General features: G+C 38.3%; 1 protein-coding gene across 1 annotated transcript; it reads right to left on the bottom strand.

The window, feature by feature from the left end:
- Window positions 1–28,097: 28,097 nt before the first annotated feature.
- On the bottom strand, window positions 28,098–57,082 carry LOC149773333 (GSK3B-interacting protein-like). Its single transcript, XM_089946445.1, has 3 exons — window positions 56,854–57,082; window positions 41,959–42,151; window positions 28,098–34,666 (listed from the first exon to the last, which is right to left on the bottom strand). The coding sequence occupies exons 1-2, from the start codon at window positions 57,037–57,039 to the stop codon at window positions 41,963–41,965; spliced, it is 375 nt and encodes a 124-aa protein (XP_089802571.1). The 5' UTR covers window positions 57,040–57,082; the 3' UTR covers window positions 28,098–34,666; window positions 41,959–41,962.
- Window positions 57,083–72,089: the final 15,007 nt, after the last annotated feature.

The raw sequence follows: 72,089 nt of genomic DNA on the forward strand, positions 1-72,089 counted from the left end.
ATGGGAGCTGGAGTGGGACTACTTCGTGCTCTACGTGCGTATTTTAGAAATTCAACTGGCGGTGCTAACCCATACGAATCAAAATAGATAAGTCCAATGAGTTCCTGGACCATCGCCGTTATCGAGATTAATAATTCCAGTTTCTGGATTATTCGGTTGTTGTGGTAATTGATCTCTCATAAAAACACCTCTGAAATTTTTTTTTATATTTAATTGTTTAGCGGCATCGAGTAAATCAAAATTTGACATCGGTGTCATCGGCGTTTGGGGTACCATGAGGGCGGAGTTCCTGGAAGTCTTAAGCCCGCTCCTTTTTTTTGTATCCTCGCCAAGTTGCTTTCTTTAATGCCATTCCAGCAGCTGTTCCAACAGCTCCTAACGCGGCTGCTTTTGCATTTATAATCATGTCTTCCACGTCAATCTCAGTAGGATTAGGAGCAGCACGGTTTTTTGGTCGTCTAATATTGTACTGATCACTGTTAGGAAAATTAGAAGTATCCTTGGCAAACATCATTGATGGACCAGCTGATCTTGTATAATCATCAGAGTATCTTGCTAAACCTATTATTGTTGTAGCCACATCAACATTGCTCTCAATTGACTCCATTTTTTTTTCGTCAATGAGATACGCAGCGCTTTCAAACAAGGCCATAATTCCGTTATTGACAAAACCGATTTTAACCGGATCCAAGAATACTGTATCATCTGTTTTTATAATTTCACCTGCTACTTCAATAAATGCTTCAGCGGGTAAGAAATATCTACTTGTATCTTGAACCTGTAATTCAATTAGTCCTTGTTGATTTGGTTCTCGTGCGTCATAGGAATAGTACTGAAAATCACGCACTGATTCATTTTTAAGAACCGGTTCGTCTATGTCAAACGCCGTGTCGGATTCACGTTTAAACATTTTATTATAATTTATTATCGTCTAAACCGATGACCACTTCCCGACAAGAGATCTGTATTGATTTGTTCAGCCCCTTGATTTATCAACGCTGCTAGTTTTTGATTTGCAGTGTGATTTATTACTTTACTGACATTTGCCGGCATCACTTCGATGCTTGGTAATTTTACTGGTGGTGGTGGTTTGCGTATTAATCGTGCTAGTCTGTCTTTGATTGCCAAAAATGCTTTACTGGCAACGTTACCAACAGCACCAGGAGCTTTATCACTAATAACGTCAATAGCTTTCATTGATAATTATTTTGCGATCGGTGTTGCTTTAGGGGCCATACTCGCGAATAAACCCCGAACAACATCACCTAATCCATTTCCGTAAGTCATCCTGTATACGGGTAATCGTGAATTTACCACCCTGACCATAACTGGTCTACGATGAGAATTGTGTACGATCATTTTATTTCATTATTTATTTATCTAACAACTAGTCACTGTGGTAGTCATCAACAAGCTCATTAATAAACTCTCGGTAGATACTAGTATCCATGATACCACCTTGAAATAATCTCCGGCAAATATCAGCTGCTTCATTAATTATTTCCGGTGAGTTATTCCCAGCTCGTTTTCCCCCTATGAGAACTTCTAGCCGTTGCGCATCATTGAAGATACTGTTAGGACAGGGGATAAGACCACTTCCCAAACCACTGCCAGTTGCTCCTTCTTCTGTTGTCTCCGTGCTTTTCTTAAAAAGTCTTAAGGGCGATCCTTCTCCTTTTGCTTTTTTAAGTAGCACCTCAGACTTTTTAAGTTCCGACATCAACCATTGCTGCGGTGAAGAAGACTGTTGTTCTATCTGTTGCAGAGGTGGAGGAAGTTGATATGAAGGTTCCTGCTGGGAGAGTTGTTGTTGTTCCAGTTGTTTCAGTGTTTCTTTATAAAGTCTCTTTACTTCTTCATCAAAATTTCTGTATTCTAAATCATCATCTCTGGCTTGTTTTTTGTTTTTATATATGCGATATATCCATTTAATAAGATTGTCATCAAGTATTCCTTCAAAACCAGGTTTTAAGATACTTGATTTATTAAATATACTAATCAATATTTTTGCAGGCAATTTTTCTCTTTTAGTATTTCTAATATCTTCGACAAAACCCTCCCTAAATTTTGCAATCAGTCCAATATTTTCTTTTACTGGTTTAGACACAAGCTCTTTTTTCACGTCGGCAACTTCAGTACGAATTTGTCCAATACCTTCAAGTATTTCTTCGCCGACGGGTGGAGGTTGAGCTGCAGCTATATAAGTTGGAAGATCTCGTAAAATCTTTTTTGTTTTTTTAGTTCTCGCTGCTATTTTTTCAGTCCGCTCAGCGGTTTGTTTTAATACTGGAATAATACCCAGCTTTTTCCTCTCCTCCTCATCCTTAATATCTCCCCATATAGGTCTTTCAGTTGTCGCTGCAGCTTCTCAGTAGCTGTTGTTACGGGTTTAAATAACTGTTCTGTACCCGTAGCAAATTCAACTTGTGCTTCCTGCCGCGCTTGTAATTTTTGTCTTACAGAATCTCTCACAGGAAGAAATTTTGTTATTGCTTCTAGTCGCTCTCGAGCTAATCTAGTGGTATATGCTTCTCCAATGTTGGCCATTATTGATAACATAAATGTTTAATTCACAGCAGCAGGGGGAGGGCGAACCCTACAACGAGTTGGTTCATTTTTTGTAATCGAAGCACCATTAATAGGTTTTCAACCAGAAACCACATTTGGACTAACTCAGGAGGACCTCCCAAAGAGACTCATCTTTTGAGAGTTCCTCTTGAAACGTAGTCGACGTTATTTCTAGTTGAAAAACCCCTCCTTGTGGAGGGCTTATTTCGACATTTGGAACCTTATAAAATTTGTTGGGTTCGCCCTCCCTGCTGCTGTTGTTGTTTTTAAATCTTAACTAACTCCGCAGTCTTCATTTTCTATCGTTGAAAGTAAGCATGTTACTTTTTCAGAAAACAGAAAAAACTGTATGGACAGAAATTGAACGCTCTTTTTCAGGCCATTAGAAAAATAAAGAATACTGAGAGAGAGAGAGAGAGAGAGAGAGAGAGAGAGAGATCAGAGTTGCTAAATTGGGAATTAATATTATTAATGTCCACAGTGCAATGAAACTGTATGTTTACAAATATGAGAATTAAAACTTATAACAATATGTAATCTTGGGTGACCCTGTAAAAGACGATTCCTGACGATCTATATAACCCTTTGCTTATATTTTTGCACATAGATGGATGCTCAGTTATATGGACCTTAAATAGTAGAGTATGTTAGCAGAGAGAGAGAGAGAGAGAGAGAGAGAGAGAGAGCTAATTGAATTGCTGAAAAAATCCTTGTTTAAGTAAGGTTCTACACTTTGCATCTGTACAAGATCATTGCCTGTGAGAGTGTCAAGAACCAGATGATATTCCACAAAAATGAAGAGGATTTAGATTGGATCAGGTGACGTAAAAAGTGCACACTTTCCTTCGAAAATTCGCTTTTACGTGTCAATACACCCTACAGCAGGAACCAATCTGTAGGTGTGAAACGTTACACCTAATTTTCACTGAAGCAATTTCATCGATGTATGCCAGTAGGCTGCACAAGGCCCGTAGAGTTATTTCCTGTGGCCTGCAACGACACCCGAAATTTGTAAAATAATTAATAATCCAGATTTTTTCACCGCTGATATTCCCCAGCCTTTAGATAATTCTTTGTCACTTAGCATAACAGTACTGAAATTTTGTGTCGTTGTAAGAAAATGTTCAGTGATGTGGCCCTGGGGCTAATGTACTAGTCCTTATATGGTTCTTGAATTTTATACCCCTGCATTAAGGCATCCTTTTCACATATTTTTACTCCTCAAACGAGTGTTTCTGAAGCTAATCCAGGTGTACATATTCTTGCTACAGACCACTTATGTGGCTTAAGTGATCAGAGCGTCCGCCTTGGATGCGGGAGGTCGCAGGTTCGAACCTCGGTAGAGCAATAATATGGTCAGACTTATGATACTAACAGTTGCACAGCTTGGCGCTCAGTATTAAGAGATTAAACGTTTGGTGTTAGAAGTGGTCTGCCTGGTGTCAGGATAATGCGACTTGGTGGGACATGTTGCTACACATCTGAGGCATTTTGCCCCAGTGCTACGCATCATTATAAATTGGCACACTGCTTATATTGTAGCGATATGACCGAAAAAGTTTTGAAGGTACGTTGCAATTGCAGATCACACACAAACAAACACACACATTTTCTTGCTATGCGTATGGAAATTATATTTGCCTGTTATAAGCATATGTACGGATAGTGGGTATCTAACGCTTTACGAAACAGTTAAAAATGTAAATTCTGTTGATAAACAACAATGTATTACGTGGTATTCTTCGTCCTAAACTATTTCATGAAGATATTGCAAGCTAGAAAATGCGTATTTTCCGCGTTCAATAGTAAGCATTAAGTAACAAGAGTTATAATTTTGCGATACAAGATCTTTACATCATCCTCTTCATCGAGATATTCATTTGGGTTTCAAAAACAATGTAATTTTGTTTGTTATTCTCGCTCTCACTTGTTGTGAGGACATCTCTCTCTCTCTCTCCACAGTTTATGAAGTGAGGGTAGCAGATATATCAGATATATATGTCATCCAATGATTTTTCTTTATTCGCGCATAGGCGGAAAAATAGACATTAACTGCTTCTATCATAAACGCTGGTTCTATGGATTGTAATATATGCATCAAGACGACACGGTTTCTTCATTCTAGTTGAGAAATGTTTAAATGTTTATGTTTTCCGATTTAGATTTAGGCATTTGTAATTAAAAAGTGTGCAATATGCTGTGGCTGTTTTATCTGGAAACAGTTTGCGTTACGGTTTCTGATGACTCAGAGATAGACCAGTATTGAGTAATGATTTTATTTATTTCTTTATTGGAGGGTAATCTGGATGGAAATTCAAGACGAATTATATATTTTCAATTTTTAAATTTTTGCATTCTGAAAGGTCGCGCCAGACACCACCCATATTATTTCTGTTCTAATTCCGCTTGACTAGATGTTGAGACGATTCTGTAGATCGTTTCTGCAATGTCTTGTCTTGAGAATACAAATAGATTCTATAACAACTGAGCTATCACGGTTCTTGGATTACAATAAAGTTTTGCATGTCTCCCACTTTCCAACATTAAATAATGAGCCGAACATCTGATTTGGATAGAGCTTGTCTGTGCGGTAAAACTAAACAATTCGCTGAATTAGTGATACATGCTTTTCAGAAGTGAGAAGCCTTATTAAAACATATAGAAAAAAATCAAGTCATTTTATTATAATATATCACCGAGCAGGCTATCGGAATATATCCATTCTAATTAGCATGATTCAATACTGTATAAACTTTCAAGTTTTTCAAGCATGAACGATACCGTCCACATTCACCCCTGATAAAACATTTCGCCGTATTTCATGGAAACTTAAGAGCTTTCTTACAGAAGAAACTATGTATTTCAGTTTCAGATGCATGTTCGACCACGCATCGTTTGAACTAGTCCAAACCACACTCACAGTGGAGCAAACGTCAGTCCATTTTTTCTGCCAATACCGCCCGGTTCCTAGTAGACAAAAAAACAAGCTGGCTGTCTCTCTCTTTTTGGAGCAGTTTCCGAATCTCCTGGACTATGGAAATTCGATAGGTGGCAACCTGATTATTCTTGGAGATTTCAACTGTCACTATGACTGTCCCGGAAACCAAAATACATAAAAACTCATATATTCCATTAACGTTTTCAACCTCAGTCAGTTAAACAACCCACCCATAAACATGGTCACATTTTAGACTGGATTCTTCATAGACCTGATGATAACATTCTACGATCCTCCCTGGTATCCCATGACCTTGCATCAGATCACCTCTGCATTATATGCCATCTTGACTCACCAGTCCCTAACCCTCCACCTTTATCTGCTACTAAGAGAAACCTCCGTATGATAAATAGAACCAAACTAATGCACGACATCCAAGCTAACCTAACAACTTGCTTACCTCCTACGGCAGACCAACTTGATAACTGCATGCGTTCATTGCTTGACAAACATGCACCAGCTACCAAGTGCAGAGTATAAATTCAATAGTGTTCTCCATGGTATAGCAGTGTTAGAGACCAGCTTCGCACTGCTATAAGAGACCGCCGTAAAGCTGAGAGGCTTTGGTTTTCCACCAGACTCACTATTCATAAGCAAATCTATGAAGCCGCTAAGAAGAATGTCACAAATATAGTCCATGCAGCGAAATCAGCCCACTACACTACTAAGATCATGAAAAGTTCAAGCTGCAAAGAGCTCTTCGAGATTACTAACAAGCTAATGTCAAGGAACAAATCTATACCACTTCCAACTACCTTCTCTCCAGTCAACCTTCCGAACATGTTTGCAAAAATTTCTTCCGTGACAAAGTACAAACCATTAGAGATAAGCTTGACACCACAATTTCAATTGACTCGTCGTCACCATACAGTTGGGATACAGACTTTGAGCAGCATCCATTAGCAGCATTTGAACCTGTCTCTATGGATTTCGTACGTACAATCCTGACGAAGAGTGTGCCAAAGTCATGTGAACTCTCATCCGGGAAATTCCCGTCATTTTTCAAAACTGCCACTGTAAACCCTCTGCTGAAGAAACCAGCACTAGACCATAACGATTTAAAGAACTACCGCCCAGTTTCTAATCTCCCATTCATATAAAAAATCTTAGAAAAGGTTGTTCTATCACAGCTTGTATCTCATCTAAATTCAAACAGTCTTTTTAGCAATGTACAATCTGCATATCGCCCTTGCCACAGTACTGAAACTACTCTTCTAAAAGTAGTTAATGACATTCTCTCTGCGTTGGATAGCGGAAAGGTTACAGTCCTCACCCTCCTTGATTTGTCTGCAGCATTTGACACAATAGACCATGATATATTACTTCACCGTCTCCAGCATGCATTTGGCATTCATGATACAGCCTTACTGTGGTTCAAGTCCTACTTGGTCAACAGGACACTCCAGCCCAGTTGATCTATGTTGTGGTGTTCCACAGGGGTCTGTTCTTGGACCTGTTCTCTTCATTATGTACACTCAGTCGCTCTCAAGTGTCATAGATCATCATCCAGTGTCTCACCAATTGTACGCTGATGACACCCAAATATACAAATCTAGCCACCCAACTGAAGTTGATGTTACCATCCAAGGTGTAGAGAGGTGTATTTCTGATGTGAAATCATGGATGACATGGAACAAACTGCAGATGAATGATGATAAAACTGAGGCCATTCTGATTACAACACAAAGACTTTCTCATTCATATCATTTACCTCAAACAATACATATCAGCAACACCAACATTAAATTCACACAATCAGTACGAAACCGATGTGTTACTCTGGACAGTAATCTCACATTGCACCAACATGTCATGAACATATGCAAGGTTGCATATCTTGAGCTGAGACGCATCAGCTCAATTCGCAAATATCTTTCAGTTGATGCCACTAAAACACTTGTGTGTTCATTAGTACTTTCAAGACTGGTCTATTGTAACTCAATTATGTCTGGTTCATCTCAATATCTACTCCAGAAACTTCAAAACATAGCTGCTCTGATCATACTTAGAGTACCACGATCAGAGCACACCTCCCCGCTACTCTGTACCCTACACTGGTTATCCATTCGATCCAGAGTCAAACACAAAATTTGTTCTCTGTGCTACGTTTCACTGTCGGACTCTACTCCAACATACCCATCCGACCTCACCCATGTGTACACACCAGCAAGATACTTACGCTCCTCTTCTGACAATCGTATACTCATTATTCCCACTATGAAAACAAAGTCATATGGACAGCGTTCTTTTGCATACCAGGGCCCAGCAACGTGGAATGAATTTCCCAATGAACTTAGAACAAAGACACAGTGATCACACTCAAGAGTGCTCTCAAAACTCAAATATTTCGACTGCAAGAACAAACTTAAAGACCTAATAATGTTTCCTACCTGAAATATTCTCAGCATGTTTTTTAATGTTTTCTAATTTCATGGTTAAATGCCTTAAATTTTCATTTAAGTCAGTCTGTATAGATTAGTAGTCTGTATTCTTTCTTGTGTCAAACTATAATCATTATGTTTTAAATTTTCTTTTTTTATTTTCGTTCAATATATATTTGGGAAAGACGTGTGTTCATATCCCAGCATTCCACATCATCATGTAAATTATCATTTATAAGTTACATCTTGGTCATCACTTACTTTTCTATTGATAATGTACGTATATTATCTACCTTACATGTTTAAATCAGGGAATCCCCAAATTGTTGATGTATAGACTTCAGACTCTATTTTCTAACTGAAATCATCTAATTCATAAATATTGTTATTATCATAAATACTATTTAAATCATTTGAGGGCATTAGGTACCGCAGTACCCCACATCTGCTAATTAAAGAGGAACAATATATGACAATTTCTTTTCAAACAATTGGATCCCAATTTTGTCTTATTTTCATCCCTACCATTATTTCAGGGAGCTTTCAGGTGATATATAAGCAAAGCAAAGCATAATTTCATTCTTAAAACACTCACTTGCGCTCGGCATGTGTAAAACCAAACTCAGTTGCTCTAGTCATTTATCAAGTAACACAATCTACAAAATAATCAAAACTTCTTTCGACAGTATAATTTTCTGCTAAACATTTGATTGCACAAACGCCGAACTATCACTGATTTTAAAAGGTTATATACCGATTCACAAAATTATCAAACTGCTCCTTATGTCTACCCTAAATTTACAGAAGGCACAACTATCATATTTAGATAAAATACATCATTTAATAGTTATTTTCATAGCTTGATAGCCCTTCTATATTCCAGAAAGATAAACGAAGTTTACCATTAATATGTACACGTGTTGTTTATTTTCTATTTCCGTTTGACTTTTACGTTGTCTTTGATCTGTAGCCTATTGCTCCTGGTCATCACTGGTCTTCTAAATGATTTTCATTACTCAGTTTATTCAATAGAATGTTCACAAATCGTTCTCGTGCCTGGAATTCCTGACGGTTCTGTAGAGGTTTTTCTGAATAATGAAAAGTGCTGAAAAACCACTAAGCATACAAAAAATGGAGACAAGTAGTATAGTAAACTGGAAATCCTGGACCACTTGCGTCTAGAAACCTTTTTTCATCAGAGAACACCTACTACTAAGAAAATAAAATCAGAAACAAAAATCAAGATTTTGGGGTACTAAGACACCGGTTATTATAAGACCATCAAACGTATTTGATTTAACCAAATTTTTACATCGGTGTTCGTTATTAACGATCTCAATATCTACGCGTTTCTTATATTTGCCATTGTATTTCCGAAAACGGAATTATTCATAAATTTGAAAAGATCATTTTCAAAATCTTAGTCTCTTGTATTCGTCAAGCTGTGTTAGAATTAATATAACCTAGCAGCCAACAAGAATGATTAAACCTTAACACACGATGTATTTTTACAATAATTAATCCAGCATCGACAGCATGTTTTAGGTTTTTGTAATGGCACACATAATTTCGTTTGTTGAAGAGGTTTGGGACTAATTTAGCTACAGTGCAACGACCAGCTGTACGAAGCAATAATTGCTCCTTTGATAGCATATCATCGGTTACCATTTTTTTCTGAGAGATAAGGATAATCATTATGTAAATCATGTAGCTTATCAGGATAATCGATATCAGCCTCAACGAAAAAACTTACTTTATCGTCCACTGGTAAGCTCATATATTTTGTTTCATTAAGAAACTGTTCTTGTGAAATCCAGTAAAAATTTCTATTTGGCATTGGTTGAGATATTGCTTAGTCATACAGATTATCTGGGTCGAGATAAATGATATATTTAGCTAATTTTACATCTTCCTGGAGAGACTCACATGGGGTATGATGCGTCCAGACCCTCTCTTGCTTCCGCACTCCGCAGTAGTGATCTGGGAGCTTACATAGGTTTTTTTTAACCAAAGACAATAGTTCCTCCAGCAGCACAGACAAAAAGGGGGTGGGGTGGGGTGGGGCGGGGGGCACGTATTCTACACTTCGACCACTGGTTTCTGCGTCAACCTATAGAGTCCATCTCCTTAAGTGGAGCAGCAGGGAGGGCGAATCGGACATTTTGTTCAATCGTCATTTGGTTTAATTAATACTTTCTGCACTCAGCGATCCGGTGTCGTCAGCGCCTGGTAAAAAAAAGACGACGTCGTCGTCGGGGGGGGGGGGATCGTCCAAACGTCATTTGGTTTAATTAATACCTTCTGCGCGCCGATCCCAGCGTCGTCAGCGTCCGGTAAAAAAGCGCGACGACCGCGTCGATGTCATCGCCCTCCCTGCTGCTAAGTGGCTACTTACACTTTAACCGAATATTTGGTCAAGTCCGATACGATATCGTGTCCGAGGATCATGTAAATTTATCGTTACAAATCCATGTGGGGTCGACTGAGCATGACTAAAAAAGTTTCGAAAAACATTAAAGTCCATGTCACCGCCGCACCATGTCTGCCAAATATTTCGTAGCGTGTGTGTATCAACGCCGTTGAACACAGCAAGAATATTACAGTTGTCTCTGATTACTTTTGGAATCTGAGTGTATCGTTGAGTGACATATATCACGTCAGTGTTTTTATGCCTGCCTCTGGAAAATATCCTAACTGGGTTTTTTTGATTGTCTAACATAACATCATCGTACACGACTAAATTGTTAACGTCGCCATCAATATCATCGATACCTGGTGCATCATTGATATCTGTAATAAACTCAATAACATTTTTTTTAGCGATCGCTGATGCATTCTCGTTGAAATCTTTCAGCACCTCGTAGCATCGTTGATCATCTACGCTAGGGGCGATTAAATACAACTTAGCCCACTTCATCCATCTCATTATTAAATTAAGTAACAATTGCGTCTTGCCCGATCCAGATGGTCCGATGATAATCATCCGGATCGAGTTTGGTAACGCTGCAACATGCTTAACTGGTTCTCTTGTTTTAGTCGCCGAAAAATCAATTATATTCATATCTCTATACATAAATTATGGATCTATATTGTGTGAAGTGTAGAGTGCGTACTGGCACAAATGATATGACAACCGTTACAACAAGAAATAACAGATCGGCACTTACTGGTAAGTGTGTACAATGCGGTATAAATAAATTTAGATTTATTTCTATTAAACCCGGAGATGTTTTAAAAAAAAGCGAGGAGGTGACATCGCAGCCAAGTTATCAAAACTCCCGGGGACCCCGTGGGCAAAGTATCCAGGAGAAAAACACCTCCCAGGATATAGCTACTGTGGCCCCGGAACACGATTAGATATCAGACTCGATGATCAAAATCAGCCCAAACCCGGTGAGTATCCAATAAACGCTATCGATAAGGCGTGTCATGCTCATGATGTTGCTTACTACAAAAGTAGCGATCTGCAACAGCGTCATATCGCGGATGTAAAATTAATTCACGCGCTAAATGCTATTCCTGATAAATCCTTCAAAGAAAAATTGGCCTCATGGTTGGTAAAATCGGCTATGAAAGGCAAATTAATGATTGGAAGCGGAGCTTCTCGCGCTGGTAATTGAAAACGCTAGCGTTTATAATAACAACATGGAATCCATCTATTATTCTCCGAGAGGATACTGGAAGGGGAAGGCCGCAATTGGTAAGCTTGCAAGCGCTGCAAAGGTAACAAAGGTCACTGCGGCTAATTGGTTATCCAAACAGGCTATATGGCAAATCTATCTACCACCGCCTAAACAAATCAACTTCTCGCGCTTTGATGTCGGCGTACCTAATGAAGTTCATCAGGCTGATATACTATTTCTGCCGCATGACAACGGTTACAAATACGCGCTAACCGTAGTTGATGTTGCGAGTCGATATAAACAAGCGGAGCCGTTGAAAACAAAGTCAGCAACTGAAGTAGCCGATGCGTTTGAGCGGATTTATCGAAGAGGTCCTCTGCGCTGGCCAAATTTATTACAAGTTGATCCTGGTAGTGAATTTCGCGGCGCTGTTTTATCAACGCTGAAACATCATAGCGTCGCGATACGACGAGGTCATACTGCGCTACATCGTGATCAGGCAATTGTTGAACGATTCAATCGGACTGTTGCTAAACGGTTATTTGGATATCAATACGCGAAGGAATTCATCCAAAAAAAAACGATCTCGTGAATGGGTCAAAAGGTTGCCAGGCGTAATTGCAGCGTTAAATAACGAGATTACCCGAGCAATCAACATGAAGCCCAGCGACGCGATTAAAAAAAAGTATATACCCGGAAGATCAAAAATAGATAGCGTTTCCAAGCCGATTCTCGGCGATGTTACCGTGAGATATCTGTATGAACCAGGAGAGCTTGAAGGCGGTAAAAAAAGAGCTACTGATCCTATTTGGAGTGTTACCACACATAACATATCAACGATAACACGATCAACTGGTAGACCACCGATCTATAGACTGGATTCAACTGCCCCACAGCGGGGGTTTACACGCGAGCAACTACAAGTGATACCTGACAATACTCAATTCCCCCCGCGTGGTCTTAACTAGCGCCGTTGCGTCTATTGCACTCAAGACAGGTCAACCTCACATTGGTTTTGACATGACCGAGACTGTTATCGATCCTGTCCACGGTAAATTGGCAAGCGTCTTTATCCGAATAACGCCAGTGCATTACACAATTACAACTTGCGCAGTGATTATTCTGTTGTTGTCGTAACGCAATTATTAATTCGGCATCAATATCAAAACGCCGCTGTTTTTTTTTATCCTGTTGGCGGTAACCCGAGAGTTTTCTATCAATGACGCTTGCATCGATGACTCCGTCGGTGACTCCGTCAATAACAATTCTTCGAAGCTGATTTATCCTCCGTACTCGGGACACCGCAAGATAGACTAGATTTGACCATTCGATGCGATTATCAACCATCCAAACAATTGTGTCCGTGATAGTCAGTCCCTGCGAGGAATGTATTGTCGTTGCGTATCCTAGCGTCCACGGGGATTTATCAGCACGTAGCGCGTCCTCAACGACGCTGATATCAACGAGCACGATATCATTCAGCACGAGAATTTGTTTTTTTGTCCCTGACGCTGTCGGGGCCGGGATTTCAACTTCAATGTTCTGCCGCCGTGTATCCGCGGGTCTATAACATAACGGCACTGGACGCGTTGGAAACTTTTCCTTATGCAACGTAAACAACTTCCGCTGAAGTGTGTCTCTGACTATCTTTCTACTCGCTACAATCAAATCGTTTGGTCTCCATGTTTCCCAGAATTCATTTAACGGCGTTTCCGGAATCACCTCGCGGATTATTTCACATTGAATTCTATCTGGCTGTAATCTGATTAATTTTTTAACCTCGCGCAGTTGTTCATCAAGTGCTCGGTAATCAGTATCGGTTTCTTCATAATAGTCCACAAAACCCTTTAACCAATCATGTGGACCCTCGCCGACAAATGGTGGTGGTTGGCCATGGTCGCCACACATTATCACCGCTGTATTCGCGAGCAGCAACCAATCAAGAAACATTTGTAAAACATCTAACGAAACAGTACATATCTCATCCCAGATGATAACCTCAGGAATAAATTTTTCCCCCATTCGATCAGGAGTCCACTCACCGCCGCTGTATCGAAAAAAGCTGTGATAAGTAACGGCGTCAACATTTCGTTGTTTTATCTCTCACGCTAGTCTATGGGTCGGTGTAAGCACGATTATACTTGCCCGCGTTCGAAATAATTCTATTGCCCGAGTCGTCTTTCCTGACCCGCCACAGCCGCTTAAATAAACTGTTTTATGTCTACAAATTGGATCAGAACACGGTGGTGCATTAGACCATTCTGACAATTTATCACCGCGTAAGTAGTTGTTCTCAACGGTGACATCTGCTGACGGGGAATAATCGCGTCGTATTTCATTTTTAATTCTCCATGTGCCCCAACTCTCGTCCGGACTAGTAAACTCGGCTATGTTTCCCTTATACTTTACGTCAATATAAAATGAATCAATCGCAACTCTAACTGCGGTGTCGGGAAATCTATTTATCATCGAGAATAAATTTATGCAAGCATAACCCAGCATAGACGCCCTCAAATGCGGGTATGCTGGGCTGTCTCCATCGCTGTAAGTAACAACTGTACCCAACCTTGTTCCATTGGACAAGAAAGCTGTTTTGCAGTTCACGTATCTATTTTTCGCCACTGCGTCCTTGATTACGAAATCATATTCTGCGTCATCTATAATCAGCCGTGAGCAATATCGTTTGTAATCGCAGTTTTTTCCACCTTGTGTGAACTTACCAATTATTCTTCTACCGAGATCTTTTGCCTCTCTGTTTCGTTGGTTGAATATCCTCCTGGACCATTCGATGATATATTCCTCGTCGGCATCAATGTGTTTTCTGGACTCGTCAATTATGCTATCTAGACGCTCCGGTTCTGGTAACCAGACTTCAGTCTGCGCCCGGTATGATATAATCGCGTCACTGACAATCAACGAAACTAGCATTTTACAATCAATCATATACCGTAGCAGCGCTATTGGCAACCACTTCTTTTCAGACATGTGTCTACCGATCCAAATATAACAACAGCGATGAAGTCCTGCCGCGAATTCAAATGATACTATGCGAGCGAATCCGGTTAAATCAAAATCAGGCAGTGGTCCATTAATAGCAATACGAGTCATTTCATGTCTGGGGTGTCCAAATCGTTTAAAGTACTTAGCGGCGGATCCATACCCGAGAAAACTCGCTGGATAACAGGCAACCATATCAACGGAAATCATAGCGTCGCGGTTGTATTCAGTGTTCCATAGTCCACCGTGATAGTATTCCAAACAACTGGATTGTACATCCGGTAGAAATTCCTTGCGCGTTGGGCTCCACGCATTTTTCTTTGCTGCAACATGAGCCGCAACCGATGAAATCGTAAAACAATTTGTTAGCAGTTGTTCATCATGCTCTTCAAATTCTATGGCGGTTTTTTTCATCTTGTTGTGAAACGCTTCAGTGCGGTATAATTCACCGTTTGGTCTTACAAACTGATCAAAGGTATCCGCATCGTTTTCAGCGCTGCGAAGTAACCACACTGACACAGGGTCGTTTTTACACAAACAAGCAATAGCATCAAATAGTTTCCTCTCCGCGAGAAAACCATCCCCTCCCAGGAATTCCCCCGGGATATACTTTACTGTTCTATCCCGTGGAAACACTGTGATCGCGGGCGTCCACGCGTGTTCGTTATGATCAATAATTTTGATTGGGGCTCCCTTTGATTTATACTTTGATTCGTGTAATACTTCACCGGTTATCGTTGTAACGGTTATTGGAAATCTCAGCGACGTTTCTAATCTCGCTATGTCGCTGATGGTTGCTCCTCGCTCGCGCACTGTCTCCTCCCACTGGTTGATTTTGCTACGTCGTAAAGTGGTCAATTTGTTTCCTCGACACGCATTTGTAAAATGCTCTATTATTCGTTCTGCTACACAATTTATCCCCGTTGACTGTTTCATCGGCGCTAGTTTATCGATATCAGGTTTCTTATTTAACGGGTATATTCCATAAACAACTGCTGTTTCAGGATACGCTCGTTCATAGTATGGTCTGTCAATTCCGGTTAACAACCCCGGCTTGGAGTCGCGGCTAACAATGACTGTTTTCTTGTCGCTGAGAACTGGTTCAAATTTATCACGTATGATCCAATTACCTGATTCCACCCGGACAATAAATTTTACTCTGAAGAAATACTTTTTACCGTCAAGTTGTGATATTATCGTTGCTGCGCGGTTGTCGTTCATGGTAGCATCAACAACGCCATCAATTCGAAATGTTGACCAACTATGAGATGCACCATCACGCTTGAATTCATTGATACAATCGCGTATTCTATTTAACAGGGTTCTATCGTTTATTAACGCTTTTGGTGCGTCCTTGAGGACTCTGTCGAGATTAAACCTAATATTTTTCCAGGGCTTAATTGCTGCTAATCTCTCGAACTCATCCATATAATTAAAACAAGTATTTAAATGAAAGAATATAGTATAATGAATAAATGCAAATGGTTGATGATTGGGTCGACAACCCCGTGCAATAAATCATGTAGAGGTGAATTCTGCGGGTATCATTTACAAAGCGTTCGTAATGGTTCTCTTGGCCCCCTCCCGTGCTTGGTTTGCCACGTTGGTGTAAGAGGAAAATCGCAGTTGTGTATCAATTGTGGCGGAAAGCGATACAGAGAGTTAAAGCGTTATTACGATAAACGAATAAAAAACGCCGTCATTGACCCCACCGCCGACTCCGTCAAAGACAAAATCATTAAAACTCCTCAAGACTACATTGAGAGATTTATAATTAAACCAAATAATGAATTGACAAGTAGTATTATTATACAAATGAACCAAGAGTTCAGACCTCACCCTGTGCTCGTTAATTACGAGGCATCTCGCAACGGTGTTGTTAGAAATCGTAGACTAAAAAAACCAGTTGGATGGAAAAATAATCAGGGGTATTTGATATTTAATGCTGGAGGGAAAACCCATCTCTGTCACAGAATTATCTATGAATGCTTCCACGGATTGATCAAGGATGGTCTCGTTATTGATCACATTAATTCTAATTATCGAGATAACAGACTGTGTAATCTGCAAGCTATCTCTTAAAGCGAAAATATTAAAAAAGGCCAAACTGGTAAGTGCTCAAAGCAAGCAAAGGGTGTCAAATCGTTTAATACATCAACGCACGAGGAAAAAATATTTCAGTCGATGAATGAGGCAGGAAAATATTTCGACATTTGTAGAGCCTCGGTACGATTTGTTGCAGAACGAGTATATCAAACAGCGATCTCAAAAAGGACCGGACACAGAATTCGATTTTCGTACACAAATATCAGCGAGTGACAAGGTCACCATGACGAAGTCGCCATGACAGTGTGAAACGTTATAATTAATAAATTGTCTGTTCCGGAAGAAAACGAAGTATTCAGTGTTGAATAACACACCTCGGGATTGATACGCGGGGGTCATTTTTTTATATTAGAAATAAAGATGTTTATAAGAATATGAATATCGAAGACATCAATAACATTTTAACCGAGATTTCAAAATTAAAAAATCAAGGAATTGAATTATCTGATAGTCTCGACAGCGAAAAAATATTATCCGATTATGAGATTATTAACGAACAATCGAAACGGGGGCGTTTTACCCTGGCCCGCGAGTACTTTTTTATAAAACGATTACAACATGCGATTAATGAAAACTTGTACCACAATGACGTAAATGCATTCATTGGACTATTTACTGCCGTTGAAATAATACGAAAAAAACTTGGACGTGTTTATGAACGACGCCGGGAGATTTCTAGTAAGATCAAAAACATTAGAAGGATTATAGACGAAAACTCCGTGGAGCCCCCGATGTATACATATGCCCCGCCACACTCGGCGGGAAATTAGAAATTGCGGAGCAATTGCAATAATGGTAGGCGAATCACTCACTACTCGGCTAGCCAGAGAGCGGCTAGCGGCGCTTAAAAAGTTCATACCGTTACGAGACAGGGTCCGAGAACAACTTCAAACGCGGCAGCAACTACAAACTGATTTTACTGTTGGAAGTGAACAACTGTTTGCCCCGGTAACTAAAGCGACTAGGGATGTTACAGCGGCAACAGAACGGGCAATATATGGAGATATTCCTAAGGAAGGCGAACGGAAAGAGGCGCCTCTTCTTCCTGTACTTGAAAAGATAGCAGCAAAGACAGAACAAACACAGCAACGGATAAAACAACTTTCCGGTGATATAAAAACCCAACGAGAGTATGAACGATTAGCTGATATTGATGATTCTGAACCCGTTGTTGAACAGGGTGATGTTGGTGAACTTCAAAAAATTTCCACTCAAAGAGGGGTTTCCTTTATAGATAAACTCACTGAAAAGGCTATAGCACAAATAAAACAATTTCAATTACTGAAATTCGACGAGTATAGGATTTTTGGTAATTTTGCCGCTCACAGCTATCATTCAAGAAAAAACTTTTTAAAAGACGAGTATAAAAGCAGTAATATAAAACGAGATGACTGGGTTAATTGGTTGTATAAAACGAATAAAGGGATTGATCGCTTGGATACAAAAGAATTGGGATATAAAGAATTTAAAAAAGGAATTGATGATTATGATACACAACAACAACAAGAAATACTACAACAGCAAGAACAGCGAAAAGGAGAAGTCCAAGAAAAACGTCAAAAAGCTGGTTCTAAAAAAACAAGCGGAGAGGGGTATCCAAGTGGTAGTGGTCTAGTTGAAAACGCTTGTCCTGATAGTGTTCTCAGTGATATATCACGTCTGGAAGTACTAATCGGAGGAAAACGAGCCGGAAATAGCTCTCCGGAAATAATCAATGAGGCCGCTGATATTTGCAAGCGGTTATTTGCAGGCGGTATCATGGACATTAATGCATATCGAACGCTCATAGACGAACTCGTGGATGATTAATTGGAAAACTAGTGTTTTTATAATAAAGATGATCATACATTACAACCATGATAAACCAGTACTCGTCTACGTGGTAAACTCGCGATTGCCTGTTTACCGCGCGTACTATGGAGATGGTCTCGGTAGCACCATTGCGGGGTTATTTACAAGAATGGCTCCAAAAGTGGCGCCGTTAGCCAAACAATTAGGAATGAAGGCTATTGATGTTATTCGTGATAAGGGAATCAGCGCTATTGGAGATGTTGCCGGAAAGGCGTTTTCTGCAGCAAAGGACAAACTAATGTCATTGGTGAGAAAAAGAAAACAGAAACCACCGGTGATGCCATCAACGACAGTGATGCCTGCAAATGTCAGCAGGGTAATAAATAACGCCGTGGAAGAAAAACTAGAGTCGTTGGCGGCTCAGTCATTGATGACGACTCCGTCGTTGGCGGCTCAGTCATCCGCCGATGCGGCAACCAACGCGCTCATGAACGCAATAGCGGGAAGTGGCCTTAAACAGAATTCAAAGAATTTACGACGAAAACGACGTTGATGAATTGCAATTGAAAACATCAACATGATAAATAATAAAATGTTTGCGCGAACCGCTGATCCCGCGTTTGATATGGACGCCCCAGTGCGCAGGGATGATTCTGTCCGTGATTATCAATTTTATTCCTATCAACCACCACAAGCCGACCTACGATCGCGAATTGAACTTCAAGTCCAAGATACCAGTAAATACTTTTTGCCGTGTGAAGCGTTTATCGAAATTGAGGGAGAACTCGTGACAAATGTTGCCGCTAATACACCATACGCAAATGACGATCGTGTTCGAGTTGGCTTTGTTAACAACGGTATCATGGCGTTATTTGAGAGCGCCAGATATCTTATTGACGGGCGAGAAATTGAATCAATAGAACGCGAGGTTGATGTTGCAACAACGATAATTGGGTTAGCGAGATACTCGGATGATTATACAAGATCGGCGGGGCCATCTATGATGTTCGCAAAGGACATCACTAATAACGCTGATCATCTTCAGTACATTAACGTGCTGGCGGAAAAAGATACCGCAGTTGACCCACAGGCTGAAGCAGCCAATCCAGACCGCAGGGCAAGACCAGGCGCTGATTTCAATATTATAAAAAGTATTAACGATAATTACAATATGGGATTCGCAGCACGAGTAGGAATGTTGCAAGGACAACGCCGACAGTTTTCATGCGCGATTCCACTCCATCACATATTCGGATTCTGTAGAAATGTCAGAAAAGTTATCTATGGGGCTAAGCATACAATCGCGCTAACGCGAAGGGGCGATGATAACAATGCAATATGGCGTGCTGCTGGCGTCGATAACGGTAAAGTCGTTTTAACTAAAATGGCATTGTGGATGCCGGTGTTGACTCCATCAGTTACCACGGAAGCACGATTGTTATCATTTATGGAACAAGGGAGAAAATCGTTGTTGAGTTGGCTAGCGGTAACAACTGATGCTAAAGAGGATAACGTCGCCGATACATTTACATGGCACTTGGCATCAAAACAGGGTGTTTCAGCCCCACGTCATATATTTATAGCGCTACAGAATAGGAATCGATTGGGTAATCAAGAACGCAGCCATATGATATTTGGTCAATTAGGAGTCAGGGAGGTTTCGCTGAGAATAAACGGACAACAGGAACCATCCGAGGATATACAGCTTAATTACGGCGACAACCATGTTGCACGTGTGTACCATCGATTGCTGTCATATATGGGTCGTGATCAAAACGTTGACACTGGTTTGCAAATATCACAACTTGATTTTAAAAAACTGTATCCGATTTATTATTTTTCGTTGGAACATCTTGATTTAACGAGACAATCCGTCGTTGATATACACTTCCGAGCTCGTATAGCCCCGGGTGGTGCTGATTATAGAGCGGTTGCTGTCATTCTTAGCGATAAATCAATGCTGCTAGAAGGTGTTGGTGGACGAATGAGAATCGTTGATGCGCCAGTGGAAAACATGTAATTGAAAACACAAACGCGTTTACAATAAAATGTCGTATAGTGTTGTCAGTGTAGAGTTGACTGATGGTCAAGTCAAGAAATTACGATCAAAGTCGGCTAAACAATGTGGAACCACAATAACGCTGAAGCCGTCACAGATGGCAGGTGGTAATCATAAGATATCGTTGACGGCGCGTCAAATAAAACATTTCAATGATGCGATGAAGAATAAAAAGGGTATTCAAATAGATTTCTCGGCCGCAGCGATTAAAAACATGGAAAAGACCGGTGGGATATTTCCGCTGTTAGCTGTTAGCGTGATGCCGCCGAAAATGCTATCGCGTTGTACACCAGCGACGGACGACTCAAACCGGGTGAACATCTATCGACGATAACGAATAGGGTAACATTAGTCCAAGACGGTTTTACAAGGTTAGATAGATCGGTGACCGAACTTGACATGCAGGTGAAAAAATCTGTCACCGAGGTGAAAAAATCTGTCACCGATATACAACTCACTACCGCTAGATTTTTTGGGACCCCGACGGTAACCGAACCGAATCTTGCGGGGATAAAAACTACTATTTCGGAGTTTACAACGCTGTCGGGCCAATTTTACACGTTACGAAAAAATGTTAACAGGATCGATGACAACTTTGATAAATTCTTTGGTAAAAAAAATACCAAGCTGGATGAGATTACAACAACTATAAATGATATCACTGCGTATGGACAGGAAATAAAAACAATCAAAGCTGATGTTGCAGCGAACAAGAATAATGTAGACGCGAATGGACAGGAAATAAAAACAATCAAAACTGATGTTGAAGCGAACAAAAAAAATGTAGACGGACATACACAGGAAATAGTAACGCTCAAAACTGATGTTGCAGCGAACAAAAAAAAATGTAGACGCGTATGGAGGGGAAATAAGAACAATTAAAACTGATGTTGCAGCGAACAAAAGAAGTATGGACGCGTATGGAGGGGAAATAGTAACGCTCAAAACTGATGTTGCAGCGAACAAAAAAAGTATGGACGTGTATGGAGGGGAAATAGTAACGCTCAAAACTGATGTTGCAGCGAACAAAAAAAGTATAGACGCGCATACAGGGGAAATAGAAACAATCAAAACTGATGTTGCAGCGAACAAAAAAAGTATAGACGTGCATGAACGGAGAATAGGAACGATCAAAACTGATGTTGCAGCGAACAAGAATAATATAGTCGCGCATGAATGGAGAATAGGAGCAATCAGAACTGATGTTGAAGCGATCAAAACTAGTATAAACGCGCATACAGGGGAAATAGGAACAGTCAAAACTGATGTTGCAGCGAACAAAGGAAATATAGACACGCATACAGGGGAAATAAAAACAGTCAAAACTGATGTTGAAGCGAACAAAGGAAATATAGACGCGCATACAGGGGAAATAAAAACAATCAAAACTGATGTTGCAGCGAACAAAAAAAGTATAGACGCGCATACAGGGGAAATAGAAACAATCAAAACTGATGTTGCAGCGAACAAAAAAAGTATAGACGCGCATACAGGGGAAATAGGAACAGTCAAAACTGATGTTGCAGCGAACAAAGGAAATATAGACGCGCATACAGGGGAAATAAAAACGATCAAAACTTATGTTGCAGCGAACAAAAAAAGTATAGACGGGAATACATATGAAATAGGAACAATCAAACTTGATGTTGCAGCGAACAAAAAAAGTATGACCGAGAATACACGGGAAATAGGAACGATCAAAACTGATGTTGCAGCGATTAAAGACAGACTACCGAGAATGACAGAGCAACTCGAAAAAATGAAAACACCTCATGGGAGCATTGGCAATAGCGTATACACGGTTCAACACGGATCATTCGATTGGACTCCTACGCATAATGTAGTAAATATCACCGCAATTGTTAAGGGCATTTATCGATTGACATTGATTTCGACGATGCAGTTTAATATATCATCGCCGAGTTCATCCGGGTTTAACAATACAATATCAACAATCGTTGACAAGAATGCAACCGAACGGTTTGTAATTAAAGCCGTTGATAGCAGTCTATTTAGGACAAACATCACATGGTATGTGGAATTCGTATTGGATCTAAGTGAGTAATTGAAGACACTAGTTCTTTTAAATAAAAATGACCACCAAGGCAATTGAATCAGAGGTATCACCGACGTCACATCAATATCGATTCGATACCGCAAAAGAATTCTCCGCGAGCTTAAAAACGCTTTCCGAACAATACCGCGCAAAAATAAAAAAATACCGTCGTAAAATAACCGTACTCGGTGTCCGGTATAGTAGCCGGTACCGGCGTCATTTTATCCACGGTGACCATGATAGCCCCGATCGCCGTTCCAATCGCTATCTCCGCGGCGACAACAATTGCTGGAGTCGCCAACGCAATCACTAGAAAGATATCATCGTGTTCTCAGAAAAAACTCAACGAGTATACAGCAAAACATCAAATAGTATCCGACGCGTACTCGAAATTATCCGGGTTGATCTCGTTGTCGATTGATAATTCGTTCATATCCGATGTTGAATTCTCCACGATGGTCCAGTTGTATGGCTCCGCGATGTCAAAAATCGAAAATTTTCAACTGGAAGCCGGAAACCACTTCAATGGGCTTAAAACATTCTCCTGAAAACAAGCAGGTTGTTAATATTCGGTGTCAAAATTAAACACTAAAAACAGCGAATAATAATAATGTCGCTGAACCCCGAAGGGTTTCAATTGCTTCAACGGATCGCGGAAAACACCACTCCGGTACAAACAAGTATGATATCAATAACGTCAACGAAACCCGAATTCAGTGTGAACTTCCCATCACCGGTTCCAGTGAAGGAAATAGCGCTCGCAAAATTGCGAATATATCACAGTTGGCCTAATATCCGAGCGGACGCATTTAACGGACAACAACCTAATAACTCGCTGGTTTTTGCATGGACAAATAAACCCGATGGGACCCCAGACTGGAAGGAGGTTACAATACCAACTGAGTCATACCAAATAGAACAAATCAATAAAGAATTTCAACGCAGAATAAAATCGATCACAGGAAAAGAATCAAAAATCGCTATTACGGTTCATGAACCGACGTTATCGTCGACGATTGAAATAAGCACACCGGGGTATATGGTTGATATTTATAACAGTTCAATAAGAACCATACTAGGATGGCCTGAGAATCCACCTCATGGAATCGCCGCGGACTTACACACGAATGCGCAATCGTATCATGAGATTACCCCCCGGTATCGAGATGATTTGTCTATTATAAAAGCACGTTATTGCCCAGTAGGTTTATATTTCAAAACAGGAATACCATGCAATGGTATTTTCCGTATAAGGAAACTCCTGAATCATCCGCCGTGGTCACAGTTAGTTTAAATGATATCACTGATGCGTTTGCCGCGATTAATCGTAATTACCAATCACAACTAGAACAGCTACGGAAAACAAAAGCACGAAAACACGTTGAGGTGTTAAATCAACTTATATCAGACATGGAATATATTAATGAACGAATCGTTAAAACAATATCCGCTAACAGCGATGATAATAAACAAAAATTCCTAACCGAGTATAATATCACGGAAGCCAATTTACCCGATTTCAAGTTTCCAGGATACAACGCACCAGAACTAAGAAAATCTCTTAATGATTTTCTCGCCCCATTAACTATCCTCAGACACGATAACGGGGAGGATGGTAGGCATATTGCTCCATACAACGTAAATATTACGTCTGTGATAGCAATCAATCTAGTGTGTGATGTTATCGAAGGGAGTTACCAGGTGAATACCAAGCAATCAAATCAGGCTCAACAGGGGTATATCCTTTATTCATTTTCACCAACAGCCCCTCCGGGATTTTTAATCGTTGAGAGTCCGATTAATCCGGTCTATATGCGATGCCATAATCAGTTTTTAACGAGAATTAATTTTAAACTTACCGATCAGTCAAATAACCTAATTGATCTACAAGAGGAGGAGTTAGTGGTCACTCTGTTTGTAAGATCATTGTAAATAGCCACTTAGCAGCAGGGAGGGCGATGACATCGACGCGGTCGTCGCGCTTTTTTACAGGACGCTGACGACGCTGGGATCGGCGAGCAGAAGGTATTAATTAAACCAAATGACGTTTGGACGATCCCCCCCCCCCCCCCCGACGACGACGTCGTTTTTTTTTTACCAGGCGCTGACGACACCGGATCGCTGAGTGCAGAAAGTATTAATTAAACCAAATGACGATTGAACAAAATGTCCGATTCGCCCTCCCTGCTGCTAGTGGCCATTTAGCCCCTCCCCAAACGCTGGGCATCACAATTGGGGATATCGTCTGGGACCTGGGCTTGCCTCCAAATTGAAACCTTGGAAGCTATGGATCTTAATGCAATACTCTTGTAACGATCACCTCGGTTACTGACCTCTTATCAGCGGTCCCTTTCAGTCTAATCAATATATATACATACATGAGGATCAATTTCCTCACCAGCCTCGGAAAGGTTTGTGTTCCTTCCGACTGGATTGACAAAATCCCTGCCCTCATAAAAGCTCTTCTGACAACAGACCTTGTTCTCTGCTTTCCTTTACGTATTGCTCCGAATTCGGCAGCGGACTTTATCACAGAAGGCTTAATGTATGCCCATTCATGTTCCTTCTTCTAGAAAACTGTAGACTACACAAGGACCCTATATCAAGTGGGATCTCCCTCGGATCCAATTTTCACCGCCACCTACCACGGGATCGTTTTCTAATTGGAGTCATACTCAGGTTCACACCCATGAACCCTACTCATTTCCGTTCAATGATGCATCCGATTCAGGTTGGGGTGCTCATTTGGAACCAAAGAGGGTATTTCCACAGAGATTTTGGTCTCAGGAAGAAGAAACCCTTCTTTTGAACTTGGAAATATGGGCATCTCAGCCTTGTACCAGCTTAAAGAGGTTCACATTTGATAACATTAAGTTAAAACTCATACTACCATTTGTATACAAGTGTTGTTTAAGTCATCCGACTTTATCCTAACTAGTAAAGTCTGCAATGCAATTTAAGAATGATTTCATGAAGCCTTACGGTTAAATAATAAGAATTTGCAGGTGTAATCTGATGGCCATGTTGGATATCAGATTGGCAATTTTTTTAAGACAAACTAGATACAATAAGAAGTCTTCCTGTGAAAACAGTATGCTAATATAACTTTCCGTGTAGGAGAAGTAGCAATAACATTCATATTTGATGTCATATTGGCACCATTTCCATCAAAATCTAGCAACATATAAGTGTTGCAATGAGAACCCCATGTTGACATGGCCATCCATTGAGATGGAATAATGATAACAAGATTTTCAAGCTGATGACTGTTGTAGCCATATTGGATATCTGAGCAGCACCATTCTTCATTTTAAGACCAACATCTAGTGCTTGGGTAAAAAAAAATATGCAAATATGACTTTCTGTTCAATAGTAGAGATAACACGATTTTCAAGATACAACATGTCTCTTGGTGAAAATATTAAGTTGATATGACCATTCATTCAGAAGGAGCAGCCATAAGAAGATTTTCAAGATAGATGCTGTTCTGGTCACACTGGCTGTCCAGCTGAATACTTTTAAACCAAAAAAGATATCATAGTAAGTAATTTCATGAAAACACCATGTCAATATAACTGTTCAGGAAGAGAAGCAGCAACTTGATTTTCAACATCAATGGTATGACAACTATACTAGAAATCAGATCAGCACCATTTTCCATTTATCATAAAATGGATATACAAATTATTTAAGTGCCCATCCCCCAATGATACCACCATCTACTCTGGAGCAGCAATAACAAGATTTTCAAGATGGTTGCCATGGTGCCAATTCTGGATGTCACATCTGCACCTTTCTCATTTAGGATGAACTGGACATCATAAGTCTTTTAGCAAAACCACCATTTTGATATGACCATCCATTCTGGCAGAACGGCAAAAACAAGATTTTTAAGACAGCCATTGTGGTGACAATACTGAATGTCTTAGAAAAATCATGTTTATGTAGAAACAACTAGACCTTGGGATAAAAGTGCATGTGAAGTTTCATGGCAATCCTCCAAGTAGTTTAGGAGTATCAATAACAAACTCGTGCTAACAGAATGTGATCAAATGATGGACAACAGACAATCCCATAAACTCTTCTGATTTTTGAACACCTAAATAGTATCTGAAAAATACAGTGTCTCATTGCATATGCAGACAGAGAGCTCTTATACCAAGGCAAAAATAAGTAAATGCAAAAAATTAATGTCAATGACGTGATCACCAAGTTTCACATATTTTTCAAGGCAAAACAAAGAAACTAGTAACATATACAATAGAAAAGAAAGATCACCAATATCAGTTTTGTTTATTGTGACTGAACAGCTCCAACAACTAGTGAATAGTAATCGGATCAGCACCGCCCATCTCCTTGTCAACTAATGGAATTCTACTGGTCATTTACTTGTAACATTTTTACACATCTATTAACAAGGCTCCAAAGATATTTTTCAGGCACATGTTCAGGGCAAGTGACTAGAAAACTCTCTTGCCTTGACTCAAATCCCACTTTCCCAAACTTGCATTTGTTTTATATTTTGAAACAATGTAACCAACCCATTGCTTTAATTTATTAAATACAAAACTATTTTTATTGAATTGTATTTTCTTTTTATTTGTCTTGCTAGACAGTTTACAATGTATTTAGCAAAAATTATGTGATTCTGTGTACTAATATTTTGATTTCATTTAAAGCATTGTTTTCTCCACATTCATCCAGTATTAGTACAAAATTAGTTTATGCCTTACAGTGTACTTCATCGACATTTGTGTGTGATTTAGTCAAATTTTGATTAAATTACATTTAAAGCAATGTTTATTTAGGAACTTGACTCTACCAATACTCAGTATCAAAATACTTCAAAACTACACTTTACTACAGCAACAATTTTTGTATAAACCTTTATTTACTTAAGTCTGAATCCAGTTTACTTATAGTTCTCTTTCCATATTTATATTTAAATCAGATTTACTTTCATGGTTTAAAAATAAAAGCTTTTGTTTCATAATTTCATAGCACAGTAAGATGGTCACACAATTACAGAAGACATCCATCCCACATATCAACAGAATTAGCAGCAAGTAACTAATGGATTAAAATAAATTAATGACTAACATTACTGTTAATTACAAGTGAAAAGTCAAGTCATGGACATATTGTCAAAAAATTCATACAAGTACTGGACAATGTATTTAACCACCATGAAACAACAAGAAACTAATTATTACTAATGAAGGGCATGAGCTCTAATTGCAGATAATCAACTAAAAGCATGGAACACATAGTACTGGTCCATTTTCTTGGCCAGCATGCACAAGTTTAGCACTTTATATAGAAATGTGGCAACAGTCTTCATAATCGTTGTAAACGGGGGGAGAATTGTCCCTCCAAATTTGGTTTTCGTTATCTAGGGGTTGACCGCCCTTGATGTTATTGCCCGGTTCGAGTAAATATAAATATAAGTGGTGAAACTTATAAGTGAAATAGATAGAGATCTGAGCAGGTATATAGAACAAACCAACACGAGCCCCCGTACATGTAAACAAACAATTTAATCAATTACATACAAACACTGTGAAAATACATTAAATCAGGAATGTACTCTGCTTTTAGAAATTTAACTTTCACCGAAATACAAAGAAAACGCAAATAGATTTAAATAAAATAGCCGATCTGTTTACTGATAGATATAGTTCATCATAGGATCGAGTGAACAATCGAAGTCAACGTCTTGTACGATTACATAACCTGCTCATCCTCAGTTTGTCTTGCTTCCTCTTAGCTGTTCAGACCCTTGGGTCTCAGGATGATACTTTCCACCATCCGTCTCAGGATACTCTCAGAATACGTTTCAGAAATTAATACGTCACAGGATTGTGTCACAGGATTATACATCTCACTGCACTTCTCTCTATACTTCTCAGTATACGTCTTAGAGTAACATCACATCATACGTCCCAGAATAATATGTCTCGTACGTCTCAGGATAACACGTCTCAGGATTATACGTCTCATACATCTCAGGAGCTATTTTCCCCCTTTGCTTTCAACGTTCCTCCCTCTAATCGGCAAATTAGTTCGTCGCTTCCTTTCGACAATAGTCCCCTTTGGACAACAGTTCTTTTTACGAGGAATTTCTTGCAAATTCCAAGGAGTCCTACTTTTTGGGTTTCCTCTTATACGAAAAGCTTAGACTGATTAGAATTTCCGATGTGGCGACTTTAAAAATCTAGAGAATTTTGTGTGGGAAACACGCCCCTTATTTAACGTAACCAATCAGAATCAAACATCTCTGCCGCCTTTTTCCAGAGGCGCCAAAGTCAGGGTCAGCTTGACCTGGTAGTTTGAGTAACAGAGTTTTTGCGATCTCTCAAGTGTGACAGCTTTACCATGAAAATGAAGTTTTCCGCGTCCCTAATAGTTCGCCTGGCTACTGTATAAACAAATGCTTAATTAGGAACAAAATTCTCCCTCTAAAGGACATTACCATACACGGAAATATGGCGATATGATATGCGCCTGTCTCAATAAATCTAATTAATGGTTCTCTGGTCTCAACTAATGTATTCTCGTTAGATCACCAGAAATTTGCCACTTTACAATGGTTGTTGTTGTTGTGATAGGGTTTGACACCATTTTTCAGCACAAGACAGGCTACACATGGTGGTCAGTATAAATGGTGGAGGAAGAACCCGGGAAAACCCTGGAAAGAGCCACTAATCCACGAGAAGCTACCGCAAAGCCTTCTCATGCAGACGTGAGATGGCAGTGATCCTTAACGGTGAGCACGTTAGACCAGTCGGCCAATCAGGGCCCCTTCTTCATAATGGTCTGGGATATATGAATGGAGTCAGTGTCACAGCAAGGGGGAAGCTGAACATTAATATTTTATCAGGAATTTAAAAATAAACAAGCCATACTTGGTCACTCAAGGTTTTTTGAAAATTTGATCATTACAGGGCTGTTTTCTTTAACAACCCTAATTAGTAACTCCATAGAATCCAAGAGGCCCTGGGCAACAGGCTGTCTGATTTTTGGAACCCTGTTTCCCCATATATAAATTAAGCAATACCAATCTTTTTCTTCTTCTTACAACAGATTTAATTTTTTATTTTATTTATCTTTTTTATTTTTATTTTGGATAATAAGAAAAAGACTGCAACCGATACAACATGGATAACATTGTGATTATGTCATCCCAACCTTTGTGAAAGACAGCAAGTGGGACAAACTTTTAACAATGCAAATTAAACAAAATCAAAACTTAAAGTAAACACTTTTTACAAGTAGTATATAAATATTTACTCAGGACAATGAAAAAAGGAAAACTCACTTCGTTTCTGGTGAGAAATAAAGACAAAGCACAAGATATGCATCAAATTACATATTTTGCATGCCATCAATTAGCTCATGGTATTTTTTTAAACTGATTCTCACTGTAATTCTTTCCAATTTAATTATACAGTAACTGTTTCTATTTTTAGTTATCATTTAACTGCTGAAAGATATTTTTATTTAAATCAAATTATGTAGTGAGTCACACTTAAAATGAAATTCACTAAACACTATATGGGACTGTAAGAACTTAAATGAGCTCGTGTTGCTAATTTAGTGCAGATTTGTGTACAGGTACATTGTGGATTGCTTGTTTTTAATGACCAAAAAGTATAGCCTCAAAGTGCCACTGACCACAAAAAAAATTACTGGTTATTGATGAAATTGTGATGAAGAAAAAACATTGGAATAAGTAAAGCATTTAATATATCACTGCTTGATTATTTTTCAAATGACTGGTTGCAAATGAACAAAAATAATGGGTATTTTGGGAGTTTTAAAAGAGACATTATGTTTACTGCAAATCTTTAATTTTCATCCACAGTTCCACGTCACATCAATACACTGAGCAGGAGATGTCAAGAAAATGTAAATTGTGTCCCATCCTAACACATATTTCTGGTCTAAGAATTCATGCATACAATTGTAAAAATTGATTTTCTTCAATACACATATAAAATATGAACTTCTTTTTAAAAAAAGGAAGGGACTGTTGGAGGCTTAAGACAGAAAAAAGAGCCTCATATCTGACAAATTACTCTATAGAGGTTTTCTTTGATCAAAGTGTGACATGAGCACCTGTATGAGACCATTATCAGTACCCCACATATCTGGCAAATTACTCTTTGGAGGTGTTCTTTGGTCAAAGTGTGACATGAGCACCTGAGTGTACAAGACTATATCAGTACCACACATATCTGACAAATTGCAAATAATCTAATAAATTCTCTCTCTACAGTTATAACATGTCCCTTGAAGTCAACTGCAGTGAATGAAGAAATGAAGATACAGACCCTCATATGCAGTTGACTTAATTATATAGTAAAACCTGTCAATAGCAGCCACCCATGGAAAAAGGCAAGTACACAAGTGACACCCGCACAGTGGTTTGCCTTTTAAAATTGGTTTTTGAATAAATACCATGCACCAAATAACATTGTTACCACCATTATATTATCAAGGTTGTTTTATGTGCACTATTCATCAAAGTTGTAAAATATGTTCACTGCCAAATTTACGTTCCAAACAAGATTACTGTATTCTGCTCCCCTCAACACCTCATATCATTAAAAACTAAACCAACATAGACTTAAATGACAAAACAAATCTCTGCTTGGCTAATTAGTACAATTTTGACTGGAAATAGCTGTTCATGCTTCAAAACAAACAAAAAGCAATCTGAATTGGCCAGCTGCTCAGCGTAACTAAATCAAAAGACAGCTGGCTTATGTGAGAAACCTGTGATGAACAAGAAATCAAACAAAGCAGTATATAACTATTCTTTGTGACCCATGAATTAAAACTTCACCTGCCTTTACAGACAAGCTTTAGATACTGAAAGACCTCTGCTACAAATGAAAAGATAACTTGTATGTCCTGACAAAGATGAACATTTTTCTTCAGAAACAGGATTAGTTCAGACACAAATAAATGAAGATATCAAATGATACCTGTCACTTTTCCATCTCTGCCACAATACAATTACTTTTCCCAGCATCAAGAAAATGCAATTCTATGACCCTCTACCCTAATGATAAAAAATGCCTTGCAGTCAAATTTGACATATTGATGCCTTTGAGCTACATTGTCATTGTGACAGTAGTATAAAGTATAAGATATGAAATGTCTGCACATCAATTCACATTATATTCCTTTATCTACACAATACATTCCTCATGATGCAAAACTTTAGTCAGAATAGAACGAGCAGTCACTACAGATATGTAACTGAATGCTTAAGACTGGGAGAAACCAGTTTGGTTTGGAAACACCTGGCCCCTGGCACAGAGGCAGGTAAATGCTACATACAAGGCATTTATATAGGAAATTTGAAGCAGGGCGGAGAAGATTAGAATAGTCATTGTGAACAGGAAGCTGCTAAGTAAATATGACCATTAGGACAGGTTTGACTGTACTTGTAATCATATGCACTGGTAATGGCACAAGTAAATACAGGACTTTTCCTCATCTACAGATAGGTGCCATGTGGAAGTGGCTGCTACAGCTGGTTTGACTTTAGTTCAACACGTTTCTTTTTCTACAATGGTAAGCACTGTATCAATTTTTTTTAGAACATTCAAAAAGTCGTAAATTCAAGGTATGTAAACTGTATGTAATGCCAGAATATCTGCTTAGCTTGAAAAGTATGTGTTGTACTGGAGCTCTCAAAATACATACAAATATAAAACTGACCAAGTAAACAATTGTTTTGCAAAAATTTATAATAGAATTTTATGTAGTTTTATATTTTTCACCAAAACATTAATAAATAATTTAATAATTAAATAATGTAATATGATGCAATGCAATTAAAATTTTTTTCTTTTTTTGGCAACTTATACATACAATTCTGTAAAAAATATATATTTTTTGGCAAATTTATATATATAATAACAACTAAAGGTGATGTAATCAACATACTGTTCTGTAAACAATGTCATACTTTTTGCTATGAACTCAGGTAGACACTGCACATAATTTTGAAGCATTTATTATACTGTCTGTAATTTTGTATAGATTTGTATTAAATTATTTTTCAGGTGTATGAATAATAACAGATAAAAATATGGATACCTCTTTTTCTTAAGAATCTACAATTTGCAGACATTTCATGACAAAATGATTAAAAATATTGTGGGGTGAATAACAGATTTTTATGCATTGATATGAGGATACAATAAATGACAGACAATACAGTACCATATGCAAGTTTCTGCTTTTAAATACTATTGAAAATAATACAGGACTTGAACAATCTATAAACTTCCACTCAATCAGTGAGGCAAATACTATTAAAATATTTGATTTTGCCTAGAATAAACTCTTCTTCAACCATCCATAATTATAGAAGCATTAAAAGTTTACAATGTTAATGTCTTAAACTGGATCACTGAAAGGTTGTTTCCAGAACTTATTGCTGTGACCCTTAAAACACTAGTTGTAAGTAATTACAAAGTGAGACCAGTCTGTTTTTCTGCTAGCAGACATTTTAACAGAGTTGAAAATTTGAGATTGAAGCACTTATATGAGCTTGATCAAAAACAAAAATTAAAAAGAAACTTTCAGAAAAAAGTATGAACTTTCAATGACAAAATATGGCCAGATTCTCAATAGAACACTGGTGGGTCATGAATTGGGCAAGTGATCAAAACGCTCACTCATTTTCACTTGCCTCTTTGAGTTGGGCAAGAGAATTTTCAACTCATGAAAGGTATCACAGCCTGTAGGAATAATATCCAAGTCCAAGAAACCAATAAGCATTGTTAACATCTATGAAATGTTATGAAATTATGATCTGGGCCCTCCCAACTACCTGGAACAAATCTTAATAAAAAGTGATATATCATACAAACTTTTTGGCATTTTCAGATCTGAATATTAGAAATGCAAAAATATGCATTGCAAGAAGAGAAATACTCAGCAATTGCCCGAATCATGCACAAAAGTAAAATCGAACATAAGACAATACATGATTTCCAACTGTACACTGGAGTAAATCACATTACATTTCTGCCTTCATTTTCCTTTCTCTTATTGCTTTACCTTCTAAAAATTAATAGCAAAAGTCAGGGTTGTTTCAGAATGTGTATCTTTATTCTAACACCATTTAAAATCTGCTGTTTGAGTTACTATCACAAATTACTGGTAAAGAACATATACAAATTACGAATCACAAACAGCAAGATAACATTCTTGTGTCAAAAGTCCCTATAAATCACATAACAGGATGATACTATCCATGTCAAAAGTCCCTATAAATAAAAAAATAGGATGATACCATCTTTGTGTCAAATGTCCATAAAAACCACATAATGGGATGATAATATCCTTGTGATAAAAGCCAGTACAAATCACATAATGGGATGACAACACCTTTGTGACAAAAGTCCCTATAAATCATATAACAACATAACAGGATGATAACATCATTGTGACAAAAGTCCTACAAACCACAAAATGGGATGATAACATCCTTGTGACAAAAGTCTGTACAAATCACATAACAGGATGATGAAATTCTTGTGTCAAAAGTCCCTATAAATCACATTACAGCATCATGGCATCATTTTGTCAGAAGTCCCTACAAATCACTTAACAGGATCATGACATACTTGTGCATAAAGTCCCTACAAAATATCATCAAAATACCCTGCATAATTCACAAAGGCTAGCTTAAATATGTAAAGTTTTCATTTGAAATTTGTCACCTCCTTTCCTGTGTCTATGTTGAATTGGCAATGAAACTAATGAACAAACAAGAAATAAGTTTATTGCTAAAGTAATCATAATAATTATGCTTGACTGAATAATGCTAACAAAGGATTATTTTTTTAACTGAAAATTAATAATTACAATAATAAATCACAATATATGAACAAAGGCACTTTCAGTTGTTATGTAAATACAAGAAAAATTAATTATTGCTATTAAAAATTCGAAATGCATCTAGAACAAGCACAGATAGGACTGAGACAATTCACTTCTGTGAATTCTGGAATTGCCATTAGTTGAACAGATCCTGATACATTCCTTGTCCTGCAACTTTAGCTGAAAAACAGAAAAGATTAAATTGATTGAATATTGTATATGGGAAATAAACATCAGTGAAAACTAGGTTACTGAGAAAAGAAATGTGGCATATATGGAGAAGACTATATATTCTGTATTTAATGATTTGATTAGAATTACAATTACTACAACTATAAAAGTTTTGTCAAGCACATGTCCTTCCACCGTAGCCAAAATGCAAAACTTACAGTAACTAGAAGTAAGATGGATCAATAAGAGTGACTGAATATTACCAACTGTAATATAAAAGGGGGGGGGGGGTAACAAAGGGCAACAAATTTCATTATTTACCTTATTTACTTAGAAATATAGAGCAAGCAAAATGTTGTAAGAATTTTAATAATTCAATGACAACTAACCACTGGCCTTCTTCTATCAACTTTATTCAGTACTGTGCAAATTTAAACTTTAAACATGGCAATTTTAGGGAGATGGATTTTACTATTATGCAGTTTATATCTGTGTCCATTCAAATACTCCTGCAAGACAATCGATACCAGCTAAAGAAATGATGTAAGCCTTCAACATAAAAATATTTATCCAGATCCATGTCTGTATAATCAGTGGTCCAGATGATAGAATTTTTGGACAGAAAGTAGAAACGTGAATGGAAGTGGATCTACAGAGGATTAAATGGGTATGATAATCATATGCAACTGTATATTTATTTGTAATTAAATTAATATTATGGTTTTATAGACATCTCACCTTTTTTGAGAGCACAGAAAGAACCAATAAAAATATTATTAAACTAACTACTTCATACCTAACATATATCTACTCAAATTATCCATATTGGAATGATAACATTGGTGTAATGGATGGTCATTTCAAATGTGGTCTTGTGAACACAAGCGTCAAAGGGCTCTGATCAATGTAAACTCTACAGACATGGCTTCTATTCACACAAGCTGACATGTGATTAACTTTTGTCACCTGCTAAGTCACCAATGATCTATCATTAATGGTTAATAACAATGACTTGGACTATATACTGCCTTGGACTTGACCCTATGTCTATAATCATGCTTCATTAGCATGGTATATCAATATGACAAACAACATATTGTCACAGTGACAATCAGCAACAACTGGGTGTGCAAATACCATAAAGGTAGTGAACATTCAAAATAATATCTTAATGATATAAGTTCATGTTAATTGAATTTTGAAAGTGGTTGGGATGTAGTTACATTGGCACCTTCCTAACGCAGACTGGTCAACTTGATCCAAAACTAATGCATGCAGTATGCAAATTCATCATGTCAGATCTGTTTGTAACACCCAGTGAGATACCATGCCTTGAAAATTTACAATCATTCTGGTGTTATTCTCTCTCTCTCTCTGGAAAAATTACCAATAATGTTTACTAAGCTCAAACTTTCAATGACACCTTGCATTTTCCTTTTGTGTCTTACAAATGCTTGCAAAAGTAAAATGGGAGATTATGGATCTGTCTGAAACACTGGTGTATTAGTACTTTGAAACTGTCATAAATTATCCGGCATCAGTAACATTCAGTCATTTCACAAAGTTTCCTACTATTATCATCATCATCACCGTAACTTCATATTGAGATAAGCACCATATATAATGATTAAACCACCAGAGATTTAGGTACTGCATATAAAGACAACCACCAAATATAAAGGAAAAGTAGTTGAGTTCCAAATATAAAGAATCATACACCGAATATAATGGAGAAAGCAACACATACATTGAGGAAACCAGTGCAAATAATGTCAAAGCTACTGCATATATTAGGCAAACCAATGCATATATTGATAAAATCACCACACGGAAATGATGAACTACCCAATATAATAATGACAAATGACATAAGACAGTCATGGCATTCCATAAGGATGTGTAATAAACAACTGGAAGCCAGCTTAGATTCTATACAATTTGGCTTACTGCATTTTACTGTTACAGTGACATGATTTCAGTGGATGTTCTATAGAAATAAAAAATTATCTTCAAAACAGAGAACTGTGTCAATTTCAGATCCCAGCTTAGGGAAGGTGTCATTTATATTACATGAAGCCATCTGACTTGGAGTACTGCATTTAAAAGAAACAAAAAACAATTACAGCCCAGTATTGAACTTCAAAGTTTGATAACTGTAACTAAACAGAGTTAAATTTATTATAGTTGGGAAAGTTACAAATCTCTTTATATCTCTCTTTGTCTGTGGTATAATTAATTTGCAATCTGAGATGTTCAAGAATTTTATTTTCCAACAAAAAAAGTCGAAACATACTACACAATCAATTATAGTCTGCATATTCTTGTTTGGTCTAAAATTATGCAATATTCAAGACTCCAGATAGGCTGCAGTATCTCTTTCTCTCTATCTCTTTGGTGTTATCTGGGTTATACTGTGGGTCATTGTCAACACTTAAATTTTACTTTGTTATAATTTGGTCACATTTGTTACACAAAGAAAAATATAACATGCCTTGTGGAAGGACAAACCATGGTAGCTGACACTGCCAACTATTTCCAATTGGCCCTGTACTAAATAACACTAATGGTCTGCCTGACACACTGGGATAACAAGAGAAGGTCTGACTGACCCACTGGGATAACAATGACGATCTGACTGACCCACTGGGATAACAAGAGATTTTATGGCAGGCCCTGCAGTTTGAGGGACCATTGTGACCTGAAATTGCAACTCACAAGTCTGCTCTTAATTTAATTCAAATGTTGCCCTATCATAAACACCAAAAGAAACCAAATGCATGTTATATCATCAGTACTTTTTGATTCTGCAAATGTAAAAACACAACCATTCTAGTCCCATATCCTGGATTGTTTCATGTACCTTTTATCCTAAGTTTAAGTGAAAATATGTGCAATCATGCTGTTATCTTGGTCAATTTTGCATCCAGGTCTCCATCTCTGTCCCTCACTCTTTCAAAAGAATTTGAGGATTTGGTAAATTTTATTATCAGTTTACATTCAGCTGCTAATCAAATTAATAGATTTTATATTCTATTCATGAAGCTGAAACTGTACTCACCCATTCAGTTAGCCCCTAACTTTAGTCCTCTTTTGCAAATCATTTGCTCCTTTTCTTGGTTACTCTTGTTATTTCATTTGACATCTTTTCTCCAATTATGGTTAGTTTAAAATACATGAACTGGAATTCACTTTTAACTTTAACTTGTTATCATGCAGCATGTTTTTTTCAGTTACTACTCACCACCAACTCTATCACTCACCCTCCTTGTGTAAATATATCAATATACAAGTAGCTAAGAAAATCGTTGCCAACAAAAAAGAGAACTTAATGTAGATCTGCTTTAGATAGACTTGCTTATGAAGAAAACATGTTTTACCAACACTTGTTTATCAACAGAACCACACTTTCCTAAGGGAATCTGGTCAATGGATTTTTTTTAAAAACAGTAGCTATATATGAAATTTTATCACACAATGTACAGTATTATTGATCTAGTTTTCTTTGGGGGACAAATTGCCCATATAATGACAATACATGTATGGATCTACATTTCTTCAGCAGATGTGGGCATAGTCTTATATTGTCCCTCTCTCTATCTTTCTCTCTCTCTCATAAAAGAACTTGATGATTTGACACATTGTATTTTCATCTGACATTTAGCAGATAATGAAATCACAAGTTCCTGGCATTCTATATTTTGTGATCTTGAGACAACATGGACATAAATGTTAAGACCTAGATCTTCAATCCATATAATTCACTCTTTATTTCTTTTTCTGTTATTCTAATGGTTGAATTTTACATTTTTTTCCACTTGCGGTCAAATGAAAACAATGAACATCTATTTTTACATGTAATTTGGCATCCTACAACCCAGTTTTCAGTGATCTCTCTTTCTCTCCCTTTTTTATACATAATTAATACATTGATTACCAAGATATTTATTAAACAATTAATTATACTTTTTATCAGGCTTCTGTCATTATGTATTCAAATTTTACACATGACTAGGAAGCTTCAGTTTCAGCAGGTATGTAAAAGATTTTTGTGACTTTTATTCTAAATCTATAAAACTTAACTAATAAAAGACTTGCATTTAGTATTCCTAATTAATTGATAATGAAGACACTGCCTATGGTTCTGGTAAAATGGGATTAAAAAAAAAAATTAAATTGAGATGTTTCATGCAATATATAGTCATACATGTGAAATGGCAAAACTGGCCTTTGTACACAGGTGACCTCTGTATACAAGTTCACCTTCTGAAATTGTTTTTTCAGCAAATACCATGCATTGAATATTAAGATCATTATTATTATTATTATCATTATCATTATTATTATTATTATTATTATCATCAAGATTGCTTTACATGGACTATTCAACAAAATCATAAAATACATATTTATGTTGTTCTCTCCCAAATTCATGTTCGACACAAAATTACTGTATCCTGCTTACTTTAACCCATCCTATAACTTAAATCATCACTAATTAAAATAATCACAAATCTTACTTAGTTTTTTCACCATGACAAAACAATTACTTCTTAACTGATTGAAAGCTTACTCATGACTGTAAAGCTGTGGAATGAGTCTTTCATCAGCCAGCTTATATATAGTTATGATTGGAAATTGCTGGTCAGTTTGAAGAAAAAAATATCAGAATTATTAAGTTGCTTAACTCAAAAGAGATTACATGACAGTCAGTTTATGTGAAAAGCCTGTGATGAATAAGGAAATCAAAAAAGAGTTGTATATGATTGTTCTTTGTGACTCATGAGGTGAAACTTTACCTGCCTTGAGTTTATGGAGAAGGTTTAAATACTGAATGACCTCGAACTTAATTGAAAAAGTTATGTAACTCATACATCTTCTCCGAGATGAACATTTTCCTTCAGAAACAGCTTTAATTCACAGGCAAACTACAGTGCTTTTCCCACCTTCCAGCAACCAAATTGCTGTGACCCTCCACCCCCATGAAAAAACACTGCCTAGCTTTAGAATTTAATATACTGACACTTTTCGATTCACATTATATACCTTTTTCTAAACAATGTCTTCCTCATAAAACAAACAATTTAGTTTGCATAGACTGAGCAGTTAATTGAGATGCATGACAGTGACTGCTTAATGCAGACAGAAACCACTGTTTGGTAAGGAAACACCTGGCTGCTGGTCACAGAAAACAAGTGACCATTACATACAGGACAGTTATATAAGAAATTTGCAAAGGGAATGGAGGGTATTATTAGAATGTCCATTGTGATAAAGTGACCCCTGACTAAAGATCACTGTCTGGACAGGATTGACTGTAGTACAAATATAGTTTGCACATCGTTGGCATTAAATTCATGCTATGAAAAATTTAAATTAGATGAATAAAAAGAAAATGCTTTTTAATTTATAAACCAAACAGTGTAGATAACTCGGTTTCCTACTGTGCTCTCCTTCCCTCTTACAATAGCACTCTTTAATGCACGCTTGCTGGAATCATAAACAGTAAATCATGCTGATTTTATTAACACTACAACAACTCTGCAGTGATCAGTGGATACAACTCTGCAAGAAAGCATCAAACTCTGCCAATCAGATGCAAGATAATCTCATTTATATGTATGGATCAAAGAAAGCATCAAACTCTGCCATTCAGATGCAAGACTATCTCATTAATATGTATGGATCAAAGAAAGCATCAAACTCTACCAATCTGATGCAAGATAATCTCATTTATATAACTGTATGGATCTTGCTGATTATCTAAATCATCTAAGATCTGTGTGGTATAAGCTCACATTTCAAGTCTTTAACAAAATCTGATCAACAATATGACTTACAAAGTGGTAACAAGTTCAGCCAATCAGATGCAAGATTACCTCATTAATATGTATGAGTCTTGATATTTGTCAAAATTATCCAAGATCTTAATGATATAAGCTAATACTCCAAGTCTGACCAAAATTGGATCAGAAATATTGTATGCTGAGTGGCAGCAAGATCATTTGATCACATGCAAGATCAATACATGTGGAACACACTTATCCAGTTCATCTGAGATTTTGATATTAAAATTCCATTCCATATTCTAAGCTTAATTGAATCTGATAAAAAAAATATGGACTCCATAGTGTTAACAAATATTTCATGATGGATGGACAACAGATGATGCACTATGCATAAAGGATGCAGTTACATACCATCAATTCACTCAGCCTTATGGCCTGGTAAACTAAAATTAGTGCCACAATATTGGGACTTTTCTACATTCATTACTATAATGTAAGTGACTGATTTATTTTGTTTGTGTCAGAAGTAAAAACACACATGGAAAAGTCATGAAATCAGCTCTTTGTCAATGACCCTTCTGTTTTCAAACCATTATCGAATGTGTGCTTTTCTGATGGCAACATATTTATCATTTTCTTTGCTTGTGGATGAGCCTGATTCTCGCAAGACTGGCAGACAGAATGCTGGTAATTATCTAATTCTGACAGACAAAACACTTAAGAATATGACTTTGATGTGGGCTGCAAAATTCAATTACCAGTATGTTGTTGAAGAATTCAATGAAAAAGTGAAAATAGTGTATAAATTCATTTTTTCTTTAAAAGTGCTGGTGTATTCTGCTGGCCCCCCTCAAAGAGAACCACACTGTGCTAATCAAAGATGAAACACAATTAAGCTAATTAAATAAATACATAAAACAAACTTTTAATCTCTTCTTTGATTAACTTTTGTTTCAACACAAAACAAAAAAATGGAAATGCAAAGCCACTGAGATCTTTCATAGTTGTTGTTGTTGTAGTGGGGTTTAATGCCATTTTTCAGCACAAGATAGGCTATACATGGTGGCCAGTAGAAATGGTAGAGGAAGACTGGCCCATGAGAAGCTACTGGCAAGCTTTCTCACATACCCATGTTAGCCAAATTTGAGACTCGAACCCACGGATACAGAGGTGAGATGGCAGTCATCCGGAATGGTGAGCACTTTTGACCACTTGGCCACTCTTTCATAGCTGTAATATCACAATCAGTTATTTCAGCAATAGCCATCTCATTAACAATTAAACTGGTCTTGCAACAGTATACATGTGATGCACTGAATTATTACAAAAGAAACAAAATGTCTAAAATTATCAGGATTCTATCTTTATTCGGGGAAAGAGTCCTGATTCCATCTCTCCTAATCCATGTGAGAACCCAGTGTTTTTTCTGTTTCAAAAATATGTGCAACTGTAGAAGATTATATGGTAAGCATGTGTCTGCCTATATCAATAACGATTTGATTTAATTTGTATTACCCAGCTATTCCAATGTGCTTTCATCTCCCTTTTGTGCATGTTGCTGCTGTAGACCCTGCAGTTTCACCATTAACGTTTCACTGAATGTGTTCCGATATCCTGGGCTTAGAGTATCAAGTAAGGCATAGATTGTCTCAAAAAAACATGATTCTGACAGTTTCTCTTCTATACTGTCATAGTTTCTACTGACAACCTGAAGAAAAAAATCAGTCACTGACAAACAGAATAAGAATCTTAAACTTAAATGTGTATTATTTTCATGTAATTTTCATGCATAGAAGATAATTTTGTTCTTAAGTACAAAAACTAAGTCATAACTTTTGAGATGTGAATGAGTACAAAAGATTCAAGAACCTAACAGAGAGGAGGACTTCAAAACATCTATGAGATCATCAATTTTAAATTCACTTGCGTCCACTACAATTGTGCTAAAAGCATCATTTTCTTCTAAGATATGTTTGAATTTTGCTTATACAAAAGAACCGGTCTTGAAAGACCATCTTTTATAGACCACCTCTCAAGACAGATGGTTGGTCACTCATAACAGGTCACAATGCTATATAATCAATAAATTTGTGTACTGAGAGTGTTGTCTCTCAAGACAGGTGGTCTCACATAGCAGTGGTCTTTGAAGACAGGTTTTACTGTATATGAGTGTACTGCAATATTAAAGTTTGAAAAGTCTGAAAATGGATAACTGTGTCACAAACATCGGTATCCCATCATCACGCATTTATTTTTGTGCAGTGAGATCCAAATAATTTGTGCCCAAATGACATATTATGATATAAATCTGAATTAGTGAATATAGTTTCAGTTGCTTTCTAATCAGAGTGGGAGAGATTCTATCATTTACTATGCCTTTTCATTCAAAATGCCTTGCTTTTAAATATCTCCTTTGCACTAAAGCTTCTACTGTTGAGTTAACTGTAATAATTTTTTTTTTAAATACAGACCACACTCCTTTAAAGATACATATTTCTGATTTAAATATTCACATGAATCACATCTATTTAATTTACTGGTGAATCCCTGAAAAAATAATCACCCCAAATTTAACATGCTATATTGATCTTTCTGCAAATGAAATGGCACCTATATTGTTACTAATTCCCTTTAATAATTCTGTCACGTATTAAACCATCTTTCAGGTTACTAAATCCAGGAAATTTTGCTAGGATTCTTAAATCTGTCAGAAACTTATCAAAGCTTTCTCAAGACATTTTTTTTAATCTGCTTTTGAAAACATGCTTCTCATAGGTCTCATGTTTCCTAGGGGAACAATATCATCAAATTTCTCTTACTATCTGATGCTCAACTTTGTCCTCCTCATCCTTTTCAAAGTAAAATGTATTGAATAGTTCCACTGCAGCTTCTCCCGCTAATGCTAGAAATGAAACACATTCCAGTTTCTCACTTTTCTGGTCTTTATCAGCAGTAGTGTATATATAGTTGTAACCAGCGTCTCCAGTTTTCAGCAACATTATCTTCTAATACTAAAGCCTTTGGTGCTGGAATCTGTTCCATATTTTACCATTCACTAGAGTGTTAAGCTTTTTAAACTTCTGACACCATGTACTGATTTCTTTAAGTCCATTTCAAAGACTAATGAGTTCAGATGTCTCAGAAATACTTAATTATGCATATTTGGAAGCATATTTTTGAACAGAGTCCTCTGTACACATGCAATATCTGGACAGCGAATTCAAAGGCTTACCAGCCCTCTTCAACCACCTGTTGATCAATTGATCATTTTAGCTGTGCTGATATTTACAGCGAGAGAATTCAGTGGCTGAAAGACACCCAGATGTATATTTTGTCATGGAAGAACATGACACCTATAGCTGGGCAGCAAGTTCAAAGAGCTGCTGAGTGGAGGGAAAATGTACTGATATTTACACTGACTGACCCTAAAGTGACAGTCTCAGTTGCACTTGCTGCAGGTGAATGTCTATGCTTGTTGAGGCTGTTGTTGTTTCGCCTTCCTGGCTCTCTTTGCAGTGAAGTTTATGTTTCTTGTTTCCTAGGTTTTCTGAATGCCCTGTCTGACAACAAGGCACCACTGTGACCAGGTGTTGTGGTAGTCAGCATAGCTCTTCCAGTCACTGATGTTGATGTTGGCCATCTTCATGTCCTTCTTGCATACATCTTTGTAATGCAGACATGGCTGTCCAGTCAGCCGTGCACCTTCTGCTAGCTCGCCATATAGCAAGTCCTTCGGAATGTGACCTGGGTCCATTCTCTTGACATGGCCTAGCCAGCGAAGGTGCCTCTCGCTAAGAATGGAATACATGCTGTTCATGTTAGTGCATTCCAGAACCTCTGTGAGCTCTTTGTCTTGCCACTGGATGAGCAGAATGCACTGCAGGCATCTCAGGTGGAAGCTGCTGAGTTTCCTCTTGTTGCTCGTATAAGTGGTATAAGCAGTTTGGTCTTCTCAGTGAGGTTGGGGTTGTTCCAGACAGTCTGGCTATAACTGCTGCTGCCTTGGAAATCCTGCCGTTCACCTCAGCATCAATGAAGAGCGAGCGGGATATGGTGGACCCAAGGTATGTGAAGTTCTTAACAACTTCAAGGCTGATACCCATCAGTGGCGATGGTGGGCGAGGAGTCTGCATCCTGTGCCATGACATTCATTTTTTTCAGACTGCTGGTCAGTCCAAACTCCTTACAGGCTTGGGAGAGGTGACATACCAGCTGCTGCAGTCCATCTTCCATGTGTGATGTCAAGGCTGCATTGTTGTTGAAAAGCAATTCACGGATGAGAACCTCTGTGACTCGAGACTTAGCACGGAGATGAGCAATGTTGAACAGCTTGCCATCAGCCCCGGTATGGCTGTACACTCCCTTGCTGCAATCCTCGAAGGTGTACTAAAGGAGCATGGAGAAGATGGCAAAGAGCATCGGTCCAAGGACACGGCCTTGCTTCACTTCACTGCTGACTAGGAAGGCCTATGATGTTGCACTACTGAAGCACACTGTGCTGTGCATGTTCTAATGGAACAACATGATGACAGCGTGCAGTTGTGGGGAGCAGCCGATCTTCTGCAGGAGCCTGAAGAGTCTGCTCCAATGACCAGGTCAAACACCTTCATCAGGTCTATGAAGGCGATGTAGAGGGGCATCTGCTGCTCATGAACTTCTCCTGCAGCTGGCATAGTGAGAAGATCATGTCTACAGTTGACCGGCCAGCTTGGAAGCCACACTGAGACTCTGGGTAGACACAGGTGACTAGGGTCTGCAAGTGCACCATGGGCAAAAGCCTTCCTTACAATGCTGAGGAGGGAGATGTCCCGGTAGTTGTTGCAGTCGATACGGTCTCCTGTTCTTGTACAAAGTGACGATGTTGGCGTCTTGCATGTCCTGGGGGATGTGTCCCTGTAGCCAGCAATGAAGAGAAGTTTGTGCAGGGGCTGGAGCAATGCTGATTTCCCACTCCTGAGGACTTCAGGCAGGATGCTGTCACTCCCAGGGGCCTTCCCACAAGTGAGGCAATTGATGGCTTTTCCTAGCTCTTCCAGGATTGGTGGTGTGTCTAGTTCCCCATGAGTGGCAGGATTGGGATGGCATCCAGGGCAGTGTTAGTGATGACGTTTTGGGTTGCATACAGCTCAAGATAGTGCTCAACCCATCTCTGCAGCTGTTTCTACTGGTCTGTGATAACTTTGCCTGTCTTGGACATGGTGGAGGGGGCCTGTCATCTTCTTTATACCCTTGTACATGCCTCTTGCATCCCCGGTGCAGCTGTCTGTATCCTGGCGCAAAGGTTAAGCCAATAGGTGTTGGCGCAGCAGTGGGCGGTCTGCTGGGCATTGTTCCTGGCATTCTTGAGGGCTTGTAGTGTACTAGGGTTAGGTGCAGCTTTGTATGACAGGGGGGCTTTCCTCTTTGCCTCAGTCACAGGCTCCATCTCCTCCCAGCTGGCCTCATACCAGTCAGTAATTCTGCAAGCCTTCTTCCCGTAGGCAGTGATGGCTGAATTGTACACAGCATACCAGAGGTGGGACCACTTGGAGTCGATGGTGTCGGGAGTAAGAGATACCATATATATACCATTAGATTAATCATGTGATCTGACTCGTGCATAAAATCATGGGACATTGACGACAATCTGGTTAATTGGTTTGTTACAGTGATATCAATTTTTAGAATTTTATTTGAGAACATGTGTTATGGCCATGTTTTAAAAATGTGAAATTCATGGTGCATTTATAAAATTGTGTACTTGCCAGCAGATCCAACACTTTCCCAAAATAAAATTATTGATGCAGAACCAGTAACTTATGGTCATCCAGTGTAAAGTGTATGTAAGACAAGCACATAATAGGTGGTGCCATACAGAAAAGAATACTGGCTGACTTGGACCATGGATGATTCTGCCAAAAATGCAGGCTGATATGGCTCAAATGCCAGGCTGATTCAGCCCACGTGAAATATTAAATGAAGAACAATGGAACACACTACCTGATTTATTTTAGTAGTTATTACCGTTTCTTGCATGTTGAAATTCAACTCTTGAATTAAATCAGAGAGTTATTAACACATTTAAAGCCAAAATCAGAACAAAATAGACAAAAGCTATCAAATTTGGATTTCTTAACCAAATTACCTTTACAATGTTTCAACAAACAACATACAAAGTTAACATTTCATAAACAGTAGGGCATATAAATTGACTCAATGCATCTATTGATATCTTAAGCAAATTGTGTTTTTTTCGCATTATATTTACAACTATAAAAACTGTATAATGAGTTATTGATGAGTAAAATGATAGTATAACGTACTTCACTGTTGTAAAATTTTTATCAAATGGTATCAATGAATTGATCTAGCAAACCAACTTATTTTCATTTTAGCCTTGAAACATTTGAAATGATTAATTTACAGCACACATTATTAAAGCACATATTAAATCCATTAAATATTGATTTCTCATTATATATTTTTGTATATTAATACATATATAATATTACATATATAATTCAATAACACAATATATAATTATAATTTAAAAACACAATCATGAAACCAATGATCACAAAGTTATTTCAAATCAGCATTATAGGTCGTGTTTTAGAAAGGTATCAAATTCAGTAAATTGGCAAATCATACTTAAAGTTATTTAATTATATCTGCGTTGATCAAAAGTGTTTTGCCAATTCATGATCAGGAAATGGTACTATTACTGTTTGTAGTTAAACTGATTAAGGATGAAATGACCAAATAAAGTAATAAATAAATGGTGATAATTTAAGTTAAGATGGTATACGAGTATAAACTCTCTGCCAACTGTAAACAGATAAGGAAGTCCCAGATAAGACTGATTTGACAGTGAAAGGTCTACACTGAGAACTGTATCTAAACCAGTCAGCTACTGATGTTACATGCCAGTATTTATACACTATATTAGTTTCTCAATTATGTACTGTTTGCATAAATAAAATTATTAAAAATAATATGCTAATTTTAAATCTTTGCTCATGTACAGTAACCAATTTCAATAATATGCATGCAGTTAAATTTAGCTAACATATTGAAAATCACTAACGGTGCTCATTGTTTTTGTATATACTGTAGAATTATTCAGTATAAACAAATATTCTATGTAATCTATTTTAAAAAAGGCATTAACATTCTCAGACAAATTAATATCAATGAGGAAAACAGTAACCAAAGCACACACACACACATATATATATGTTGATCAACAAATTCATACTACCCTATATTATATATATATATATATATATATATATATATATATATATATATATATATATATATCACACCACCATTATCACATGAACAACAGAGATTTTATTTCCTTAAATGCATGTTCTGACTGTTCAACGTACACTGGAAATAATAAGATATATAATATTTTACACAAATTTAAATCCTGGAAGAAAGTTTACTCATTTTAAATTAAATATAAATTGTTCTTTTAAAATTTATCACTAATTTTCTTTAACCAAAGTCTATTTAAACCTGATTATTGAATGCTCTGCACTTTAACTGTCATCAACAAACCTCCAGATGAAAATTATCTATCTCTATGGTCTTTTACAAAGGTGACCACGTACTAAATTTGGGTCATAAAAAGAGCACATTGAGGGGAATTGTCACAATATAGGGTAGTATGAAATTGTTGATCAACATGCGTAGCTTTCACTGTATCATCATAGTGTGCAACATTCAATCTAGATTGTACTGGATCATATGTATAGGTTCATTTCATCCAAAAATGTGTAGTATGTACTTTAACACTGATTTTCCTGTATGTACTTCTCAGGGTATCTAAATAATGACCTTCAAAAGGAATGTGGATGTATAAGAATCCAAATGTAGTAAATACTTGCCACTTAAAGGTATGCAGAAACCAAATTCTAAAATATGTCACCCATTACTGAAATAGATGGTGTTGAATGTGTACATGACCTGTGTAACTTCCATAATATTTAAAATGATCCAAATCAGCCAGGAATTTGGTCCAAAGGAGCTCATAGTTTGGGATGAATAAGCCTGGTCTGAATCAGCCTGCTAACAATAGGGTAAATCAGTACGTATTGTAAACAGTACCCGGAGTAGCTTCGCATTCTAGCCAATCAGGAAACATTTAACATTTTGTTCATTTTTATACAGACACAAACCTACCAATGGGAATGCGTGTGTGATTTGGACTTTTAACAGCTTTAACAATTTTTCAGTCATATCGCTATGATGTCTGCAGTGTGACAGTTTATAGTGATGTCTAGCACTGGGGCATCATGCTGCAGACATGTAGCATGATATCCCACCCAGTCACATTATCCTGACACCAGGCCGACCAGTCCTAACACTAACCTCTTAATGCTGAGCGCCAAGCGAGGCAGCTGTTAGTACCATTTTTTTTGCAAGTCTTTGGTATGACTCGGCCAAGGATCGAACCCACAACCTTCTGCATCCAAGGCAGATACTCTAACCACTAGGCCACTGATGGGAAGTGCACTATAATATAAATAGATTCTACTATTGTATAGTTTGTAGACATAAGATACAACCATTAATTTTGAAAGCTGGAATTTTCTTTCCTGACAGACCATTTGTTTTAATTTTTCTCAAGATCATATTTTAATCAGTTTTGGAGGGGTGTTGATATAAGTTTGTCTAAGTATACTTTCTTAAGATATGCAGACTCAAAAATGAATGGTCCGCCCATAATTTTTGATATGTCATGTCTATACTTGAATCCATGATGTATGTTTCCAATGTACATATTGATGTATGTTTAGACAGGCCAAACAAGAGTATGGGGGGGGGGATGTGCTAAGGTGTCATTATCTTGAGAGCAGTTCTACTGCTGATAAAAGAGTAGTTATTTATATCTGGTACATACAAAATGAAGCACACCAAAAACAAACAAAAAACACATTTAAAACAGTGAACCAGAATATTATATATACCAGTGTGTATCATTGATTGTATAGTCATAACTATGAAATTTAATACTAGCAATATAACAGATTAATTTGTACTTCTGAAATTTAATAGTAGTCATATAATATATTAATATGTACTTTCATTACTGCCGTCAAGTGGTGCAAATTGATAAGGAACTGAAAATAGTGAATTTTGGTGACAGTTTTGAAAATAAATGAATTTCATATTACATGTAATAGCGTGTATTACAATTTAAACATAAATTTAATGCTTAAGTTATTAATAATAAATACATATTAGTAATGATTTATTGATAATGCAGGGATGTATGAACTTTGTGAAAAGCAGTAAGTAAAATAGATTACAGTAAGTTTAGCTAACAAGAATTATGCATGGACAATTATTTAATGACCTAATAACAAAAAGACATGAAAGAATGGCTTTTCAAATCATTTCCATATTTATTTTGGTATTAGCGTCACAACAAAAGTTGTTTGCCCATGATTCGGAGTAGTTACATTTTACATATAGATTTCTGAAGGTGTCACACCTCTACCCTCCACAAATCTAATGTAAGGTTCTGATGACTTATGACAACTCTCTCATACACAGTTCAATCATACAGTTCTGATGACATCTCCAGATGCAACTGCGGTGAATAATATGACCATATTGGCATGTTTATTGTTGCACTCTGGGCATATGTATGTGCTATTTCAAAATATGAATTGATGACACTGGCATTTATCTTCTGTAAGTTGACTATGTTCTTTAGTGAATCAGTATAGATGGCTGAATTACTATGGCACATGGAAATAGGAATGTAGAAATGATACCATTTAGTACTCCGATTGTTGTAAATGGTACCATAGTAGGTGTACTGATACGTCTCAAATAGAACTTAAATCTTGATCTTTAAAATCACTAAAATTCCTCTGCAAATCTGCATATGAAGATTATGAGTATAATGCACCACCATTTTCATTACGTTTTTACTTTATTATAATTAGTATGATGCTCACATGATTAGTGGGTTTAAATACATATAATATTGTATTGAACTTCAATAATTGCCAATGGCTACTGATTATATAATCTTTACCTCACTGCATGAAAGCAAGATTGAATGCTGGCTGATTTCTAAAGGTTGAATTTATGTGATTAGCAGAAGACAGTTAAAATAATAATAGATTTATCATACATTCATTTCTTTAACTATATCGGAGACACACTTTTTGGCATGTAAGTTTTATTGGACACTATTTGTAAAGAGTACTATAAAGATGATAAAGGTTAATTTTCATAAATCTAACAATGTGATATCATAATCCAACATGAGAGAGAGAGTTACAAATATACAAGAAAACACAACGGAAAGTGATATCCATGGATTCTACTGGAGAATGCTTAATAATTCTAGGCAGAATTGAAATTTAATACAAATGATACTATCATACAGGTTAGAGAACTCTGAATTTGTATTTCTACTGAGATTCAAACCCAGGTCCACTAGTAATGGCACTCAGTGTCTTCAGTTTCATTGATAAAACTTGGGATGTTTTTATCTCTGTTGTTGCTATATTTAATTTTATGTGATCTCTGAGTGGGTACATCAGAGTTGCCTTACTTAAACAGTAATTTTGAAACACACACACACACACACACACACACACACACACACACACACACATATATATATATATATATATTTATATATATATATATATATATATATATATATATATATATATATATATATATATATATATCAGGGCTTGAATTTAACACAAATTTCTTTGTAACCAGAAGGACTAGTGTATTGAGAAATTTACTAGTCCTGCCATATCTTTACTAGTCCTGTTCACAAAACAATGTCACACAGCTTTCATATACGTTTATCGATTCAGCTTTAAAGTTCGAACAACCCGCAACAAAACTGGATGTTTTCTGTGTGTTTGTTTTTGCAAATTGCGTACACCAGTTACACCACAGAACCTTCCTTTCCTCGTCATAATTCAGCCATTCCCTGTCTTTTGTCCATTTCTTCTGAAATTTTCCATTAGGCTTTAACCTATCATAAGAATTATTCCTCCTCATTCTCATTCAACTTTTGCTTTTTTCTGGTGCCTGAACACCTATATCAAATGCCACATTTTGCCAGTCTTATAAGGAGGGAATTGTGTCTTGATATGAAATACAAGATGTTATAGTATAGCTGATGCAAATTACTTAAAACAAAAAAAGGAATGACACATTGTCTTTTATATAAGAAAGTCGGAGCAAGAAAAACATTTCAAAACACGTGTCTTTGCCCCCTCCCACACTTAAATGGCCTCTCCCTAACAAAGACTTAACTTCAGCAGATGTTCTGCATGATCAAAGCAGTGGCTATTGTAAACACTTATAAAATATGAGCATCAGATAGTGTTAGTTTCAGCCTGAAAAAGGTGTGTTCACATCAAACGAAGCCATCCGACACTCTGCGCGTTGCATTTAATAGCTCCAATTATGGTATCGTAAGTCATAAGTTTGTTAATTGTTCCTAATTAATTGAACCTCAATGTATTGTTGAAATTAATAATAAGGCAGAAAATTTTCAAATCTTAGATGCCCATGCTCAGAGAATTTAATTCCCAACAAATGTACGGCATTCTGCTTGGATATCTCCATGTGTATTCAATTATTTGTTCATTCTTGTAAGAGGAAAATATAAAAATTATTCTTATAATCATAGAAAAAGTAGTTGTATGGAAAGGATGTGTCAATAACACAATCCTAATAAACTGATCTAATACTTATAATTATTTTGATGGTTTGGTAAAATATGTAGTTCCTTCTTGTGACTGTTGTAGCATTTGGGTAGCGAGCAAAAAAAAAAAAAAAGAACCTTAAACAAAAAACATGCAACCTACTTTCTCTGAATAGTTTTTGCCGTGTTCTTTGTGTGGTATACCACTTTGTAGTTTGTTATTGTGGTCGAGTGAATAAAGTGTGATACCACATCATTTTTTCATTTAATTCTTTATCAGATTAATTAGAATCAATTACCAAACTTCCGTTGTTAGTGACGGAACCATAATTTGCACTGTTAAATGAAATGCCCAAAATTGGATGGATTCTTGTTATAGAAATGCACCTTTCCGAGGCAGAAATTTACATCATCTTGTCATGCTAATATTTTATGACTGTGTTTACAATGGCCACTGCTTTGATTCTAAGAACATCTGCTAAGTCTTTATTTGGGAATGGCGTAAACAAACGCCGACTACTGATAACCGAAACTTACTAGCCCATCGGACTATTAACATTATGAAAGTAACTAGTCTGACAGGAAATCTGCTAGCCTCGGGCTAGCGGACTACTGCTAATTTCGAGCCCTGAATATATATATCAGGGATCGTCCTGGGCTTCGCCAATGTCGCAAATTGCGATTTTTTTTCCTTATTGGCGACAAAAATATCCCATCTGGCGATTTTTTTGGCGACATACTTTTTGGTTATTTAATTTGTACATACAATCATGGATTTGGACTGAATAAATTTAAAGCCAGAACGAAAGGAAGCCACAAACTTGACTAAACAATGCATTGGAATCAATCTGTTACACAAACGATCCTTTGTTCTTATTGACAACCCTATCTTTACAGTGCATTGTTACATCATAATCTGCTTATGCTGACATCTGGGCTGAGGACTGTATGCTGCGATACAGTCAATCATGCTACCGCACTATACCTACAACTGACCGACTTCTGAAGACGCGAATAGAACAGATACAATTAATTGTACGGCTAATCCTTCTGTTTTTTTTTATACATATACCAATACAGTAGTTTTGCTGAACCTTCATAGAAAACTGATAACCTTTGAAGTACCGACTACTGTGTATAAATACAAAGCAAATGGAAAAAATCTCAATCACAATTACATCTGTGGCCAGTGCAGCATTATACTCATTGATCTTTTCCTTTTGCCATCAGTCCCGTGTTACGGCTGCAGAGACTTAAACTCCGCAACAAGAAATAGCAAAAAAAAAAAAGTTTTGCATAATTAATAATAATTATTTATTTCGCAAAATACAGGAGTGAAAGAATCCCTAAATTGGGTGTGAATTTACGCTTATATATACGGTCCAATATTGCCAGGTGTTGACTCGTGTAAGTTTCTTTCGTGGGAATGGAGATCCTGTTTTTCTTGTCGAGAAAATTTATACAGCATTCAGTGATCATTCTTGGGATTTAGGAAGCAATTCGCTACAAGCTTTGTGAAGCTAGCCATAAAGGGGGGGGGGGCTGCTGAGAGGCTACTGGTGTCACATGTCAGCACTGAGGACTGTGAACGTGGATTCAGTAAGATGATCCTCATAAAAACTGACATCAGAAATAAGCTCTGCATCTCATCTCTCGAGAATTTAATGAGAATTAGCATGTACAGATGTGAAAAATTAGATTTTGAAACTGCATTCAACAAGTGGGCAGCCCTAAAATCGCGACGGATCTTCATGTAACACTTTGTAACATTTTGTTAATGCTTGTTGTAATTAAAGTATTAACTAATCCATCTTTTGTAATTTTCATTGCCTGTTACATTAATAGACTAAATTAACACTTGGAAAAATGTACACTACTTTTTTTGGCAATACTTTTTGAAAATTGGCGACAAAATATTGAGGTTGGCGATTTTTTTGGCGACAGCTTTTTAAAAGCCAGGACCATCCCTGTATATATATATGAAACAAATACATTATTAAACACATTTCTGCAACTATCTTGTATCTCAAACTCTTCCTTCAATAGCAGAATTTGTTTATAAAACAAGTAACGAAAGACCATCGAGATGCTTGTAAGCATACACTAGCCACTCAGCAGTTGCTATAACAGAAATCGATATGGAAAATGTAACTCCTCTGAATCATGTGCAAACATTTTTTGCTGTGATACAAATAATGAAGTATGGAAATTATTTGATACCCCATTCTCGCATGTTTCTTTGCATTTAGACCAATAAAATAATTGTCCATGCATAATTTATGATAGTTACAATTAAACTATACAGCTGGTTCATGCAAATCTCACACATCCCGAAACCTAAAATAAGAAAAATGTAATTATTAATAACCACAACAAATCATTATTAACATGTGTTTATTATTAACAGCTTAAGCATTAAACTCTTGTATACACTGCAATACATGCTGTTAATATTAAATGTATTTACTTTCAAAACTGTTGTCAAAATGTGCAATTTCCAGCTTTTTTTTAAGCTGTATCACTCGCAATAAAGAAAATACAAATTATTATATTATATAACTAATACTAAATTTCAAAGTTTTGAATTCTAAATATGCAACCAATATACACTATGCTATATATAATGTGTTGCATTTCTGTGTTTTCATTGTGTTCTCGTGTTTTGGTGCATTTTGGTGTTTCTATGCACCCATTTATATCTTATATATTATGTTTTAATGTAAAACATTGCATTATTCTTCTTACCTGTGTGAAATACCAGAATGCATCAGGTGAATTAATCAAAGAAACAACACACTGAATGCTTAGTCCTACATGTAAGACTTCAACACTAATATTTATGCTTTGGACGTCTGGGTCTTACTGCCTAACTAACAGCGCTGCGTAGTGTGTTTTGATGTCGACTAACATCGTAACAAAAGTCATATTTTTAGGAATATCTCAAACAACTGGCAACCAATAATGACACTTTTCTATGAAGTAAAGTCATAATGTTTTAGTCAGACTTTACATACTCTGATGTCTTTTCTCTAATAAATTCAAATTCTCACAATTAGAAATGAACCTGTTTTAAAGTTTTGTTGACCTACATTTCAGCTGACTGGAAAGCAATGAAAGTCGGGAATGCCTAAATCGGGTTTAGCTAAAATATTATTCTATAATGAAATGAATAAAAATATATTATGCCAATTGGAACCGTAAGCAATGTTTCATTTCGTTCAAGAAACAGATCTCCCACTAGCTATGATGTCGTAGCCTCAACTTGATTTGTTGCAGTTGAGGCTACGAACTGATCCCATATCATGTAATAGAGCAAAAAAAGTCATCGCTAAAGTCAGAAAAACAAACAGTGTAGAAATCTACTGCATAAGTAGAATCATGTTGTGAAAGAAGTTTGGCTTATTTTGCATTTATTAACCAATAACACAATAAAATAAATTGGCATGGTTACACTAACTGCACCGTGTCTGCAATGACTGAGAATGCGAGACACTCATCGTGACCCCTTTTCTTTGTAAGGCTTGCCAGATCATATTTGGATATTCTACACAATATTATCATCAACCAAGTGCTGAATAATGGCTTCTTGGTGGAATTTCAAAGTTGCTGATAACCCGCATATACGTTTAATGCACAGAATTTCTGACTCAAATTGCGCCATATTTTTACTACGATTTGTTTATGTTTCCAAATAAGGCCTCAATGTCCTTATAAGGCAAACAAACAAACAAGGGTGAGAATGAAGTAATCATTATTTGAACTAATATTGCGGACGATCTAAATTAAAATATCGGATAGAAAAGGTAAACGAGATTTTACAACGTTTTTTGATACTTCCAGCATTAAATAAGAGGACTACTCAATTTATTTTCATTATATGTAAGGAATATGTTCAAATTGTTGATATTAGGCTAAAAGAGCACCGGGTTTGATTCTCACCCAGCTTGCTCCACTGACACGTATATGCTCATGTTAGTATCCTGTCCATGAGGTAGGAGTAAGGGTACTAATATTAGTACCAATCCCCCACATGAACCTACTTGAACATACCTCGACTTCAAATGTATGTCAACAGAACATGAAAATGCATCCATCTGCTAGTGTCAGATTTTGATTCCACCAGGATAAAACAGCACTGTAAGTATATTAATTACATATCAATATGTGGAAGAGCGTCCATATGGGCTTGCCAAGTGAGTGAGATATTCCTGAAACTTTGACATTGAAACACACTATACAAAGTCGTTATTTGGGTAGTAAGATATAACACTAAAACATAAATAACATGTTTATACGTCTTACATTGTAGGACTAATAGAATGATACGATATAAAAGACTAATTATATATCACCAAAAAAAAAACACTTAAAAAAATCACTAATCAATCACCTCAAAAAGAGTGTGAATTCAGTGAAACTAGACAATATCCTACTACATAAAAGAACAAAAATGCTTGGGCGTTAAATATGATTCACAATAATGTCAATAAAATTTCAAAAACAAAAGGGCGCTCTCGTCGGGGTTCGAGACTTAAAAAAATTAACAAAATGGTAAACATTTCCTGATTGGTTAAAATAAGAAGCTACTCCAGGAACTTTTTACAGTAGGTACCAGAGGTAGTTGCTTCAGACTGTAATTTACCCTACTAGTAACCTACTACAACTCGAATACCGCAATAACAAAGAACCAGCGATATCGTAGGATGCTACCATACTTGTCATACCCGGTATCCCTGTAGAGACAATTCGACGCAAAGTTTCACATTTTCTTTTGTACAGATGTTAAGATACACTAGTTCCTTTGTCTTAGGAAGCTTTTCGGACACTTTGACTTCATTTACAGAGTATGAGACCTCCTTAACAATTTCGTTTGCTTCAATCTTCAGCGAGTAGTTATCCTCGTCGTCCATAACAAGAGTTGTAGCACGAACTGTCGATAATAATCAAGTGTTCCAAATGATAATTTGTTGTGATTACTAAGAGTTCTCCTGCTCACGCAAAATAAATTTTAAAGCAACAAGTAGGTAGGTATATATATATATATATATAATATTCATCAGTCAAGCTTCATGAGAATACTTTCACGTGTGAAGCATTCTTAAAGACAGAGATTATGGGATAAAAGGTTAAGATGCCATGCCATGTGCGTAAAAAATAACACGCAATTTAAAGAAACAAAATAGTCGCTTTACTATACGAATCTTTCAAGATTTAGGTAGTAATCTCGTAAAAAAGTCAAATCTAGTGTATTATATCACAATCTTTAGATTTTGCATTTATTGTATCCATTAATGTTTGAAAGTTATCATTTAAAGGTTCCTCCCGTTATTTCTGTTTACTGTATAAAAGTTGATATCATTTGTTACCAGTCATAATTTATGAACGCTCAATATTTGTGATACTATGCGTTTCTTGTGGCGTATTATACCGTAATCTCCAAAACGAATCCTTCGTTAATGTTTAAACTAATAATTTTGAGGTTTACTTCCTCCATGATAAGCAGATTTCCGGGTTTTTGTCTGTTTGCCGATTTCATTAACAGTCACATTGTTGTTTTCATTTATTTGAAGAAAATTTGCTTGGCATTTGTTGTCTATTTGTTCTTCGTTTGTAATGTCATTTTCATCGTAATTTTCATCTTTTTCATCCCGATCCTGGTCTAAACTTAACATACTGAGATTTGTTGTCTGTAAATATTGTTTCGTTTTCTGTCTGTTATTTATTGTCTAACTTCTGTTGTCATCAAAATCGGCCTTATTCAGGCATTTGTTCTTCGTTTGTAATATCGTTTTGATTGTAATCTTCGTAATTTTTATCCCGATCTTCGTCCTCACCATCTGAATTGCCGTTTTTGTCCATACCATTTCCCTCCTCTTCCTCCTCCTCCTTCTCCTCCTCCTACTCCTTCTCATCGTCGTCGTTCGTCATTTGACTCATATCGATGTTGTTTTCCTCTTCGTCTTCCCGTCTCTCTGCATCTGTCTTTCTTTCCCTTTGCCTGTCTCCTGGACATTTAACTTAATCCTGGCCTGACACTCATAAATGGTAATTCTCTGCCTCGGGATAGTGGTCATGGGGTCTGATCTTTTCTTTCTTTCCCACCTTCTTTAGATGGAATACTTAATCTTTTTCGTTTTGTAGGCATAGGTGTCGAAGTTGCTATATTGTCATTTATTTTCTCATGATTTTTTACACTAGTTTCCTGAGACTTGTCTTTCAACCTCTTCTGTGTTCTCCTCGGAAAAGAATTCGTCCTCAGATATCATATGCAGAAGAAACTATTTGTTTTTATCTTGCATTTTGTTTTGCCATTCTACTCACGACTGCGCCCTTCCGATGCTTCTTTTTTCTCTTGTTAATTAGCGGCTGGAATTCTGCTTTTCCTCCCGTCTCAAAAGTTTCTCACTCCATTTGCTTCCTAGTTGGGTAGTTCAACACCCATACTGGGTTAACTATCTGAGCCGGGCTTTCTTTATTGTTGTCAGGGACTTCAAATGCACATGTACTCTCTAATTGAACCATCCTTAGTTGATCACCCCATTTCTGCTCCCCCAACTGCCGCCTCTATTTCTTTAGTTATGGTACTCGTATCGCCCTTATCTGCGTATATAGTTCATTCCCTGAGAGCCCCAGGGTTGGGACAGTACCTCGGCGCATGTCCAAGTTGTTTGCATACCCTTTCTTTTTCGATCATCCCATTTCTGCTCCCCCAACTGCCTCCTCTATTTCTTTAGGTATGGTACTCGCATCGCCCCTATCTGCGTATATGGTTCATTCCCTGGGAGCCCCCGGGATGGGACAGTACCTCGGCGCATATCCAATTTGTTTGCATACCCTTTCTTTTTTGCATCCTCTATACCATGTTCGCACCAAAAAAACCCATAACATAGGAAGAGGCCGAGATTTTTGTTAGCCGATTCTCTCTTTATGGTCAAAGCGTGTACCCCTGATCGGTCGAACGGATATCCCTATATAATGGCCATCTTATGTTGTAATATTTTAACTTTGCATATGTTCTCAAATTTAGTTCTGAGGACCTCCGTGAAAACCTCCATTGGGAGTCCCGACACATGCACCCTAGTTTTCCTTCATTCTATTTCCCTTTGGATAGGCGGCGTGTTCTTAACAAGAACCCTTTTCCCAATTATAACTTGCCACCCATCTCTTGACCCGTTGGGTACAATACAAACTTCCCTTGACTTCCATTTTGCAGTGCGTCAGTACTGCTTCTTGATGTACCTCTCACATCCAGGACTGGATCACCCGGCTTTATGTGAGTATAGTCAATAATCTGATCGCGCGGGGGGGGGGGGGGGCATGCGCTACAAGTACCCTGTCCTTCAATTGTAACTACTTCCGTCCGAAAGTAGTACTCTAATTTAGCCATATTAGTAGTGAATGGGGTCAATATAGGGTCTATGGGAATTAGCATTAAAAAACACCCTGGGTCGATATAGGGTCTATGTAAATTTAACATGGACAAAATCCCTGGGTCGATATAGGGTCTATGAGGAATTAGCATTACAGACCTGCCTGGGTCTGTATAGGGTCTATGTAAATTTAACATTAATCACCCTGGGTCTGTATAGGGTCTATGTAAATTTAACATGGACAAAAAACCCCTGGGTCTGTATCGGGTCTATGTAAAATTGAAACAGGGAGGGTCTCTATTTTTTTAAAAAAAAAAAAATAAAATAAAAAAGGGGTAGGCAATGGAAAGGCTATCTCTTTTCGAGAAATATGGGGGGCCCTGAAAAGGGCCTTTGGGTTTTCTTCTTCTGCTTCTAAGTTCTTCTTTTCCTCCACCAACTTCTTATTTTATCTCCTACACTCTTTCTCTTCTTCTCTTTCTTTTTTTTCTCCTGCTCTTCTTTCTTCTTCTCTTCCTCCTCTTCTTTCTTCCTCTTCTCATTTTCTTCTTCTTTTTCAATTTTTTCGTTCCATTTGCGTATTCTTATTCTTTCCTCTTCATCCTCCTTCTCCTTCTTTATCTCTTTCATGACACCACTAATCTTGTCCTTTGCTTTTCTTAAGTTATTAATTTCCATCTTTACACGATGGGGACTATAGGAATAATGGTCTTCAACGAGTCTTATTAGCATCTGTTCCATTATTCCTAAGTTGTCTAAAACGTCTTGCAAGGTTTGTATTTTGTCCATTTGGTTTGACGCCATCTTCTTTTTATTCTTTGCAGAATGGTTTGAACAACGAACACCGTGGGTTCTTATAGTGAAAGCGCGGACGTGAAGGAAAACATCCCCCTAATAACATAAAATGGATCTTACCTAGATCATGACCGAACATCGCGCGTACGTGAAGGAAAACATCCCCCTACTTTCTCATTTCATATAATATAACCACAACTATGCTCTCTACATACGCTAAGAATCAATAAATAAACCCATAATCTACTATTCACACAAACTTACTTCAGCATTTACAAACACAAACACACAAACACATACACTTCCACTATTAATAAAGAGTTAGTGTTTATATTCACACTACTCTACCTACACACATTGGCAAATCGATCGTTATTTCTTTTCTAGAGTATTGGGTAGCCCTGAAAAGGGCTGTTTTGTTTGGAACTTCATGGACACCTGGTTAATGGTGGCACCTTCCAGGCCTGGCGCCACATACACATCTTATCCCCCAGTTACTTTTTACCTTTTGGGGGGAGAGAGCAGAGGCAGGATATGTCGCTTCAGAATCCCAATTTTCGCTCTCTGGGATTCTGAAATTTTTTCTTCTCTCCTTTTCCTCCTCCTCTTCTTTGTATCTTCTCTCCTCCTCTTTGTATCTTCTTTCCTCTTCTTCTTTATATCTTCTCTCCTCCTCTTCTTTGTTTCTTCTTTCCTCCTCTCTTATCCTTCCCTCCTCGACAATGGCTTCCGCGGCCAGTTCATTTAATATGCGCCTGGCATATTCCAGATGCACATGAAGTTCCAACAGTTTCTCCAGTCTTGTGTTCATTTTTTGGTGTTGATCAATCAACAAGGGTAGCTGGACTGCCGAACGAGTTTCAATTTATACTGAAAGCGCGGACGTGATGGAAAACATCCCCCTAAAAACATAAAATGGATCTTACCTAGATCATGACCAAAAAAGCAACAACGCGCGGACCTAAAAGAAACACTCACTCACTTTTTTATGCTACCCATTACTATTTTAAATTTTTTTATAAATCACTTCAATAGACTATCCACATACGCAAAGCAATCCAATCTAACCCCAAATATACACCTCAAACACCAAAAAACATCATTTTAATCTACTATCCACACCAACTTACTTCAGCACTTACAAACACACAAACACATACCCTCACATTTTTTATAAAAGAGTTAGTGTTTATATTCACACTACTCTACCTACACACATTGGCAAATCTATAGTTATTTCTTTTCTAGAGTATTGGGTAGCCCTGAAAAGGGCTGTTTTTGTTTTTGCTATGGCATTCTTTTTTAGTTTCTAAGAATGCGATGTCCTCTGAGGATAGACTTTCTGGCGATAGGTCTGCTTCTTCGGAAAGAGAAGAAGAACTCTTTGGTGTCGATACGGCAATCGACAAAGCCTCTGTCAGCTTCAGGTTGTTGCTGCTGTTGCTGTTGCTGCTGCTGCTGTCTCTGAAGTCTGTACTTCTCTGTCCATTCTTCTTTTTCCCTGTTCATTTCTTCCCTGAAGAGTTCTTCTATCAGGTCTTCAGTGATTTTTAACATTCTCACATTCTCTATTTCTTCTGGCTTCGGTATCAGACTGTGTCTGACCCTATGCAAATTCACGTAGGCTTCGTTGAGCTTAGCTAGTTTGGAGCACATCTTCTTAAGAGGATGAGTCGACAATGGATGGTTAGACTGGAAACAACCCCGGTTCTTAAAGTCAAAGCGCGGACGTGAAGGAAAACATCCCCCACACGGTTTTCGAGCCGCAACGTTCAGTGAGTGTCATGAGAGGGATAGTAAGAAATGAAAGAGCATCAATCCAACATTCTTATAGCTAAACGAACCACAAAGGCATTTTTTTCAAAACACAACATTTTTTTATTCAAAAATCACTTAACACTAAACAACAACAACTCTAACATTTTTTTAACAATAATCCAACATTATAACATCAAACAATTTTTTTCTAATCACAAACATTTTTTTCTCAATAGACAATCTACTTTAAACAGGGCTGACAACGTTGTGAATGAAATTGTGATTTCCACTGTTGGAAATCATTAGGCCATTGATGGACACTACGTTTCCTAGCTTGAGACAAAAGATAAGCATAATGGTCACAAAACCATCGATCTACTTTCACATCGTTTCTAGCAGAAGAACGAGGATCAAAATGAGTCACTAAATGTTCTAAGGAATAGCCCAGGCTGCGATGATGCAGAAAATACACACAGTACTGTCCACACACCAAGGAATCTGTGCCTTGTAATTTCACGTTATTGAATCGGGTGGTCTGAGTATTTCTTCTCATAAAGTCGATGATATCGTCTTCCAAAGGGGGCAATCCGTACGAATCGAAATATTCCACGCATCCTTCTTGAGGAAAGTAAACGGCTACCCAGTGGGTTCCTGGGAGATGACTGTCGTCCGTGTTGATCACGTAAGCTTGATGGTCTTTAGGTTTGCGATGAGGGAGTTCATCTTTAGCACAGACGACAGGATTCCAAGAAGCCGTATACGAACTGTGGTTCAAAAGGTAATAAAGTTCCCAGGTATCCATTGTTTTGTGTGTTTTTTCTTCTTCACAGGTAATAATACGTTGTCAATTCGATCCTGACTTTTTGCTTGAAAATGTCTGACGAATAAACGGTTATTCGTTCTGTTTCCTCACTCTGATTCAGGAGAGCTTCGATACGATGGATCTCTTGAGTGGTTAATGGTGGACAAGAATGTTCACGCAAGTCTTTATACCACTGGTGCAACACGTCTTTGTTCGAGATGAGACTCCAAGCTTCGTCCAGATACTCGTCCAATTTTTCTTCTTGACTCAACATCAGGCATTTATCGTGTTGAATTTGACTGGGATGATCGTTTTGACATCCATAACAATTTTTCTTGATCAATTCCGTCATTTTGTCGACCAAGTGTTTGGCAAAACAGGAGACTAAATGGGCTTCTTGTTCTGGCCATCTCGATTTCATCATGATTACTTCTTCTTCTTTTTCCACGGTCTCCTCACATTTCATCTCCAAAGTCTCTCCACTAGGTAAAGAGGGATAACAGTCTTCCATGGTTTCTAATAATCTAAAATGACTTCTCTCAAACTGTTGATTTCTATGGTATTATCGAATTCTGCATACAGGATGACGTTCACTGTTGCTGGTAGTTCTTTTGCAAACTGAAGTTCCACACGAATCTGGCCAGATTTTATAGGGTGGAAATGTCCCTCGTCGCTGCCTTGGTCTGGAGTGAAATCGAAAGCCCACAAAGCATAGCCTCCTGCGTAATCGTCGTACGTAATGCCGTGACTGGTGTTGGTTCCTAACTGGCCGGTGGTTTCGTACAGGGACAAGTACGATCTCAAGTAATTCATCTTTGTGGGATCAAAGTCAGGTTCGAAAGGTCGGGTACACAAGGTCTTGCCATCGCGACTGACTTCGATTTTCTTCACGTCGAAGTGTTTAAAGTTGAAAGAATTTTCAGCGAAGGCTCCGTTGAAGGCTGAATTCGAGACCATACCAAGGATTAAACGCTTGGGTAACTGTCCTTGAAACAGATGATCTTCGATCATAGAATGCTGTCCCTTGGGAATGGTGAACGTTTTCACTTCCACACGTCGTATGGGATACTTGGCGGTCGTTCTGCTCAACGTTTGACTGATTTCGTTACCTACTTTGGGTAACACTTCCACGCGTCGTACGTAGAGTTTGGCCTCTAAAATTTGGCTTTTAGGATTGCCAGCAGTAGCATCAGCCAACAAATGGAAAGCGGCACTGCTACGATTCAGTCTCAAGCGGACATTGACCCCGTTCAGCAAATATTTCTCTTGCAACCACATGTCCAAATGCAAACGATCCATCAGTTCTAAACTCTTTCCACCTAGGATTTTGCTTCGTCTTTCCACAAAGCCGTCATTGTCTTTATCTGTTTCCTCAAATGCTTTCGCTTCATCAAGTTCCCACAGCACACAGGCATTGAGATGAGTATTCTTGGCATCTATTCCGTACGTCAAGAGATTTTCCAGGTAGGCACGGTAAGGGTAAGTATCCATGCTGCTGCTAACCAGTTTGTTGTTCAAGTACAAGTCCACTGAGCTGAACAAGGAATGCATGAAATTGTTGACGGGAGCTATTGGCTCAGTGTCTGCTACTTCACCATTATCCTTATCTAGAACTTTGACTTTCAAATACAAGTAACTGCTGTTCAGATCCATGTAATCTTCGGGCTGTCCCTTGATTTCAAACTCGATGGGAGCAGAATCGGTCAATGAGGAGACGGGGTGAAATTTCACCCACTGAGATTCTTGCATGGTCATCATGGTGGGGGGCATGGCAAACAGATCGAGTTCCGTCTTGGAACAAGCGCAAGATTCTCGGTGCATCATTTTTTGTTGCTGTGTCTCAATAATCGAAAACGTCTAAATCTCGAACGGTTCTTCTTTTCTTGGCCTTTCTCGCTTGAAGTCTGGTGAAAGGGTGTTTTCTTCGTCGTCTCTTTCTGCCTTGTCCTTGCTGAATGCCTGACTCGGTAGCGTGCAGGGCATTTATAGGTGTGTCTCGTCGGCCCAAAATGTCTTTACCCGTTTGCAGCAAGACATTTTTGCCTGCCCTCATGAAGGCTTCTTTAGGGTTTTGTTTGTCGATGATGACATTTTGGAGAAATTCTTTGCCTTGCGTCAGTGCCGCATCTTTCAAGGCGTGCAATCCGCGTGTCACCATCGGTTTCAACACCGGGGCCACCGAACGAAAGGCCGATTTCAGCATATTTCCTAAACCGTGTCCTCGCTGTCGAGCAACCCCTCGGTACACTGGATACATGACTTACTTACGAGTCGTGAGAAAACCGTTTTCGAAAATGGAGTTTCACCGTGACCTTTCCTTTGGTGAATGGAATATTTTGTCCCAAATCTCCTTTTATAGCAATGTTGACCGTGTCCAAATACGACTTGCTGACAGGCAAATAATGAGGATGGACAAATTCCCGGTGAACGTGATAGGTGTTTCCACCTTCCTGGTCACTGGTTGTCGTACTATCCACTTTGAAAGGAATGACACGCAGTAACGGCACAGAGGTGTGTCCCACCACGTTGTACTCCACCACATCGGAATACACAAACATCAAATTAAGTCCTTGGTTCAGTTCTACCGGTTTTCCAAAAGCTCTGTAAAAATCCATATTATTGTTGATCTTAGGGCTCATATTTTGTGCGACCATTGTTGGATGTCCACCCAAAATTTCAAACAAACTACCATTGAACCTGAAGGACAACATTTGGGTATCCTGAAATTTCATCAGTAAGCGACGAGCCACTTTATGGTACTCCAGGGTGACACTTTTTTTGATTCTGTTCAGGGCTTTGCCAAAGGCGAACTCGAACCTGTCCACAATAGTGTCCACCAAATGTTGGCCACTAAAATAAAACCCTGGTGGAATTTTCAAGGTGTAGATTTTGAAGGGTGGATTGCTGGCTTGTTTTGTGTCCCCTGAAAACCCGATGTCATTCATGGCTTGTTGCAATTGTTCGTTCAGGATTTCCACCTCAAAAGTGTTTTGCTTTTCGGTGATGTTTTGGATTTGTGTAGGGTGAATCATTTCTACTAAAGCCACTTCCCAATGGGCTTCGTGATCTAAGGGGATGGCTTGAGGTAATTTGGCCGTGTAACAGCACAACGTGTTATTGGGAAACACCTCCATGGAACTGTCACTGGGTAAGGTTAAGTAAAATTGGTTTTGGTGAGTCATAATTCCAGAGTTCTGTGGCTGTCCGAGGGGTTAGTGGATGTCAGAGGCGTGTCTCCGTCTAGAATGGGGTTCTGGTTGTGGTTGTTGTTGTTGAAGTGGTGACTGGCACTGGCACTGGACACAACGTTCCCGTTCGAGGAGAATTTCAGGGAGGGATTGGGAAGTAGGTAACCGATGCAACTGCTCAATAAAATGGTCCACAATTGTTTGTCTCCTTGTTGCAAACTCAAATTGGCAATGGCTGCCCCGATGACACAATACACCATGAAGATTTGGCAGAAAAAGACGATTTGCGTTTTAGGCACACGTTCTCCACACCACACCCACAAGGGTTGTTTTTGTAAATCTTGCACAGAAGAACTGGGTGAAGAAGGAGTGGTCGACGTAGCTGCGTCTGCTGTGTGAAAGGGCATGATGGTCACTTCTTTTTATAGTCGATGACTTGCGAAGCGTCGATCCAAGAATCAAAACTGGGTGGATATCCTTTCCAACGTACTTTGACTTCTTTGACACGTCGTTTGCCCACTTTACGGGTTCTGCGTTCGAGAATGCTTTCGATGTCGTACACGTCGTCTTCTTTTTTGGTGACACGTTGTAACTCGGGTAAATAAAACGTTCCTTTGAGCACTTCTCCGTTCATGTCTTCCAATTTATAGACGGCAGGATGACGGCCATGCACTCGTCCAGTGACGCGAAACAGTTCGGTCGTCCAGTTAGGTAAGTAACCTTTGTCAAAAGTGCGTTTGGTTTTGCCAATGCGCACCCAATCTCCTACGGTCAACTCTCCACTTTTCTTGGGGACAGCCCTCGTCGGGGACGTACCAAACAGACGCTCAAACACCAGCACTTCGTTCTCGGGAGTCACGTCTTGCGGGGCACGTCCAATGCTTCGATGGTAAGATTGGTTGTACGCTTGCACCAGGTGCGGTAAGATGTCGATGTACTTCAGAGTGTGGTGATGCGTAAAATATTTCCACATGCGTTCTTTCAAAGTGCGTTGAAAACGCTCCACGATGCTGGCTTTGGTTTCGGGATTCTCGGTGGTAAAAAAATGAATGTCACGTTTCTTTAATTCTTTTTGGAAAGCTTGGTTCAGAAATTCGGTGCCTTTGTCCGTTTGCCATCGAAGAGGGTGACGACCGCTTTGTTTCAACACCCGTTGCAGGGCTCTCACTAACTCGCTGCTGGATTTGGAAGTCAAAGGCACGACCCAGGCAAATTTGGAAAAGACGTCGATGACACAAAACAAATATTTGTAGCCACGATTGTAGCTGGCCAAATGAGAGACATCGGCTAAATCGGCTTGCCATTGATGATCGATGCCTTCCACTCGGGTGCGACTTCTGGAAAACTTGCGTCGAATGGGTTTGTGCAAAGTGTAGGTAGCTTGTTCTTGTAACCATCGTTGCACTTGAGGTAAACGGAGACTTTTCAGTCGCGTTTTCGCAGCACGATACAATTTTTGAACTCCTGCGTAACCTGCAGGATGGGAGGGATCGTAGTAAATGCTGGCTAAGACTTTTTCCATTTTTTTTTTTTTGTGTTGATTGGTGTCTTAATAAGGCACCCACTCTTGGAAGAGGCTACTCTTTTTCTCTTGGGGTATTTTCTTGGATTGCAATGCTTTGCGTGTGCGACCGGCAATAGGTGTTGAAGAGGAGGAGGATGTCTGAGCGGGGGATATCGGTTCTTGTTTCACTTCTGTCTTCACTTCTGTCTTCACTTTCTTTTTCTCTTGTGATGAAGAAGGGGTGGCCATCATCTTTTTAATCCATCCAATTCTGGAGGTAGGTGGTGTTGTTAACTTGCGTACTTTTTCTGGTGGAGTTTGAAACCCTTCTTCTTCTTCTTCTTTTCCTTTTTCTGTCTTGGTCACGGGTACTGGTGGTACTGGTACTGGTACTGGTACTGGTGATGGTGCTGGACTTTTCATCAAGGTCTTAAAATCTTTCAGAGTGGGTAGAGCTGTTTCGTCTAAAGCTTTCTGGTGAAAGAGTTGCAGTCGTTGCAAGAGTTGACCGTACTTTTGCGATTTTTCTGTTTCGGACAAATCTTGGCGATCCATGAAGGATTGCAATTCGTGTTGTAACTGGGACATCTCGCTCAAATTGGGATTGGGAGGTAAATGCGGGGTGCGCTGTTCTTGCCACCGATGGTATTCCATCCATCGTTTGTAAGGCACTAAAGCTAGTTTTCGTCCTTCCATGGGGTTGTCAGGGGTGAATTCTGAGATCTTGGGACTTCCGAAGGCCTTTTTATCTTGCTCCCACCAGTCCTCCCAACATGGTTCCCAAGACTCCTTTCAGTATGGGGCCTAACAAGAGAGGTAAAATGCCTCCACGTTGGACCAGCATCTTCTTTTTGTGACGAATGGGAATTTTCTTTCGAACCATTTGGCGAAGAACGTGACGATGCTTGCTTAAGCATTGTTTCTGGTGTTTGGACAAAGGGATCGTGCCTTTCAAGACGTTCAAACAACATTCGCACACGGTATCGATGACCTCTTTGGAGGCTGTTTGAATGAGTTTTTTTCGTAGGGGTGGAGAAGCTTTGGACAGGACAGATAACATGTCCCCATGTTTGGCTAAACGTGGTGGTAGTCCTTTCCTTTTCTTTCCTTGGGGTTTTCTGGAGGGTGACATCTTTGCTTGTGGGTTCCGGGACATTCACCAAACAGACACTAACGTCGATGACTTAACACACACCCTTTTATCTTTTTTTTTTGGGACTATCGCTTTGTCATAAAGGTGACAATGTTTTTCCCAAAATCGCCAAGGAATCCTCCCCTTTGTTGACGCCTCTTTTTCTTGGAACGACTGTGTCTTTTCTTAGGGTAATGTCGATGCATGGCTAAGCGCTTTGTCGGATGACGCGTCTGCCTTTGTCTCTTTCTTTTGTGGCTTCTTGGAGGTGACATCTTTTACAAGTTCACTGATACCCCGACTTGGTCACAGGTCTTTTTATACTGGAACGCGTCGCCACTGATTGTCTTTACGTTTTATCAGTTTGAGGACAGGCATGACACGTCGTGCAGGGGTACGCAACGGACTAAATCGAGCCAGTTCTTGCTTTGACAAATCCAGTAAACTTTGTAACATGCCCGATCTTTCATGGACTTTGATTTTGGGAGAAGGTACTTTGTGAGCAGCAGCCACTGCCGCTAAATTGGAAGGTCCTGCCACTGGGGAAGTTCTTTTGGGGGTCATCAACGGAGAAGTTCTTGGTGTGATCAACGTCTCCAAGTACTCTTCAGTTCCTGGTGACATCAACGGAGAAGTGGACAAACGTGAGGCTGCCGGAGACGCAGTCACTGCCGTGGCAGGTCGTGGTTTGCGAGTGTAAGTTTGCGTCCTGGCCGAGGTGCCTCTCTTGCGACTAGTTTTCTTCTGTGGACTTTTCTTTTTCTGGGGACTTTTTCTCTGTTTCTTTTTCTGGGGGCTTCTTTTCTTTTTCCGGGGTGGTGTCTGGTAAGAGGAGGGTCCCGCCACTGGAGAAGTTATTCTTCTTGGGGACCTGGTCTTTTTCTTTTTCTTCTTGGGGCTTCGTTGGACTTTTGTCTTTTGGATAACTTTGGGGGCATTAGGATCCCATCTTAAGAGAGAGCGAATGATGACCCCTCCTAGAGTACCGCTCCCTCCAGGTTTCAAAATGATTTGTATTTTGGTTTGAGTGTCGATGCGGGGATCGGCCAGTTGGACCAAAGCGACTTTGTTTCGATCGAAAAAGCGTTTGGTTTGATGAGGAATCTGAATGATTCCTTGGAGTAATTGACGTGCCGTCACCGTGAACCATCGTAAGACTTCTTTGAGACTAGCTTCTAAGACACGAGCTCGTGTTTGTGGATCTTTTTCTCGACTGATGCCATACAAGGCACGAATCAATTTGACGGGAAGATGCGACTGAAGGGACGTCATGTTCACACTGTGTGAGACAGACGAAAAAGGGTCTGAGGTTTTTATAGATTTTTTTCATGGGGAGTGAAATGAAGTCGAGGACGGAGACGTGTACAGGACAGGCCCTCCGTCTTGGCACCAGTGGTGAAACAAGTGGGTACGAAATCGCAAATCCTCGGGAGTCGTAGGTTTCAAATCGACGAGTAAATAGGCGTGTGGCATTTGACTGGCATCGTCGTACGCCTGAGTCAGCCAAGGCGTTCCTAACTGTTTGGCTAAGACTTGCACTTGCGATTTATCTCGAGGGCTTTTAAACAAGACCACGTAATGCGCATTGAGACTGATGGTGCGATGGGCTTTACTTTGTTGAAACAAATTTTGGGTGATGTAAATGACACTGGCATTACGGTGATGCCCTTTGCGCGTGAACCACAATTTAATTTCTTCTTCGTCTTCTCCTAACATGTCGTCGAAAATGACCAAATGGGTTTGACGGGAGTCAGAGACAATGCCGTCGTCTTCTTTAGGAATGCCTTCCACAAACACGATGGAATCGCCTTGACTTTCTCGCAAGAGGCTGTACGCCGATTGCCACTCTTTGTAACACCACACGATCCGTTGAGGGGGCCGATCGATCAAATGATGTTTATGTTCGATCAAACGTTTGACGAATTCGGTTTTGCCAGAACCGCTAGGTCCAGCAATGAGCATGTTAAAGGGATGGCGAAGATACAAAGCCTCCCAACTGGCACGATCTAAGTGTTCGTCGATGACTTTGACAGTAGAGGAAGAGGGAGCAGAGACAGTAGAGGTAGCCATAGTGTGAGAAATGTCACTTGTGACACGAAAACAAACAAGACAAGAGTTTATATACTTTTTTCAGAACACGTTTATTGAATGTTTTTTTTTCAAACATGAATACGAAAGACAAAAATACATAAAAGCCAAAGGCTTAAGTACAACAATAAAAGGCACATGATAACGATGAACGTGGAATAAACACAAGTGTCTGTACAACAATCACATGTTTTGGGTAATGTTCTAACCAGTTCTATAGTAGGGGGTAAGGTCACACAAGTGTCCTCCCGAAAGGGTCTTTCAGGCCTGTCCACGACAGTCCTGTCCTGGGCGACGGGTTCTTCTGGCACCGTCACTAACACGGGTTGAAAAGTAACTTTTTTCCTTGAACAACTCTCGTGCATACTGGGCCACTTCTTGGGTCCAAGCCTCAAAACCCCATTCTTTCCAGGCACGGACATCTGTCCAATGGGGATGTAAGTCACAAGCTACACACACATCGTCATACACGTCTTGGGTAGCTTAAAGTTGACGAATCTTTTTTTCCTGTTGAGGTCGAGAAGTATCCAGATGAAAACGCAAGGCTTTGAGCAAAAGGAGTTTTTCGTGACCATTTAAGGCCATTGAGGTGGTAAGTACTGATCGTAAAGAGTCCACAAAGAATCGGCTGGTAAACGAAATCCCAAAAAACAAGTCAGTAAGACACACACCACTTGTCGTCCCAAATTGAATGGATAAAATTCTTGTAATAATTGATGATAATGATCCACGGTTTGAATATGGTCATTGAGTTCCTTCCACGGAATCTGTTGGATTACATACGACATAAGTCGTGGCATAACAGCCTGTTTTTATAGTCTCTTTGTTTCGAAAAGAATACACGTACTTTCTAGCCAGAGATCTTCGTTTTCCAGTTGGGAATGTAAATCTTGCATACTGTAACCGAAACGTCAGAGTTCGTTTAGGTGTTTCCTCTTCCGCTAAGTAGATTCCACGTAACAAATGTTGGTAATCCTTTACCTTGTCTTCCTCAATGGGTTGCTCTAGGTGAATCTCGAAGTAACCAAAATGATCAACACGTGAATCATCGGGGGCCTGGAAGTATTGAACAAGGTCTGACCACTGAAACAATTTCTGACGAATCAGTTCTCTTATACCATTCAGGTACCAGTGGTTAAAGATCTGGTGACGTAACGGATGCAGTTGTTCTTTACGTTTCACTTGTATTTTCACCAGCTCTCGGTAAATGCGTTCTCTCAACTCCACAGGCAAAGCACGAATGTTCTCTAGCAAAGTATCCATGAATAGGTCATACTAAATCCTCTTTGGTCTGACACAAGAAATGTACTCTTTGCACAAACA

Source organism: Sinohyriopsis cumingii, unplaced genomic scaffold (assembly GCF_028554795.1).
Source record: "Sinohyriopsis cumingii isolate HCF-2022 unplaced genomic scaffold, ASM2855479v2 utg000663l, whole genome shotgun sequence".
Classification (NCBI taxonomy): Eukaryota; Metazoa; Mollusca; class Bivalvia; order Unionida; family Unionidae; genus Sinohyriopsis; species Sinohyriopsis cumingii.

Coding starts and splice junctions, on each gene's coding strand:
- LOC149773333 (XM_089946445.1), bottom strand. CDS start 57,039: ATGGACGACGAGGATAACTACTCGCTGAAGATTGAAGCAAACGAAATT. Junction 42,152..56,853: donor TGTCTCTACAGGGATACCGG/GTATGACAAGTA, acceptor TTTTTTCTTCAG/GTTGTCAGTAGAAACTATGA.